Raw genomic sequence first — 72,089 nt, forward strand, 5'->3', positions numbered from 1 at the left:
TTTAGTGGAATTATTGGTTCTAAATTGATTGGAACTCTCTGAGTTGCTATCCACTTGCTCTAAATTATATTACTGGGGGGAAAAACTGATATAACCACAGGTAGTTCTCAACTTATGACCACAGTTGAGCCCAAAAGTTATGTTACTACCATGTTTCCCCGAAAATAAGACAGCGTCTTATTTTCTTTTGACCCCCGAAATAAGCACTTGGCCTTATTTTGGGGGAGGTCCAGGGGAGGGTTCCTGCCAGTTCTAACCTCTTCTATAGAAGAGGTTCCACAAATCTACAGTGTCGTTTAGAACCAGTTCCAGCTCCCTCCCCCCGCCTGTCCACACATCATCAAGATGAAGAGCAAGAGGAGGAATTCTTGGAGTTGAAGTCCACAAGTCTTAAACCTGTCAAGTTTGAACGCCCCTGGGGTTTTTTTTCTAAAGGGTTAGGGGTGCAAGGGTCTTGTAACTTGACAGCTTTAAGACTTGCACACTTCAGTGCCAGAGTTCCTGAGCCAACATGACTGGAGGAGGAATTCTGGGAGATGAAGTCCACAAGTCTTAAAGCTGTCAAGTTTGAACACCTCTGGGTTTTTTTTCTAAAGGGTTAGGGGTGCAAGGGTCTTGTAACTTGACAGCTTTAAGACTTGCGTGCTTCAAATGCCAGAGTTTCTGAGACAACATTTTGGTTATTAAGCAAGAGCGTTGTTAAGTGAGTTTCACCACATTTTACAAGTTGGCCATGCCCACCCAGTCACATGACTACCAAGCCACTCCCACCCGGTCACATGGCCGGCAAGTCACTCCCACAAAGGAGGCCACACCTAAAGAAGATATTCTAAAAACATTTGAAACCCACCACTGGGGAGGTCTTATTATTTTTGAGGTGAAGGAGGTAGCGAGTGTGGTCACCTCATGGCTGCTACTAGGTTGCAATATTTCAGGGGAGGGCTTATTTTAGCACATGTCCTCAAAAGACTGATTGGGCTTATTATCCGGGGAGGTCTTATTTTCAGGGAAACAGGGTAAGTGAGACATTTGTTAAGTGAATTTTGCCCCATTTTACAGTCTTTCTTGCCACAGTTGTTACTGAATCATTGCAGTTGTTAAGTTAGTAACCCAGTTGTTAAGTGAAGCTGGTTTACCTATTGACTTTGCTTATCAGAAGATCACAAAAGGCGATTGCATGATCCTAGGACACTGCAGCTGTCATAAATATGAGTCAGTTGCCAAAAATCTGAATTTTGATCATGTGACCATGATGCTGCGGTAATGGTCGTAAGTGGGGAAAAATAGTCTTAAGCAGTGACGTGCAGTCAGGTGAGGCAAGTGAGGCACAGCCTCACCACTCTCATCATGAAAAAAAAAGTAAAAGGAAAAAGCTGAGCTAGTTACTGCCTCACCGTGGATGACTCTGCTTAACTGTTAAAAAAAGCTGGAAAAGGTATGTGTGGGTTGGAGGGAGGGGGAGGAATTCAAACTTCATTCTCCTAGTGCTGTGCAGGGCTTTGGGCAAAGGCTGGAGGGAAGGACCCTGGCTCGCTTGTGCTCTCCCTCCCCAAGAGTAGTTTGATTGCAGGCAGAGCCACGTTGTGGGGCCGGTGTGTGTGCTACAGCATGGCTCTTTGCCTGGCTTCCTGCCTCCTCCTGTGGTCTCCTCACTGGTGCTCTCCCTCCCCAAGTGTAGTGACTTCCTCCCCAGGCCCCCATTCATTTCTCTCTCTCACACACACAGCTGGATAAAACTATATAAAAATCTAGCCCAGCTTCACTGATTACAAGTTTGAAAAGGCAACGTGGCTCCACCTGCAATCAAACTACACTTGGGGAGGGAGAGCACAAGCGAGCACTGAGGAGACCACAGGAGGAGGCAGGAAGCCAGGCAAAGAGCCATGCTGTAGTACACACACTTCCCCCCAGCCTCTTTCTTTTGGAAGGCCCGGCTCCCCTCCGGCTTCTCTGCCTCTCCTCTCACCCCAGCCTGCCAGCAGGAGGTGGTGGGTGGGCTTTATTGTGTTCCAGGCATTTCCCACCCAGACAGCAGGCTGCATTTGCAATGGTGGAGGTGTGGTGTTTGGGAAAGGCAGCAGGGGAATGTGGGGGGAGGGATGGCAGAGGAGCTGCTTTCAAGCCACTGGAAAAGATATCCAATCCAACTTTTGTGTGTGTGTGTGGGTTTGTTTGAGAGTGAGTGAGAGAGGGAAGGGGTAGGAGAGATAGTCCAATCCAACTTCTGTGTGTGTGTGTGTGTGTGTGTATGTGTGTGTTTGAGAGAGGGGGAGGAAGGGGGAGAGGGAGGAAGGAGGGGAAGGAAAAGAAAAAGAAAAAGAAAGAAGGAGCAAAGGAGAAAAACAAATGCTGTCGCTTTAAATTGGAACTGAGCATGCCTGGCTGTGGAATTCTGGGAGTTGAAGTCCACAAGTCTAAAAATATTTGAAACTCAGCACTGTGTCAGTGCCTCACCAGTCATAAACCTCACCGCACGTCACTGGTCTTAAGTCACTTTTTTCAGTGATCTTGTAACTTTGAATGGTCACTAAATGAACTGTCGTAAGTTGAGGACCACCTGGACTGTAGTGGTGGATTTGTCACAGAAGGTCTATAAGCTCAGCTTCGTTCTCTAAAGCAAATAGTTTGAGTTTTTTTTTTTTTTTTAAATGATGCTTTCAGTTGGAAATGATGGGTGATAGCTCTCAAGATTCAAGCAAATTAAAAGAGTTTTAAAAGCTTGGATTTTTCATGTTCCCAACCTATTGATGCAAGCTATGTCCCAAAATATGTTTACTCATGGTATCTTCCCCAGTTTTTGAAATTGTGCTCCCATCACTATAGTATCAGAAACCTATTATTACCATTACTGAAAATGCAGAAATCATAATTCACTACAACATTCGCTTCATGTTTCTTTTCTCAGAAAACTTTTGTATGTCATACATCAGAGGTTTTCCTCCCTATCTAAGCAGTACTCCATCACTGCAAGCAACAGCCCAATGAAAGTTTGTCCATTTCTTAAAAGTTGTTTCCCATTGTAGAATCAAAAGGAAATTGTTTTGAAGATTTTTGATGGAAGCATCAACCAACAATTTCTGCTAAAGTTTCCAGATAGAAATATATATTCAATGATAAAAAATATGCAGAGTATCATGTTTAAGAAGGCTGAGAAAAGCAATCATATACATCTGTATGAATAGCAGTAATGTGGAATTATAAATATAGTCATTTAAGATACTGAATAAATCATTTAAGACAAGTTTGCTTTGAAAAGCCACTATCGTAATAAAAAAGATGCAGCTGTAAGCCACAGTGATGTATATTGAGACTAGGGATATGTTTTTCCTACCTTATCTTTCCCTTATATTTGGAATAGGAAATCTGTAACCTTCCAGATGTTGCTGAACTACAAATTCAGCAACAACTGAATTGCTGCTGGGTCAACATGTCTATTTTATAAATCTCACATAAAATAAAGCCGCACACTTTGCAAGATCTATATTCCCAAACTTTGGAAGAACAAAGTATAGTTTGGGTATAGAAAAAGCAGGAGGATCCCCCCCCCCACTCCAAGAGGACTGAAAATGGGATTTTGCAGGGCCCACACACACACATTTGGGCAAATTATTGACTTATTCCCAAGATATGGCAGAAGAAGATTTCTTTCAGAATGTACTGTTGTGTTCTAAGACAATTAAAGGTCTGGAGACTAAAACATATGAAGAATAGTTGTAGGATTTGGGCTGGTTAGTTTAGAGAACAGAAGAACTAGGGCTGGTAATGATAGCAGTATTCCAGTATTTGAGAGGTTGCCACAAAGAGGAGGGGGTCAACTTATTTACCAAAGCACCAGAGGGCATTACAAGAAACAATGGGTGGAAACTAATCAAGGAGAGAAGCAACCTGGAACTAAGAAGAAATTTCCTAACAGTGAGGACAATTAACCAGTGGAACAGCTTAGCTTCAGATGTGGGTTCTTCATCACTGGAGGTTTTAAAGAAGAGACTGGATAGTCACTTGTCTGAAATGGTATAGGGTCTCCTGCTTGAGCAGGGGGTTGGACTAGAAGGCCTCCAAGGTCTCTTCCAGCTCTATTCTGATTAATTGGTTGGTTGATTGGTTGACTGGATGGTTTGTTGTTGTTTTTAAATGCAAGCATCACTGAATTCCTGAATGTTTTACAATGGATGATTTTAATGTTTTAAAAAAGTTTTAAATTATAAGCTTCCCAGAGTCATTGGATATGAGATGGGTGGCAAATACATTTTGTAATTAAATAAATAAGTAAAACAACCTATTTCCACCTACACCGCTTGCCTCCTGTTTATAACACAACCCTTTCAGCAGTCCCAAGAAGATTCCACAATCGTTTGCCCCCTGATTCAGGTGACCCTAAGGTTACAGCAGTGGTGGGTTCCAGGTTCCGTTCCAAATGGTTAGAATGGCCCCGGCGTCACCCACATACACTCACGCAGCCGCACATGCATTGTAGCTGGAAATGACACTTCCGCAAGCCTCCGCAACGCTCCAGCTGCTCGGCGGAGCATCATGCAGGTGCTATACGCGCCATGCGCATGCGCGGAAGCGCCGACAGCTTTAAAAAACGGTAAGAAGCTTGGGCGGGCGGGCGGGCCCTCCGGAGCACTGTACCGGAACGGTCCCTGGTGCTCTGAGCAGGATCCAGTATGTCCATACCGGGCGTACCACCTGCAACCCACCACTGGGTTACAGATAAACCCAAGTGGTCTCAATGGCTCTCAAACGACCAACCTTCAGATTGCTAATGACCAGATGACTGTAAGGAATATAAATCCTTCCATTCCCTGCCATTCAATCAGAACTGAAGAAGTTTCTTGGGTGAGAAGCGAAATGTTTTCAAGAAAAAAACCCTGAAAGTCCAGTTGCCTTTAAAAAAAAGCACCTTTGGGTCTTCATCCACAGTATAATATGAAAATGAATGGACATGGGTATGAAAAACTATGCTCTAAATCTTGCATACAAGTACAGTAGTTCTCCACTTATTACCATTCAACCATTCGTTATGTGAGCAGTCAAAGTTATAATGCTGCTGAAAAAAAGTGGCTTATGGTCCTTACACTTATAGCACTTAAGAGTTATATACCACTTCACAGTGCTCTCCAAACCCTCTCTAAGTGGATTACAGAGTCAGAATATTGCCCCCAACAATCTGGGTCCTCATTTTACCCACCTCGGAAGGATGGAAGGTTGAGTCTACTTTGAGCCTGGTGAGATTTGAACTGCCAAATTGCAGGCAGTAAGAAGTCAGCAGAAGTAGCCTGCAAAACAGCATTCTAACCATTGCGCCCCCGCAGCTCTTATGACCATCACAGTGTCCCAAAGGTCATGTGATCATAATTCAGCAGCTTGGTAACTGGCATGTCTCTATGTACTGGGGAAAGTAAGTTTTGCTTAATGAAAGCATTTTCTAACACATGCGACAAAAAAGATCATAACATTGCGTGCAGTCACATAATGACTCACTAAATGACTGCACTGCTTAATAATGAAAGTTCCAGTCCAATTGTGGTCAAAAATCAGGGACTACCTGTAATTTTGATGGCTCTTAGTTAGTTTGGCGATGCATCTTAAGACATAGCAATCTTACACATGAGTCTCATAGCTAGACATTCATTTTTTCTCCTCAAGTCACTCTCCCTTGTATTTGAGAAAGTAAACTGCTGATCGGAGCTCTCTGGAGAAGTGATAGAAATAAAATCTGGCAGTCAGGGGTATTAGAGATATTTCAATAACCAATAGCCTGTGTTCATTTTCAAGAGAATAAATTGTTTTTAATTTATTGTAAAAAAAAAATGTAAAAAATTATTAAGTTTTTCTCTCTCTCTCTTTTTATCTGAGTCAGTTTTAGTCACCACCTTTTCAAAACATTTTTATTTCATTGCTTTATTTATATACCCCTTATTGTTTTTAAATGTGTATGCTGTGTTCTGGCCTATGTAATATTTTATTTTGCTATCCCTTGTAAATTCCTTATGAGGATAATATTCCAAAACATGATTTTAAAAATACCAATAGTAATAATTATGAAAGTGTTATAATGAAACAATAAAGCATTTGGTATTACAATTACAGGTAGTCCTCGACTTACAAAAAGTTCATTTTGTGACCATTCAAAGTTACAACAGCACTGAAAAATGTGGCTTATGGCCATTTGTCACAGTTACAGTCTTTGCAGCCTCCCCGTGGTCATGTGATCAAAATTTAGATGCTGGGCGACTGGTTCATATTTATGATCGTTGCTCTGTCCCAAGGTCCTTTTGTGATCTTCTGACAAGCAAAGTCAATAAAGAATCAAGATTCATTTAACAACTGGGTTACTAATTTATCAGCTGCAGTGATTCACTTAACAACTGTGGCAAGAAAAGTTGTATAATGGGGCAAACCCACTTAACAAATGCCACACTTAAAATTTAGGGCTGACTTGTGATTGTAAGTTGAGGACTACCTGTATTTATTATGGTTTTCTACTAAAGAAATACTGTTCCAACACAATAACTGACTATAGATTAAAATGAGCTCCTGAAACCTTATATTTGTTGATGTTTGTGTTTAAATGGGAGTTGATCATGTAGGTATTATATTCATTTCCATTCAGGAAGTTTCCATGCTTGTTTTAGCTGGCTGTATATATTTTAGGGCAGCCCTTTCTAAATTGACCTCCCCAATATACTCAGTTCCCCTTCTAATTACATAAATTATTTTTATACTAGCTCAGGGTGATGGGAAATTATTTTATTGATTTATATTTCAAAGTATACAATTGCCCACTTCAAGTCATGACTCTGGATGGCTAACAACAATTAAAAAGCACAATCAAACCTACAAATAAGAAATAGAAATAGAGAATAGAAATTTCATTTGTTAGCCGCACCCTCTCTGCAAGGGACTCGGGGCGGCGTACAATAAAATATACATACATACATATAAACATAAAATACACACATATACATACATATACATACATGCATGGAGGAGGTAATAATTAAAAATACATTACATTAATAATAATAAAAATTAAATTAGTCATTAAAATACCCCAAAATAATAATACAATTTAAAAAAGGACTGTCAGGAGGAAAAGGATAAACTACGGTTGAGCCAGGCCAGACAGTTGAAAGAGGTGGGTCTTGAGCTTTACACGGAAGGAGCGGAGATCGGAAGTAATCCTGATATCAAGGGGGAGGTCATTCCACGGGGCTGGGCCCATCACAGAGAAGGCCCTGCTCCTGGGTGTCGCCCCCCGACACTGTTTAGCGGACGGCACCTGGAGAAGTCCCTCTCTGTGTGAGCGGATTGGTCGTAGGGATGTATGGGGCAGGATGCGATCCCGCAAGTAACTAGGTCCTGTGCCATGGAGCGCTTTAAAGATCATAATCAGAACCTTGAAATGCACCCGATAGACCACAGGAAGCCAGTGCAGCTCGCGCAGGAGAGGTGTTACATGGGAGTACCTTGTCCTCCCCATAATCACCCGCGCGGCCGCATTCTGGACCAACTGTAGTCTCCGTGTGCATCTCAAGGGAAGCCCCATGTAGAGAGCATTGCAGTAGTCCAGGCGAGACGTCACCAGTGCATGGGTGACTGTGCGCAAGGCATCCCGGTCCAATAAGGGGCGCAATTGGCACACCAGGCGAACCTGGTGGAACGCCCCCCTTGCCACGGCTGTTACATGGCTGTTAAATAATAAGCAACACACACACACAATCAGAAGCAAAAGTAAAAACAGAACAATTAAGTTATAGTCTACTCTAAGGCAAGGTTTCTCAACCTTGTGAACTTATTCCTATGCTGTCTGGGAAATTCTGGGAGCTGAAATCCGCACATCTTATAGTTCACAAACTTGAGAGACATTGGTCTAAGGCAGAGGTATCAAACTCATGTCACAGCAGCGTCACATGACATATTGAGACTTTCCCCCCCTTCGCTAAATCGGGCATAGGCGTGGCCAGTGTGTGACACATCTGGCCCAAAGGCTGGGAGTTTGACAGCCCTACTCTAAGGCATTAAATAGCCTAGATTGAAAAGGTTACTTTATAAGTTCAGGTTCAATTAAACCAGAGTTTTACATAGAGTAAGACGCTGGAATTGGTATGGGAAGAAGAAATATTATAATTCAATTCAAAGGCCTTTTAAACAATAGGTGATTAATGTTTTCTTGTAGCTATTTTATATAAACTACCCTTGGGAGGCTTTTTGTCTTTGGTGGCAGTCTAGAAATATTTTAAATACATAAATTAATGTTTGCAAAGAAAAAAAAAACATTGCTGCTGATACTATGGAGTTATGGTGAATGAAGAAGTCTTATAGATTTTTCAAAGTAATAACCAACAGTTTTATATCATGTGAACATAATTTTGGCAGCCAGTGCTATGCTGTCAGCACAATAGTGCTAATGTACCTTTCAGACTTGCATTTATCCTTATTTACATCATTATTAAGAAGAATTACCATGTTATCATCTTAACAGATTTTGCTCCTCTTTTCATATAAACTAAACTCCTGGCTGACTTCGCATTTTCTTTTTCAAAGAAAAATAGTCAAAACGTGAAGATCTATAAGATAAATAATGTGATATATTTGTTTTATCTGCTTTATTAACTGATCATTTCTAGATTCCTCCTATCCTCTACCTAGGTGGAAATCACCCAAAATTACAATCTGGAACTCCCTTTGGAACTATGAGGTATGATCTAACCATCAGGTGTAACTTTTTCAGCTGAAGAGGAAAAATAAACTTCGGCTGAATAAAAGATTATTCTGCTACAATTCTAAATCCCCATTGCCCTTTTCTGTTTCCAGGGAACCTTCAAAATAGTTTTCTATATGTCTGCATCTAAAGATCAAAATAAGGCTGCTAAGGGGAGCAGTCTTGATTTACTTCCCTTGCACTGATCTACTATGTGTTATCAAAATACAGCTTAGAAGTAAGAAAACATGTCCCTGTGAAAGTGCTTTCTGAAATAGGAAAATCCCTTCTTTTTGTGAGCTGGCTGGTAACATACTTGTAAACAGGCCTCAGGGTATCTGCAGACTAATCAAGATGGTGACTACAGTAGTCTAAGCTCTGTCTGTTTTTTGTGTACATTGCAGCAAAAAATGAACAGTTTTGATCACATTGTAATGGGTGCAATGTTGACTTTCTTTTTTTACCATAGCCTGCCATTTTCCCTGAGAATTTTCAAATGAAAATAGAATTATAGTTTCTTGCTTTTTTCCTCTCTTCTATCCCCATTCTTTTTTCCATGTCTGTTAGATATTTCAGACCAGTGTTTCTTAAAGTATATTTCTAGAATCCCTGGGGAGTCCTTTAAGACCCTAAGACATCCTCAAAATCAAATTTGTTTTCCAGACTATGTTGAAAAATAATACATTAAAATCCCATCCAACAATAATGAGAAGTGCTAGTAGCAGCAATTATGTTACTTTGAATTTTTAAAAAGAATTAAGCAGGAAATCTAAATCAGTATAATCACTACAAACAAAAGCTCTTTTGGTGTCTTCCATAATTTTTAAAAGTGGAAAGGGATACTAAAGGAAAAAGATTTAAGAAACACTGCTTTAAATTAAAGGTCTGTGGACAAAGATGTCTTACAATTGATATACCACAGCCATCATGGGGGCAATTTTAATTAAATAGTGAGGTACAATTCTTGCTTTCAGTAAATAATAAACTAATTTGATTCAAATTAAAGTATTGTGCAATTCCAACAATCATACTGCCAAATATAACTCTGAGGAGAACAGCTAAATATGAGAAATGTGTGAGCTAAGATAAACTCAACTCACAACATTTAGTTATAATTGATGTCAGTAACCAAAATCTGGTAATATGCAGTTACACCCTTAGTGACACTCATAGTCACAAGATTCAGCAATAAAGATAAAAATGGCCACCAATGTGAATCAACTGAAAGTTCAAATAACACTGGCTTCTCTGTGCATTTGTAAAAGGGGGGGGGGGTCCAAATCGAAAGCACAATAATACAAAATAAATACAACACTAAACCCCCAAGAGGGTCAACTTATATAAGGAACTAGTGGAGAGTCTGAGGTGAGGTGGGGAAGTAATTATGAAATATTATATTCCAAACTGAATAGCTGTTTATTAAAATCACTCATCCATTGACCACAATGGATCAGTGCATGATTGAAAGGAGTGTAAAACTTGCCCAACCTCATACAAACTGTGTTGTGTGTATTTCTGTTACACTAAAAACCATAGGGAGCTTAAAGTAAGCAAATTGGTGGGTTATACAGATATTGACATATTTAATCTGGCAAGCTCAGCCTTGCCAGGCCTCTTTCTTCCTCCTGCTCTTCTTTTTCTTCTCTTTCTCTCTTTCTACTGATTGGTCATACGGTCAGTCAGATTATTTGATTGGATTTGGCATTTTTGTCCACATGGTAAATCCTTCATCAGGATCTGGGATAGACAAGTCTTATTATTCCAATTCCACCTTTCTTGTATACAGTATAACTCAAAGTGGCAAATGTACCTAAACTCCTGCCTCCTGTGTTCCCCACAACAACTTCCCTGTGAAGTGGTTGGGCTGAATTGGCCAGAAGTCACTCTTCTGGCTTTCCTGGCTAAGGCAAGGCTAACATTTAATCTCCTGGTTTCTCTGCCAGTACCTTGACCATACACCAAACTGGCACTCAAAAAACTTGTGGCTTTAATGAAAGTTCTTTATACTCTCACCTCCTCTGAGAGATGATGCACACTGACAACACACAGTTTACATCAGTCTGAAATAAGTGGTTGTATGTCCAGATACCTTCAGAGGAATAAGAGGCTCTTCATAGGTCCTTTTCAAACAAGCCCTATTCCATAGGATTCCTATCTCAGAAACATACCCACGCATCCATGGTATAATAGATCCTTCTAATAGTATGCCCACAAAAAACAACAACACACAACTAGGATGAAATCACAGAATTTTCTGACCTATCCTCTTCTGAAAAGCAGCTATAGCCCCAACTTTTAAGCACTTGGACTTCACTTCAGTATTGTCAGTGGCTTGGCCTCTAGTAGGGCCCCCCAATGATTTAGTGTGAAGGGAGAATGTGAGGGGCAGAAGTGCACTACTGGAGAGGGGGTTCATCTCCCAGACCAGTTTCAGCTACACCCTGGGCTCCGATTTGAAGCAAGACGCAGCTGGTTAGTTGCTCTCCTGGACTGCAAGAGTTTTCCAATCTGTGATGAAGCGCGTGAGGAAAAATGTACTCTGCATAAGCTGAAATTTGAACTAAAAATGAAAACAAGGCTGGAATAAAGCCCCACACAATGGATCAGATAAGGAGAGCTAATCTTTCAAACCCATTCAGACCTATAAAGTTCAATGATTAAAATCATCAGCTGTTCTCAACTTGTGACACATGGTGGACTATTCTTGGCAGACTCCAGCAGAGTTTGCTCTATGTGGCAATACATGCGCCTGAAAGCAACTGGACCTGGGCTTACCAAAAGAAAATGTGGGATTACAAACTCATGTAATCTGCAGAAAAACCAACAGCAAGGGAGACTGAATCTAAAAATTGAGCCTTTTACATCTGCTTAAAAGAATCACATTTTGTCTGTATTAAGCTCAATTCCTGGAAACTCAAGGGACTTCTCCCATGCAATTTTCTTAGCAGCAGTACCAATGTGGTTTACCATTACTTTCTTTCTGAATGCTTTTCACTTCCCACTCAAACCTACAATGGTGGTGGCCTCTCATCCTAACATGCAACTCTACTCAGCTTTGTGCTTGGATGCATGATGCAGCAATTCATACTTTTTCCACAAAGCACAACACGGTATGTAAAGTTCTTCTCTCTTTGGTCACAACTAGCTAGTTAATTATAACCACACACTGGTGAAATGGGCTAAATTCTATGATAGCAACTGGCCGAAACCATCCTGTGAGATTTGAACTTTGATCATACTAGACTTAGTTAGACAATCTATTCCAGTATTTCTCAACCTTAGCAACTTTAAGTTGTGTGGACTTCAATACCCAGAATTCCCCAATCAACATTTTAACTTTCTAAGCCAGCCTGCATGCTACATTGCTAAGGATGAGAAACATTGTTTATTCTAATTGTTGTGCTAATGTAACCATGCTCCTACTTGGTCTAATTAGAATTAAAAGATGAAGGAATGGTTCCCTGAGCCAAGCACATCCCATTAAGACAACCCCTTTATTTTTGAGAAAGCCTAAACATGTCCCCTGCTTTGCATTTTAATTTAGTAAGCTAAGTACTAAGCACTGCAGATGTTGTAATGAATGAAATGTACCTTGAGTAATTGTGAGAATTTTTATAGCTGATCAACCAAAAATCAGAACAAAAACCAGATATGATAATTTGGACTAATATAGGGAAATGATCTTAAACCCAGCATGCTAAAGATAGTGAAGGGACATACAGTTCCCAGCAAGTTTATTAGCATTTATTTTTTTATTGTTATTTGCATTTGGGAAACAAACTTTTCTGTTTCAAATTCTTTTGTTGTTGTTGTTGTTAATTGCTTCGGCAATACTCCCAAAGTTAATGCTGAAAAACAGCAGAAAACATTCCTTTTAATAACTTTTGATGGATAGCTAAGCTTGGCTGGTTAGATGCATTTTCTAGGATCAAAATAAGGACGGTTTTTAAGGGAAGGTAATTTAGACGAAGAGGACACAAAGGGCTTTGAAGGACTGGCTCAGTGGGTGTTGGGTCAGCTCGCAAACCGGTGGCCTTGATAACCTCTCTTTGAGAGGAGGGGGAGGGCAGCCTTCAGGAGCAGAGTTGGGCTTAGCAACTCCCTCTTTATCAGGCCACCGGCCTTGAGCAGGCCCTTGTATAGTTCGCGTTCCATAAACCCAAGGAAAGAAAGCACCTTTCCGCTTCGCGATCCAGCCTGAATGTTCTTCTCGTTTCCGACAGACGAGGCGGTCCATCCTCAGGCCGGCACCTTTGGGCGCCAATGCCCAAGCCCGCATTACGTCCGGACCAGCTAGAGAGATTTTTTTCAGGCAAATGAGAGCTCAAAGCTGTCAACTAAGGAAAGTATGCACTGATTGTCGCTCTCTGCACATGTTCAGTTAAAAGCGTTTTTCTCTGCTCCTTGCGATTGGTTGACAATGGAGCGTAGTCAAATATAACAACGACGACGACGACGATTCTGACCAATGACGATAACGATGATAAAAGTCGTGGAGTTCAATCTCTGCTCTGCAATTCAAAAGCCGGCACTCGGCTACCCGCCTACTTTACGAACCTCCGGCTATTCTCCGGACCGGATTCCAATTGAGCAACGGGATCAATTCAGACGTTAACAGGAAGGCTGTTATGTTTCGGAAGAACATATATCCCTCAAAAATAGTGACCCAGAAATATTTAGAAAAAAACAAATATCCGGACTCGAATATCTTCCCTCGCCCCCATAGTGCCTCGGAATTTTTTAGCGTAGTAAAATTAAAGGAAGGGTAAGGGAAGTTGTTCATTAGCAAGCCGCGAAGAGATTTGCAATAGGCGATCCCCTGATCCGGATTAAACAAGTTGTAGATGCCAGAAACCCGCTTTTGTTGGAATTTTGTTCAGAATCCGTTTGTCGATCTGGAGCATTTTTTTTCCTTTTCTTTCTTCTTCTTTTTCCTTTGCTTTCTAATTACTGTAATTCGATGGAGTTCAGAAAGTCCAATAACCCTAAAAGTCTCCAGCGGTTAACAACAACTTGGGATGGACGTCAAAAGGATAAAAGGGCCGCTAAAAATAATATTCAATCAAAAAATATAATGGTGAAACACAAGAAAGTGCCCCCGGGGAGAAATCTAGAATGTGAATACGATCCTGTGTAATGTTGCCCCAATGGATCGGAGCCTGGGAGATCAAAGATTAGCAACCAAGAGTATATTGCATTTTAGCCTAGTAGTTTAAGGTCCGTTAAATTCTAACATCCTTACGCTTTTAGTATTTATTTATACCCCGCTCTTATTATCATAAATAACTCCAGATAACCAACATACATAGTACTCCTAATTTCCCCAGAACAACTGTGAAATGGGTTGGGCTGAGAGCGAGCGACCGGCCCAGTTTCCGTACCTTGGATGGTGGGACTAGAACTCACAATCTCCACTAGAGCCAAATTGGCGCCCCCAAAACTCTTCCTTATACTTCGTCTAAGTGTGTGTGTGTTACGTGGAGGATAGCACTATAAATCAAAGTTGGGTAGTAAGCAGAAATAGGTCCTAGCTAGGTTTAAAATAAAACGAATAATCTTTCACATTAATGTCAACAGCTCAGACCTGAGAAGGAAGTGAAGAGTAAAGTTGTTGTTCTTCCCAGGAAAAAGAAAGCAACAAATGTCTACACGGGCAAAACACGCTTAAGCGTTACCAGTTAACTAAATCCTGTATTGTTTAACGAACCCAGTTTTCTGAGGTGTAGCGAAACACTCAGAAGCTAACTTCCCAGTGGGTTCCGCCAACGTGCATGGCGCGCGTGGTTGGCCAGTTGACGGCTCAGCAATGAGACAATTCAGCCAATAATGTCTTGCGGACGGCAGCGTGAGGTTTGTTTTTTTTTAAAGATGGCAGCCGCGACGCACCTATAAACCGTCAACGGTTCAATGACAGCGTCTCGGCCGCCATCTTGACTTTTCTGACCATACTCAGCGAATACCGTCTCTTGTGGGATTTGAAATGACACTATAGTACTGTAGAAAAACATGGATGGGTAAAAGTGCCACAAGGTCGTGGCTATTAGTGACTGGACAAAAAGGCTCCCTTTTTCAACAGCCCAAAGGATCACGGGTCTCTCGACCTTTGAACGCCAAGAACATCGGTTTCCTTACTCCGAAATAAATGCATGTAAAAGCCCGGCCCGCTGCAATCCGCGGGATGTTTAGCAAACCATCTTGCAAAGCGTCTGTTTAGGGATCAGTCCCGAGCGGTTTGTTTTTGCCTGGTTCGGGGATCGAGGATTGCAATATGTTGGCCAGGCGAGCGAGAAAGCGAGCCCGCGCCTTTTTCTCAAACCAAAGAGGCGGCTTGGGTCGCTTGATTTCCTTTTTGATGTACCAGTTTTAAGAGGAGTGGGTTTTTCCTTTACTTGGGAGTAAACCTCGGTGGACCTGTGGGAACGAATTTGCAAAGCAACGTAATCCAAATCAGGGCAGGCCGGAAAAGAAAAGGAAACGAAACGAAGGGTTGGGGACTGCAGGCAGCCTGGTCCGGCCCTTGTATATTCCTGCTGGACGCGCCCCGTGACGTTTCTCTTCCGGTTCTACCTTGCAGTTTTGGGGGCAGCGGGTGGATGAAGTCAGTCGGGCTTCCAAAGGCCTGCTTTATTCCAGCTCAGCCACCGCCTCGGAAAAAACGATTTTGGATTTTCAGCGGAGTTGTGATTGTATAAACGGATCTGGATTCGGATTTTAAAAAATGTTATTCATATATTCATATATTCATATAACAGGTCCAAAGTACATCTCATCGAAGTCAGTGAGAGATTGGCTCCTAACATAGAGATAGGCTCAAGTTGGCTGGATCTTTTTCTCTGAAATCTGTACTACTTAAATCATTAGTAACTTTCAATATTGGCTATAACAACAACTACCCAACAACCTGAATATACTGAGAAAAAGAAGAAGAACCTGCTATGCTTAGTGGACATTTTTGGTCTTGAATGGCCCTAGAATAAATTGTATTAAAACAGCTTTTCTAGCAAAATTCCAATTCCTACTCAGTGTGCCCAAAATGTATGACAAGTGGCTTTCATTCATAAGAAACAGCTGTATCAGTCCTTACCTATTTGATTTCAGAGACAAGATAAAGATTGATGAGTGAAATGGAACAGGACTTCTGAGCCTTGCAAAATAATAGATTCTTTTCACAGACAAACAACTGCAGAGGAATCTTCGCAGCCTGTCTTGCTCAATGCTGTTATCGAATTTAGAAATGGAGTGCCATGAAAACCTGCATCGAGCAGAGAATTTGGGACATCAATCTCACACATACAGTATACCACAAATTTGGTTCAATACACCATTTCATTGACCCAATCTGTGTTGGGCTTGGAAAGATCTCCTCATTGCTGCTACATCAATAAGCCTTAAAGAAGGTGAAGGATTGCGCGATTGACTGAATTCCTTCCAAGATGATTTCATTCAAACTCTCAAAAACATTCCAGGTGTCATTTTAAAATTTCACCTAACATTCTGCTCTCTGTGTCCCAAGGAAATATCCCTTTGAAAACCCTAAGCTTTTCAGTAGTTTTATAAACCTAATTAACCTTGAAAAGGCCACTGAGATAAAAATGAACAAAATGTCTCTGAGAACATTCTCTCTCCCTGATTTGGACCCAGAACACTAAACAAACAAAACCTGTCATGGTTTGAAAGCTAGTCCAGTCTCCTAGTCACAATGAGAGATGATCACGTAGACATGTGAGCGAAATGAATGTCTGCTTTTTGATTTTGCTGAATATCTCATCAGGCTTGTTTTTAATTTGATCAATAAATGCTTTATTGACATTTGAGGAATTGTATATGAGTGGGCTTTTATTCACTGTTGCTTAATTATTATAAGAACCTGCCAAATCAGAATATACAGTATACATCCACAATCTGGTGCACAGGTGCAAAACCATGCAATTTGTGAAGCCAAAGGAGTTCAACTTTCAAGAGGGCATATTGATTCTTACCTCTCGACTTCTGGTTTCAAACTGCTACATAGCTAGATGCCTGGATGGATGGATGAGATTGTGTGTGTTCATACGCACATGCAGGAGGAAAAAGACAGGGACTTGGTATGTCTCTCTAATCTAAACAGCAGAAGGCATCACTGACTGAAAAAACTGGGATTGTGGGAATTATGATCCCCTCTTTTTGCCCTCTCCATGTTGGATTGATGTACAATGTAGGATATTCCTGTTCTCCTGGATTAGTAATCAAGACTGGGTTTATATCACCACAAAGATAGTTGGATGAGGCTCAAGATGCTATCAATCATTTGTGAGGAAGATGGATATTGCCAGGGTCCTAGAACTTCAGGTTACCTAATGCTTGCTCCTGTTTTAAAAGCACATTGGCAATTTCTAATTGTAAAGCAGCCTGGGTCCATGGTCGACCTCAGTTTGCCCAGGAGACTCCTGAGTATCCTTTTTGTGTCTGAAAGAATCTTAACTCTCAACAGGGGCATCTCAAAACTCCACCTGGGATGTCTGAAGCAGAAAGATACCCGGAACAGTTGATTTAATTGACAGAAAACGGGATACAAAACAAGTGCCCTTTGGATGTCTTACATAAATACTTAACAACAGCCCTAAAATATGCTTGTAAGGATTTTTAAAAATTAAACTTGATTGTGGGAGGGGGAAAAATCCAGCCTGCAAGAGGAGGAATTTGGTTGGTCCCTTGGACAGGTAGAGTAAGAGTTCTGAAAAGTTGGGACTGCCCCTAGGATCTATTTTCACATCTCAGGGACCTTCCACCCTGAGAAAAGGTGAGCTTGTATGAGGAAAGATAATGTCATACCTTGAGGACAAGGGTGGCAGACCATTCCTCAGACTCACTTAAGCAGGGCGGCTCAACATACAGGTGTCTGCCTCAGTTTGCACTGAGCACATAAGTAAGTACCGCCCAATCTTGAGTTCATTTCAGCTGCAAAAAGTGCTGGGGAAGAGCACTCGAGTTCTATTCATTCCTTCTTTTTCATGGTCTCTCGCACTGGGGGCAGATATCTCAACAGCCCAGCGCAGTCTCCCTCTGCCTGGTCTGCCAGGAGAACTCCAAACTATTTGGAGGGCAGCCCTCTGCGCAGGAGCAGGAGGGAAAAAAACAGAAGTAGTTTCCTCCAAGCCAGAATTAGTAGAATTTCTTTCTTTCCTTCCTTCCTTCCTTCCTTCCTTCCTTCCTTCCTTCCTTCCTTCCTTCCTTCCTTCCTTCCTTCCTTCCTCTTCAAAGTGGAAAATACAAGGAACACCATCCATCAGAGAGCGAGGGTGGACCAATCCCATGAATGAGCAACATACTGGGGACGCAGCCTCAAGAACCTGAAAAGGGGGTGTTAATTGCAATAATGATTTTTAAAGGTGGGGAATTGTTTGTTTCTATTTCTTCCCTAAATATATGCAGCATCCTACGTTTCTACCAGAAGTTAAGGAAACTTAGGGAAAGAATTATACGTTTTATGCCCACAACCCAGTGAGGTAGGCTCAGTTCGTGTAAGAGAAAGTGTGACTTGCCCTAATCGCCCATTGAACTTCCAGAGCTGCAGATGGACTTGAACTCTGGCTCCTTGCCCAATGTTTTGGCAACTACTTCTGAGGTAGGGACAGGATGGCACGGAGAGGAGGCTGTGCGGCTGCTCGATTTTGCAGACTCAGCTTCCATTTCTTTCTTTGGCTGCTGCTTGGCAGAGTGGTCTTAGGAGAGGCGGTGGTAGGGTTGAGGGAAGCGATATTATTTTGAAATATTATAGTTTTGGCGTACGAATCCTTAAACCAGGTGTAAATTCCAGCAGTTTCTAAAGTTTCTCTGTTTTTGTAGCGTTCTGTTTGGGCTATGAATTAAGAAAAACGCGCCCGCTGTTTCCTGCCTGTTTGGTTTCGTGCTAATAAAGATGTTGCCAGCCTTGGTTTCGAAAACGTTTTTTTCTAAGTCCAATCGGAATGGAAGTTTCTGTGCTTTTTGTATGGCCCCTTCCGTAAAGTCTACTTTAGACTTTTGTGCGACTCGTTTTCAAAGGCAAGAATTTCTTTCAGCGAAGCAGTAATGCAACAATCACGCACTTTAACCTTTCCAACAAGCTGCCCACCCAAAGTAGCAGTTCAGTTTTCATATGGCATCCCTTCCATTTCTAAACTTTTATTAGCTGGTTAGCCGAAACAGACTCGGCACGAGAGCGAGCGAAGATGGTGTCCACTCACCTGGCGAGCTTCTCCTATTTCGTCTCTCGGCCAAAACTCGCGCTCGCCGGGTTTGCGGCGGGTCGGAAAAACCGGCCGACCCTGGACACAAATGGCTCAGTTTCTGTATCGGCTCTGAAAGAAAAGACATCCTTGATCGACTCAGAGGGAATAAGTTCTTTTAATTTCCAGTCACTTTCCTGACCAGCACTGCATAAATTTGGGTGCCCGTTAAAATAAGAGGGGAAAGCCAACGAGGGAGACCCGCAGGCAAGGAACCGGAAGGCTGCCAGGCCGCCGAAACGGTGACTGGACTGGGATCCTTGCCGCTGCGATCTCCTTTCGAAACGCACAAATCTAAACCACCGTTCACCTTCCAAGTCTGGTAACTTTCAAAAGAGTAGGGATCCTCCATTTCCCTGGAAAGGATCCCCTCCTCCCCTTTCGGCCGCCTTTCAGGTGTTACTCGCTGCAGTCTGGGAATAATTGGAGCCGGATCGAAAAGCACCAACAGAGAAGCCAGGTATGGGGAGGGTTGGTGGAACAAAATGTTTGGAAAAAGTCCCAACGAAGAAATGAGGGATTCGCTGACTGACCCATTAACGGAGCAGAGGAAACCTCCGTTTTTATTTTATAAGGAAAACTCGCGCAGGAACAGGGGAAGGGGGAATAAAGATAGGGTAAATTAAAGCTATGAAATAAAACCCAAACAGAAAGACCGTTTTCTCATAATAATAAAAAAAAGAATGTCCCCCCCCCCCCAATAGGGAAAAAACCGGGGGGGGGGGAGATCTCCTTGCCGTCGCCTGTAGGAGAATTTCGCTTCCAGCGCCCTCCCTTTCCTGGCTTGGCGCGCGCAGGCGTTGGTGGCTCCCCCCTCCCTCTCTCCCCCTTGGGGCCTGGGCACTGCCTCTCCTCCCAGGGCCGGGCTGGCCTTCCCGGGGAGGGCCTAACACTGGGATTGGCATCCCCGCCGAAAGTCCGCTGGCGCCTGACACGGCGCGCCTCTCTCCCTCGCGCGCGGCTGTTTGTTTAGGGTCCCCTCGAGCCAATCAGGCTGGCCGGCTGCACTTTTCCGGCGCGGCTGTTGGAGGAGGCGCCTCGCTCGCTCGCTCGCTCGCTGCCTGTCAGGCGCCGCTCCGGTCCGCACTCTGCCTTGGCCGCTCGCAGTCCGCCGCAGCCGCGGGAAAGAGGAGCCTCCAGAGCCTCGAGGGCCCAAGAGGTGAGTGGCGCCGGGCCACGAGAGCGCAGACGAAGCGGACCGTCTTCTTCCCGGGGTTGGTGGAGGGGACACAACTGTCTCCTCACTCCACCAGGACTCCTTATCTCCGGGCTCTTATCTCGGCTCCGATAGGGTTCGCGAGACGCCGGGGAGGGGGGGGGGCTCCCGGCTGTGGAAATTAGGCGCCGGGAAGGGCGGGGAAAGGGGGGGTGAGGCTCTGGGGTACAACCCCCGGCCGACGCGGGCCTTTGCCAAAGGGAGCCGGCGCCGCGGCCGATGTTACTCCCCCCCCCCCACCCCCGGTTCGGATCGCGCCAGGAAAAGGCGGCGATCGCCGCTAGGAGAGGCACCGCGTTGCAAGACGCGGCCGATCTCTCGGCGAGGTCTCCGGGTAGGGCTGGGCTGGGTCAGGGCAAGGCAAGGCAAGGCGGCGGGGACTAGGAGCGGGGCGGGCGCTGTGTTAATTATGGACGGCTGCCATTACTAAGGTGTGCCGGCCGGAGCGCGGGGGGTTTGGAGCTGACCGGGTCAACCTGGAGGCAGGGTGAGCGAGAGCGAGCGAGCGAGGGAAACGTGGAACAGACTGGCACCAGGGGCCTCCCCCCTTCTGATCCAAAGGGAGAGCGGCAGTTTGGGAAGGGCCGAACCAGTCCCGGATCGCTGCTCTCCCTCTAAGCTTGGCGTCTCCTCCACCGAAAAGATCCCTCTCTACCTGACCGTCGGGGGCGGGGAGGGGGCTACATTTCGACCCCCTCCGGCGGAACCCCCGAAACGCCGCCTCCTTATTTTGCCTGGCTAATTGTTTTCATTCTGGAACGAACTCCAGTGAGTCATTCGCTGAAATCGAAAAGAGCCCAGCCAGAGAGCGGGGAGGGCCGCCTGCGGGGCTTGTCTTACCGGAGGCGCTCCAAGCCCCAACGCCATCCTCTCCCCCCCGCCCCCGGTCACTCATTCGCTCTGTAAACTACGTCAACGGAGGGAGTGCCTGTTCGGAGCCAGACGGAGGCTGTTCTGGGGGAAATTCCTGCTCCTTGGAAGACCCAGAGGTGGGACAAAGCCAGGGCTAGCTGGAAATTTTTTTAGCCAAGCTGAAGCGCCGCGTTTTCCTGATCGATGGGGTGTTTGGGGTTTGGGGCCGGATTTGCTCCCAAAGAATAGACCCCCTCCGTTTTACAGACGGGAAAGCCAAGGTTGAGGAAACTCTTCGGGGTTCCCCAGGGGAAGAAAAGGGTCGGGACCGGCGTCCCTTTTAGAGGCATCAGCAACAACGGAACTCTCTTTATTCCCCCCCCCCCAAAAAAAAAGAGGAGACAGGAAAGGATCCAGCGATGCCCTTAAAAAACAAGCCGGGCTGTGAGATGTTATCGATGTATATGAATGAAACGCTTAAGGGCGTTTGGGCGAAGGCCAAAGGGACCTTAAGCGTCTTGTCCCCTCCAGCTGCTTTATTACAGCGGTCTGGAAATTGTTTACCGATCCGAATCGTGAGAGCAAAGCCTTCCACACATGCTCAGAGACCCTGTTGGTGACCAGATAGAAGGTTGGGCAGAGGGGAGGGGGGGTGTCGGTGGAAAAGGAGGCTTGGTCTGGCTGCTGGATCGGGCTAACTTGTCTTTCCTTCCCCCTCCTTCTCTCCCCTCGCAGAGGCTTGTCTTGACAGAGCCGCGGAAGCCAAACGGCGGAAAGCTTGCTCAGCGCCGCAGGGCTGGATGGCCCTGGCCGAGGGCGGCTGGTGCCTGCTGAAGCGTTGCGGTCCCGACGACTCGCCCTATCCGTTGGCACCCCGGGAAGTGCCGGGCCCTTCGCCCTCGCCGTCCTCGTCCTCGGGCTGCTCCCCCAGCGGGGGCGGGGGCCCGCACAACGTCAGAAGCTTCAAGCAAGAGCCCGGAGGCGCCCTCTCGACCTCGCCGCAGATAGGCCTGGCCGAAGGCCGAGCCTTGCTGGGGCCTTTTGTGTCTCTGGCGGCGGCGGCGGCGCCCTCGAGCCTGCCCAGCTGGGAGGACTTGCTCCTTTTCGCGGACCTGGATCAGGCCAACAAACTGATCTGGTCAAGCCGCGCCTCGGCCAAGCTGAGCCCGGATCCCGCGCCGCCGCCGCCGCCGATCGTCGAGGACATGTACCACCACCCGCACGCCCACCCTCACTCCCAGAGCCTACAGGGCAGCACCTATGACGGAGCGTCCCCGGGCAGCGGCGGAGGCGGCTTCGTGCCTTCCACGGCCGGATCTCCAGTCTACGTGCCCACCACCCGCGTGGGGTCCATGCTGCCCTACCTCCAGAATCCTCCGGGCGTGGGACAGGCCGGGGGATCGTCAGCTTGGCCCCCGCAGGGCGCTCCGGAAAGCCCGTCCTCTTCCTACGGCGCCAGTGCTGGGGGATGCGCCCATCCAGCCTCGGGCCGTTTCTCCTACCCAGCTGGCAGCCCCCCGGCTTCCAACGGCGCCCCCCGGGAACCGGCAGCCTACAGCCCGCGGGAGCAGTTCCGGCCGCTGAACGGATCCTACTACAGCCCCTACGTGGGTGCCCAGTTCAGCCCGCCAGGCTGGGGAAGTCCCTTCGACAACTCTCTACTGCACTGCCTGCCCAGCCGAGCCACCACCCTCGCCGTGAGGCCGTCCAGCGCAGGTAAGAACCCGGGCAGGCGAGACTGGTGGGCTGCCGAGAGAGGAGCCCAGAGCGAAGTCCTCCCGGGCCGAAACTTCTCTGAAGAGGGAAAGAATCTGAGTTTGCTGAGAACGACAGAAACCTTTGCTTGCCAGTTAAGTAGAAACCCTCTCGTGGGCCCGCTGGTAGCTGATAGGCTTTATTTTACTGGTGCTGCTTTTCGGGATTCTGTTTTCCTTTTAGAATATAATTCTTTTTTTTTATATGGAATAGAATTCTTTATTGGTCAAGTGTGATTGGACACACAAGGAATTTGTCTTTGGTGTATATGCTTTCAGTGTACATAAGGAGAATAAAATACATTCATCAAGAATAAAGATACAATACTTAGTGATAGTCAAGGTTACTAATAAGCTATCAAATCGTATTAGGAAACAAATAAAACCAATATTAATTGAAAGATACAAGCAACATGGGTATAGTAATAAGTTGGAAGAGATAGCTATTAGGAAGGAAGAGAAGAATAATAGTAATACAGTCTTAGTAAATTATTTGACAGTGTTGTGGGAATTAGTTGTTAAGCAGAGTGATGGCATGGGGGGGGGAAACTGTTTTTGTGTCTAATTGTTCTGGTGTGCAGTGTCCTATATTTTCGATGTTAGGTTGTTCCTGTTTTACCACTGTTTCGAGTATTATGAGCATGGCTGGATAAATGAGAGGCATGTGGCATTGTGGAAAGCCTGGAAAAAGCTGAGCAAAATCCACAGAGAATTTAGGCGGATTTAAAACAGCTCAAAACGTGGTGTAAAATAAGCCACAGGTTTTCGTTAAATACTTGTGCACCAGAAAAAAATTACAGTGTGTGACCAACCAACCCCCCCTCCCCTGTGTGTGTTATGCATCGCTCTTTGTGTGAAAGAGGGTGCTGGGTTCAGCACAGACACAATGGAGTGGTGCCAATATGAAACACCCCAACAAGAAAGGCCTCCCAAGTTGGTTGCTATCACATTGCATTCAACACTCAACCCAGGAGATCCATAGCTGAAAGTAGCTGGGAAAAGTTCACTTTTTTACTCATCTGAAGGCAGCTGTCAACCTTCCATGGATTCCAATTCACGGGTCCTGGCTTCAGAATTAGGTTCCCTTGCTTTTCTTGGTGACATTGGAAGCAAGTATTTAAGAGTTGCTGCACCACGTCTCTGTGTCTCTTTAGAGTGAGAGAAGGTTGAGGCCTGTAAGTATTTTGAATCCCTTTTTATGGGCCTTGTATTAGATTGTCAGAAGTGGGGATGTGTGGTTGGGATAAATTCCCTTCCTATCATCAAAGCCATTGGGATACCACCTTTAGTGGAATGGTATCTATAGAAAAACAAAAAATAGGTGGGAGGGGAACAATGTTTGAAACATGGAAAAGCCTTAAGTGTTTGCAGGAGGGAAGAGATTTTTTAAAGAGTTTGGCTGTTGCATAGTTAACCATAATTAAATAGGTTTCACATAATGTACTAACCCTAAACTACAAGTTATGTCTTAATGTATAGCATGCATTCTGCCTGAGAGGTCCTGGAAGATGGAGGGTGCTTAATTGAACCTCACAATTTCACTATGGAATAGTTTTTCTCCTTTTTCTTCCCTTCACCAAAATCCATAATCCAATAAACAGGAGTGTGGAAACGTTTTTTAAAAAAATTAGATTTAGAAGTGAATGAAAAATATGTGAAGAGTGGGCCCTTTTGTGTCCTTGGCAAACACCCTCGCTCTATGTGAAGATCTGGGAAGGGGTAAAGCAGGAAAAGAATGAAACTTCTTATCCTCACAGAACACACACACACACACACACACAGATGTGAAACCTGATGTTATTTTGGATTGCCAACCTGACCTTCAACAGCAAAGAAACAGGAGAAGTATTTTCAGAGGGAAGACCACAAAGATGCCTGTTACCCCATAAAGTGTCCAGAACGTGTCCTAATGTTGGGGGTGGTGGATAGTTGTGGAGACCAGCTCTTTAGTGAGTCTCAAAGTTAGGGAAAGGAGGAACCAGAAATACACAAAATATTTTACCTGATCTTTTAAAACCAAAGGGAGGAGAAAATTTAGGGGGGGGGGGTTAATTCACCTCCACAGAGCCAGCAGAGGTAGCAAGGTGGCCCTGCTTCTCTTTCAAATACTGTGTTAGGAAAGACACTCCACTCCACCCCCCACCCCCCACCCCAACAAAAGGGCTCCATTGAGTTGGGGAGGTGATTGCATAGGGTTGCCTGTGCTTTGCTTATTTTTCCAGACAACAAGCTGCCCATTAAATTTATTCAAAATGCCTTGGCATTCACTCTGAAGTCTTTCAGGGCCTGATCTGAGCATTAAGGCTATGTATGGTTTGATGTGAGATGATTTGGGAGAAGCATTATGAGTTCTGTTGTCTGTGTGGAGGGAAAATATCCAAGGAAGCAATCTTGCAATCAAGCTGCAAGTGATTTAGTAAAAGTATACTCATTTCAGTTGAACTTAACTATCTCCAAAAGACAGGTGGGAATCTGGGACAATCCACCTTTGGGAGGTCCACACAAGGGATTTGACCAAACTAAAATGGGTTTATGTATTTTGTGGTTGAACTGTGATGTGGGAATGCTGATGTCAGCTCAGCATATTGTATGAAGCAGAACTTCCATTATTACCATACTGCACCGTAGTGTGTTCTATTTGTCTGTTATATGAGGTTAGCAATAGTGTTTTGCTAACTCAAGTTTAGCCTGTTGTTGGAAATATTTTAATCATTCTAGGAATCTGTTAGGATCTGTCCTTTTATTTTAAAACAGAGAAGCCAGGAAATTAAATAGAATTGAATAATTTGTGAGAGGAAGGTGTTTTTAAATCCCAGATGGGAGAAACTTGAATATTGCTGAGCATCTCCAGCTATTAGTTTTAGAACAATAAGCAAATGAGAACCAATAAAGCTACTGGGGCACTTGAGGTTTTTATCAGAGACAAATCTGTTATTTTAGTTTCTGCATCTGAAAACCAGATACCTGACTACCATATATCATCATTACTTTTCTTTTCCTACTGCCCGTAATGTAAATGATGGTACTAGGATAGATTTAAGAGGAACCAGTTCAAAGTTAAATGTCTTATTGTAATTTCCTTCTCTTTATAAATAAAAAAAGGAAATGAGATATAATTTCTTTCAGAAATTTCAGGTTACAATTTGTCACTCATTGATAATCAACTATTTTAAATGGAGTGTTTTTTAAGAAGAATTTAATTAAATATCTCCAGACGGCCCCTGTACAGAGTGCTTATTCCAGTAATATACTTATAGAAATCCAATCTTCCTATCATATGTAATATATAATTAGGTGCATTGTTGCTTTCCAGGACCTGTAGTTATTCCAGCCCCAGCCCCTATATTTTACCGATTGAAGGTCAACATTCACTCCTCAACCTCTTTTCAAATGAGAAACTAAAATGTTTTTTGGAGGGTGGGACAGGTTTGGAAAATGGTACATCCAGTGCATTTCACAGACTTTTAATGAGTAAGAGCTAATGGTTAATTAAAGATGGAATTAGGAGTCCAGTCTTCAAATGCCACTTCCACATACACAGCAATTCGCATTTTTAAAAAAAGGATTTTGCGTCCCATAGAGCAATGCATGAGGTGGGCTTTCTAAGACTTCCAAATTATTGAACTTCGACGCCCACTCCCTCCACCCCCAAGATTATACGACGTTAAAATAACGTTAACTTTTGCCCTACGACGCGACTTTCGGTTCTTTTCGTTATTGAAGAAATTAAAGAAACCTATTTCGATCCCGAAAATCCCACCGACTTCCTTGCCGAAATAGTTCGATCGCAATCAGGGTATTCTCTCCCCCCCCCCCCCACTCTAGGGAAATATGTGGGGAAGAAAATTCACATAGAAATATTTACAGAGGGAAAGAAAGAAAAGAAAAGAGAAAAGAAAAGAGAAGGAAGGAAGGAAGAAAGAAAAAGGAAGGAAGGAAGGAAGGAAAGAAAGAAAGAAGAAAGAAAGAAAAAAGAAAGAAAGAAGAAAGAAAGAAAAAAGAAAGAAAGAAAAGAAAAAAGAAAAGAGAAAGAAAGAAGAAAGAAAGAAGAAGAAAGAAAGAAAGAAAGAAAGAAAGAAAGAAAGAAAAAGAGAAAGAAAACCAGTTAACCAGGGATATATTTTTTCCCATGCCTTGCTGTCTCCCCCCCCCCTCCCCCAGTTTCCGAGACGCCCCCTCCGCCAGCAAACAGATGGCTCCGGGCGCAGGAAGGGTCTGTACAGCTCCGCAGCCGGCGCGAAGAAGCCGAGCTGTCCGCGGATCTGCCGACAGCGCGCCAAAGTTCGCCGCAGGGCTGTAGGCGCCGTCGAGGTGACCTAAAACGGGAGGGGGGGAGGGGGTGTTAAGAGGATCGATGCCGACATCGCGATTTGAAATGGCAAGATCAAGTCTCACGCGCCGACCATGTTTGCCCTCTTGGCTTAGAAGCCCCGCTTTACACGAAGCCCTGAGAACAATCCAAGAAGTTCTGATCGCTCTTTAGGCTCTAGAAGTATTCTCACCCAGGCAGTGGGTAACTTCGCTCAAACCGTGTTTATCTGATCGCGGTTTAGCGCGACATTACCTCTCAGCCTAAGAATATGGGACATCTAAAGACGGGCCATTCGAGAAGCTAAACCTCAGTCCGTCTTGAATCCGGACGGCCTTTTGTGCCTACGTGATAATTGTTGAACCCGAAGTCCCTGTGCTCCATAGTGCCTTGGTTTGGGAGGAAGCCGTGGGACAATACAAGGGCACGAACTCCCGAAGAAGCGTCTGGGGTCGCCTCGGGAGGCAGCGGGGGCCACTTTGCTGGGCAGAAGGTGGTCCTGCCGAGGGCCGAGACTTTAAACTGTAATCCTGGGCTCCCGTGTCCACTAAATTTGGTTCTATGAGTCGTTTTCTGGCGAAGCTCGTCTGCTTCCCTTCTCGCGATTGGGCTCAGCCTAAGACTTCATAGCCTTCTTTTGAAAAACCCCAGATTTATCTTCGCTTCTTCCCCGCAGTCTGTGCTTCGAGCCAGGCAGGAGTTTTCTTGGCTGTGAGGGGCCGCAGATAGTCGGAGTGGATAAGGTTTTACACTTAAGCCCGTTTGTGTCCACTTCGGTTCTTGGCGTGGGGGGTGGGTGGGAGGAATGGGTTCTTAATTAATTCTTCCACAATTAGACTACGTGTCCCTAACCAAACAAAAAACAAAAAAAACCTATGGCTGTTGTTGACTGGCTAAAGTTCAGTTGAACGAACCGCCTGCTTTTTTAGCAGATTGATTGATTGAGTAAGCTTTTAAAACAAACATTGCTGGTTTTTCAATGCCTAAGCTTACTTTTTAGAAAAGGCTTTCAGGATGATTTCCCAAATAATTAACAACCAATAATTCTGCATGAAATGACAAAAAGAAAACCCTTTTTAAATAAATAAGGTACTTGATTCATACATTATCTTTGAAAATAGTTTACAACGCAGGAGTGTGGTCGCAGTTGCATTCTGTGTCGAAAAAATGCTAGACCCTAGACATATTTAGGATTTTTCAGCCCCTTCCCCATCTTCCAGAGTAGTTAGAAACATAGAAATATGGATGAGAGGATCCGGATTAAACATTTTACTCAGTCAATTAAGATATGAAACAACTCTACAAGCTGAAAACGTTTTTAAAAAAGCACTTATTACTAAAATACCCAGAATTTGTCACTTTTTAAACTACAACCCAAGGTACAGCATGCTCTAGATTTAGTCTAGAAAAATACATCTTTGTCTCAAGGCTACAAACTTTTAGGAATCTAAACTGTAACATATCAGCTGGAGGGGCTTGACTATGGATTTACTTTCTCATGGGGTTGGCTGTCACATATATTTTCTCAGCTACTCAACTTCTGAATAGAATAGAAGTTTGGTGTTACTGAAAATTCTTGTGGAGGTTCAGTGCTGCCAGAATGGCCAAGAACTTGAGTCTGTGGTTTGTTACTGTCACAGTGACATTTACTACTTATCTTTCACTCTTAACAGCTATAGGCCCTACACTGTCCTGACATACAATAATTAGAAGTTTCAAGGTTTTGTTTCTTACAGAAGTGTTCGTCACCTTCCCAGAGCATCTGGCCAAGTCACTTGTTAACCCACAAGACCTTAGTCATGGTACAATAAATAATTGTGGTATTCTCCATACAAGGCTCTGATCCAAGGGTCAAGTGGCGAGAACTGAATAGAATATATAACTGTAGCTGGGATGGTATATGGGTAAATGTCATCTGAAGCCAAAAAGCCCTGGCTTCAATCAAAATGAATTGTGAATGTAATTAGTGGTCTTAATCTACTGAATCTCTTCTCTGTTAATGAATGATCAAATCACAGTGGTCTACAGAACAATGTTGTTGTGATAATATTTTGAATCCTTCAGGGAAATATATGAAAATCAAGTAATGATAGATAGTAGCGATGAAATACCTTTTGTTCTGCCAGACAAGCTATTTGAGATATATTGTTTGCTACAGACACGGAGAGGATATTTAATGGAGATAATCAGTTGGGGGGGAAAAGCATTTTCATTTGTTATGTAGAAGCAAGCTTAGAACACTGTAAAATCCTGTAAAATAATAATAGCAATAATGATCCACTACCACGTCTGATATTTTTCTTTTAAAATGCACCAATTGTGCAGTTCTGAAAAAATGGTTTAAAGTGGTTTAGTATGATTGGCTTTAACTAAGCCCAGTTCCAATCTGGGTCGGTCACTGGAACCCAAATTGGATCCTGCAACATTATCCTGGGACACATATATCTCCTTCATTCCTAAATGCAGTTCTTCTAGGTTGTGATCCTTAGGCTCACTTGCGTCTGTATTAAGATCTATGTTGATTTATTTAGATTAGGATACAAGCCATTTTACAGATTTGATTCTTAAGTCATCTATCAGCCCGGTGATTAAAGTCAACACTGCTGTACCTTACAGAGCCCACAATCAAAATAATACTTACAGATATTGACTTTAACTTACAGATGTTGAAAGGTGTTTTTGATTAATTGGTCTGAATAATTCATAATACATCATGTAAGATGTTCTCAAGAAATTGGATATATTGAACATTAAAACCACTTACAAAATGGATTTTAACTAAAATACACATTATTTGATTAATCAAGTTACTGTAACACTCTAACCAAGGGCCCCAAGAAATGCTCAGAAAATTAAAACAAGCTGCCCTATAATTAAAACATTAATTATCCAAAAGCCTGCAGAAATGAAATAAATGAATCCTTTAAATGGAATGGATGTTCCAATTCAGGTTTCCTTAGATTTTAAAAAAGACAGTTTTCCTTCAACTACTACAACCGACTATGAAAATGTGGTTCACCTCGGGAGACGTTCAATTTCAGAAAACTTGCATTAAAATTATTGATAAATAATTTTGTTTCTCGTTAAAAATGCCGCCCAAAATAAAGATTTAATTAGTTTTAGGATAGTGTATGTTTGGTACTGGAATGTCTATGCATTAACTTGTAGCTGCAATTCCATTTCCCTTCAAAAGCAGCTGGCATTATTTTTAGTGAGCAACACACTTGACATAGTGGAGTCTGGAAAATGAACTCAGCAAGCAATAGCTTCCTAGAGCCTTCCCTGTAAAAAAGAATAAAAAATTAATGGTTTAGTGATAGAGCTGGAAACTTAAATCCAATCAAAATGTAAAGTTGTCAGATGGCTACTATGATCCAAAAGCGGAAATAATTATTTTCCTAGAAGAACACTTTTCTATAATCCCGCAAACTCTCCTGGAAGCCCAGAGCCCTGTTGCTTCGAATGCAGAAGCGAGTCAGCGTTCGCCAGGCTGCCGTAGGGCAGCCCAGAAGGGAGCAGCGAGTCCTTGCCTCCGTATCTAAAGGCCAACGCTTTGGGGTGGCGGGAGGAAGCGTCCCGGGGCTTCGGCTACCTATTTCTGTGCTCAAAACGGGACGAAGCAAAGCTCTCTCGCCTGGCCGCGCGTCACGCCAAGGAAGCGGGGCAGGACTAGGGCACGTCGAGAGAAGGCGGTGGGGCTCCTAAGCAGAGGGTTGTTGGTGCTGCCAGGCACTCGGCTCTCCCTCGAGGCGAAGCTCCTGCCAAGCTATACACGAAAGCGGCCGGCCTTCTTTTAGGGCAAGGGAACCAGAAAGGATGGGGAACGCCATCAGCCAGGGTTTGCCATGTTGTGGGAATGTAGCCCCTTGAATTCGCGGGAGAATCTCCCAGGGCTCAAGTCCTGGGCGGAACCCGAAGCCGCCTCTTCGCCACGGAGAGTCCGGCCGCGCCCAGGCTCTTTTGCCTAGGATGAAACGAGCCTTTGACCCGAGAGGCTGGGACAGGTCTCTCTTTCGCGCGTAGGACGTGCCTGCTGTGTCGGAAAAGAAGCATTTTTTCCGACCTTTGATATGTTCCGGACTCTTTTCAGCCGCTGTGTCGATCCTAAGGGTGTGTGCCAAAAGATGGGGGAATTGATAGGTTTTGCCCATAAGAAATCAGGGCCGCTCGGAAGTGCGTATGGAAACTCATTTTTTCCTCGCCTTTCTCCAAAATCACTTCAGTAAACCGAGGTGCATTCGTTTTATTTGGGATTTAGACCTTCTCCTCCACTCTTCTACATATCTACTTACCACACTTCAGCTAACTCGGTGTGGTTATGAGGTTGCAGATGAGCAGTTGTGGGTGCTGGCTTCCCACTAACTGTGTGAAATGACCGACCCAGATTGGATCCTGTGTGGAAATTTATTCTGCACATGTAAATAAATGATTATCACCATTCGGTCTATGCTGTTGGGGAGGGCCATGTAAAATATCTTTCCAAGGAAAATAATTGGAGCTTTTACTTGTGTCCAAGAGACTCCTAAGTTCTGCAGACCAGGCTTACTGGGAAATGAGTCACAGAGATTCCAGTGCTTCCTCTTGCAAGATTTTACAGAGTTTGTCGGGGAAACCTTCCACCAGAGGTTACTGAATTCAAACTGACTTTCATACCAGTGTCCTCTGGAGCCTGAAATAACCACGGGAATTTAAGCCAACCAATCACTTTGTAACAGAAGGGAGTTTGCTACGCCCTATCCCGAGGTAGGGAAGGGCTCCTGCGATTTCAGCCTTCCTGCCAACTAGGGGGAAATGGTCTGACCTCTACTGAATGGGAAGGGAATGGTCCATTTCCAGTACAGAGTGGGGGTAGGGGGTGGGGGCTTGAGTCTGCTTGAATTTAAAGACCCCTTTCCCCACTCCACAGCTCAAATCTCCCTACAGCTGTGGAGCCTAATCCCAACTAGGTCCCTTTTCCTGAGCATAAGCCTCTTTATCTGTATTGAGAAACCGTGCATGTCCAGGGTGGAGGTGATCTTGGTTCAAGGTATGAGTCCACTATGTTCTGGCTTGGCTTCTTGCTTGCTTTGAGAGGCCAATCCAGAGCATAGAAAATCAAAAGCCGCTGCTGGGGCAAGATGGAGAGTGGCCAAGACTGAAATCAGGGTCCATTGACTGCCCTGTGGAGAGAAAGCCCTTTTGAAAGCTGGGTCTTGGACAGTGGTGGATTAAGGCTCACTGGTGCCCTAAGCACTGACAAATCTTGCCCCCCCTCCTTTGTAGATATTGTTCAAATTTTCATTGTTTTTTTCCCTTTCTCAACTTTGTGGTGCCCCTTTGGGCCTGGTGCCCTAAGCATGTGTTTAGTCTGCTTAATAGTTAATACACCACTGATCTTGGAGATCATCGACTGAGGCACAGAGAATTCCCCCCCCCCCTTGCTACCCAATCCTCTCCCCTCTCCCTGACCTCCGAGTCATGGACCATAATCCACAGCAAGGTTGGTCCCGTCTTCCTGGAGGGTCCCGTCTTCCGGAGGGCTCCTAAATCTTGGCTGCCATAACCCACACTGGGAAACGGGAGCTTGTAGTCCAGATCTAGAAGCCCCTCTGCTTAGGACAGACGTCTTCAAACGGCAACTTTAAGGCTTGTGGACTTCAACTCTCAGAGTTGGACAATTCTTTCCCCACCTTAAGACAGGAGTCTTTCTCCCTGGCTGGAGAATTCTGGGAGTTGAAGTCCACAAGTCTTAAAGTTGCCAAGTTTGGGGACTCCTGGCTTAAAGGGGAGGGGGGGAGATCTTTATTATTTTTCTCCTCCTACTATAGCAAAGCGGCTTTAGATCTGGATCGGATGAGCCTCAGGGGTGGGGACTCTCTTCAGACGACCTCGTGCATTTCGGGCCGAGGATCAGGCCAAGTCGGTGGCACCAAAGAGAACCACAACGGGTCAAAAGGCGCACCCGCTGTTGCGTTCCCGGCTCCCGCTCAGATAAGAGGGAGACAACCCCGGGATCTCAGGCACGCTGCGGGGCAGAGAAAGAGCAGCCGGACGGTCGCTGGGCTCACAGCAGCCCAGGCGGAGCTTGGCAGGCGGCCCGTAGAGTCGCCCACCATCCCGGGCGGCTTGTAGGGGAGATGACAGAGAACGCCTCCAGGTTGGGCTGGAGAAGAGCGCAAGCCCCGCGAAGATCGCTGAGGCTCTGGGGCGGCGACGGCGGGGGACGGGGACTTGCCTCCTATTTCCTGGCGATAACGCCTGGCGGCGGAGGGAAAGCGGGGGAAGAGATTTCCTTCGTTGCCAAAAACACCCCCCTCTCCCCGCGATGACTCATCGGGTCCCTCCTTCGTTCCTGAAAACCCGGAGATGCAGGCAGATAGTCCAGGAGTCTTATGTCTGTACCTTAAATCAGGAGTCTCCAACCTTGGCAACTTGAAGCTTGGAGGACTCCAATTCCCAGAATTCCCCAAGCCAGCTTTGCTGGCTGGAGAATTCTGGGAATTGAAGTCCACAAGTCTTAAAGTTGACAAGTTTGAAGACCTCTGCCCTAAGCTTTGCCGGCTGGGGAATTGTGGGAGTTGAAGTCTGCCAGGCTTCAAGGTGCCAAGGTTGGTGACTCCTGCCTTAAATTATGCCCTTTGGGATTGGGAACCTCAAACACTTCCCTGCAGCATCCATAGCTATGGATACTGGAAAAGAAGAGAGTGATGTACGGCTAAGGATCTTACAGCAAAACAGATAAAAAGAGGCTTTGGGAGTTAAATAGAAAGGACGTGAAGGGAAAAAGGAACCCCTTTTGATCAAAATATGATAGCAGGCACAATCACTACTGATCCACTCATCCTGGATGCTCCAACACTGGAAGTTTTAAAGAAGAGGTTGGACAAGCCATTTGTCTGACATGAGATAGGATTTGCTGCCTGAGCAGGGGTTAAATTAGAAGACCTCCAAGGTCTCTTCCAACGCTCTGTTATTCCGCAGTGTTTTTAAGCCAGATACCAAATGAGGGCAGGAGAAGCAATCTGGATACCGAAATTGGGCCGCTGCTGCATAGTTAAAGTTGGAGTGTGAGGCTGAAGGAGGTATCAGCATAATTATCTCATAGTTGCAAAAGTGGGAAGGGGAAAAGGAGGAGGGGAGTTTCTCAGAATATCTCCATGGGGGAATGAATAGAAGAGTGTCTGATAGGAACTGGAGCAGGATTAGAATGAAATTCCTATCGCATCAAGTCATGTCAAGGGTTGGGGAAAGAATAGGGCAACATTTTAATATTGTTTCTGCTATTCCTATGTAATAAATTAATGTGTGCTCCAAACGACCAGATTACAGGGTCTAATTAATTGCACCTTTGTGAACGAGGGCTAATAATAGCTTTCTCCTACCTCTTATTTACTCAGAAATCTGTTCCACAGAACTCAGCCTGGAAGCCTGTGTATGTTTTAGCTGCAATTACTTCTATTGTATAGAGCAGGGCTTGGTCCTAGGAAAACATGTATAAGGTTGCCCCATGAAGGCGCTCCTACTAGGGCTCCCACTCTGCAAACAAAGCTGGGTTGGTGTTATCTCACCTCTTGAATTTAGTTCCATGGAAATTCATTGGGCTTTCCTACTGAATTGATTTTGGCTGTGATTGAAACAATTTGGGAGATAAAAGTAATGTTTTGTATAAAGCAATGATGATGATGGGAGACTCCTCTTTGCATTTGGAGGGGGAGTCCTGATGAGGATGTGTGTGGGGGGGGGAGAGTAAAATAGCTGAACAGTGCTTCAACTGGGCCTCCCTCTTGACTTCCATGCTAATCCAGCCTTCCTGCCTGCCTTTGTTGTAGATCTCCTGGATGATCTGAATGAGAGCCGGGAATGCGTCAACTGTGGCTCCATCCAGACCCCCCTGTGGAGAAGAGATGGGACTGGCAACTATCTCTGCAATGCCTGTGGGTTGTACACCAAGATGAATGGCCTAAGTAGGCCCCTGATCAAACCCCAGAAGAGAGTGGTGAGTAGTAGCGGTGATGGTGGAGAGATAAAAGTATTATAGTTCTGTTTCCCCTCTAAGGTTATACCCATAAATAGTCTATTAATAACATTTAAAAAAACAGCCCAATGTGAATTCAGGAGCTAGGGTTATAGAACCCATTTCATGGTGTTACTGAATTCATTTTTATTTTGCTTCCCATGGCACTCTAAAGCCACATCTAAGGTAAAATAAAATAATTATTGTGTGTGGGAATACAGCTACAGTACCAATAGATGAAACATTTATTTAACTGCTTGTGAAAACAGCAATGTAATAAGAACTCAATCTATATCTATTTAAATTTAATCACTAGGCTACACAATTCCCTGACCTTCCATAGTACCACAATATAGAGTCAATAGTGTCTTGAGGTTGCTTTTCTGCTTGATTTAGTAGACACAATTGCAATGTTGCAAATATTTAAGATGGCAAATCTTTTTGCAAACAATGGGTGGTAACGTTATTTATGTTTGGATGATGCATCTGAGGAAGTAGCCTGCTGTCTACTTTTTTAGTGAGAATTGACAGTACATGTTCAAGCATATATTTTTGTGCCCTGATAAGGAGCACCACGGGTGACTTTAATTCTAAAACTATTATTTTCTCTTGAGGTTGTCCTCCTTTCAAAACTATATTGAATCCTTTTAGAAATATGGTGGGGTTTTTAAAAAACATTTTAAATTTTTTGGTAATTGAAAGCAAACAAAAGCCCTTGATTATAGTTTAGCTTAGCATATAAGCATATAAGCAGCTTGTTGCCTGCTTTGTTCTAGTAAAAATATAGATATTGTCTTCTTAATGAATATTCCTTTGCAAATCATTGGGGCAACACATTATGTTTTCAAAACCAAAACAGAGGTGCTCACTCCCAACCAAGTGAGCCTTGAGATTTTTAAGTCTGGGTTTTCAAGAATTTAAAGTATGTCAGTGTACATAAGGATTAGAAACTACCAGTTTTTTAGAATGAGACTATCTGCAAAACATACTTCAAGCATTCCTGACTATTTTCATGTTAATGCCTTCTAAATTAATTGATGCAAGAAGTGGGTAAACCCTAATTGTTGCCATTCATTTTGAAGGGATATAAAACTTATTTTTTTAATTAAGGGGAGGTGTTTTTTAAAAGCCACGCGAGTGGTCTGATCTGTTCTGTATCAAAGGCAGAGGACCAAAGTGATAAATCTCCAATGCTGCTGTGAAAGATGGGACAGTAACATTCAGAGCAAAGAAAAGAAGCAAGAGAACCTTCCATCTCCATTGTCCTGGTCCTTCTCCAAGGATTCTTTACCTCCCAATATTTTATCCCCCAATTTTTTTTTATCCCAGTATTTCCTCCACTGCTTTTGCTTCTCTGGGTTTTCTTATTGTTGTTCCTGTAATACAAACAATAATGTGAAGTCAAGGCGACCATTTCTTTAGCTAGCGTGGGCCTTCATACCCATTAAGTTCTTCTCAATAACCTACGACCGTGATGGCGCACCTATGGCACGCATGTCACAGGTGGCACGTGGAGCCATTTCTTAGGGCACGCGAGGTGTAGAATAGGTGTGGATCCAAGCAGTGCGGCATTTTGTAATTGACAGATGGAAGATTGACAAGATGTTTTGGTATGGCATCCACTGTGCCGATAACCACTTGGATAGCTGATTTATGCCATAATCTTTCAAAATCATTTTTTCAGACTTTGTTATTTTGTGAAACTTTATCATTATCATCATTATCAGCCTCAACATCATCATCATTATTGAAAAGGTTTGGGATATATGATCAGTTATATATCCTACTACTGGTGACCATAGAATAATAATGGCATCATAACTTATGTTTTTATATATTGGTATTTTTTGAAAAACATGTCTTTGCAAAATGTATGCAGGACGACACTGAGAAGAAATAATTAAAAATGCAGCTTTTTGAAGCAGTAATTTGCACTTTTGCTGTTAAACAGTGTTTTTAAAATGAGCTGATAATAATAGGATAGTAGATGCAAATTTTAACTTTTACATATATTTTCCTAAAATAAATATTAAAATACATGAAGCTATAAACAGAGAGCTAACAGATTTTATCTCAAACTTTCAAGTTCACTTCAGCTTTTTCAAGCTGTGAGCTATTATTGGGTTAACTTTGTTTAATGTATGTTGTAATACAAATAATCAGCACTTTGTTTCCATTCTTATTTATCTAAGATGTGTCATCTCTGCCAATCTGTTGAAGGACATACAAGCAAATAATGCCGTCAAATTAGAGACAATGTATTTTTAAAAATCACACTTTTCTTATGAGATTATTATCTATACAATCAAGTTCCCTTAAACCAGAAGGCTTTTCAGAGTTAATCACTGCCAGGATTTTGCAATTGGTTATCTCCCTAATTTCATTAAGTGAAGCATAATCTAATTAGGAGGAATAAAGGGAACTGAATGCTTTGTCATGTTTCTTTTTCTCCAATTCATTTGCCCTGCCTTGTATTGTTTACAGCTATAGCATGCTGCTCCCTAAATTATGTCTATGCATTTCAAACAAGTAGACAAGAGAAATCATGGATGTATATTTCTCATATGTGAAAAATTGTCCCCATGTTAACATTTAAGAACAGAAATATGATATGTATTGCCACACTGTGTTTCCATGGTAGTAATGTTTATTTTAAAAAATAATTAACTATCACAATAGATTGAAAAAGATATATCATTCACAAATTCAAGGAAAAACGTATGCTCATTTAAATGGGTTTCTTGGGAGTCTGAAAATGAAATTTTGTTGAGTTTTTTTTTTAAATTGAGAATATAGTAATATTGTGACATTTACTGGGTGTAATCCAGCAAAAATTAGTCATACTGAGATCAGAAAAAAATATCTCTATAGCAACTTCAAATATATATATATATATATATATATATATATATATATATATATATATATATATATATATATATATATATATATATATATATATATATATATATATATATATATATATGTTATTTATATATGTTGTGTTTGTGCTGATAAATAAATAAAGGGAGACTAGTATGGATCCATTTCAAGCTATTTAGCTCTCATCAGCTAGCCATACCCTTACTGGGATTTGAACCTGGGATGTGTTACATATTAGGCAGATTTGTTAGCCACTACACCACAGGCTCTCCTCCTATTATCAGCTATAATATATATATATATTTATCTACTTGTTCAATTTCTGTGATTGCCCACTCCTCAGGTGACCGAGTTAAGGCACATTTCCACCCAGATCAGTGTATACATTTACAAAACTGTTTGCTATTTTAAAAAAATATACAACACTGATCAATTTGCTTCTGATAAATTTGAATATCTAGAAATTCATATTATTTCTTTTGCCAAAAATCTTATGCTTATACAGCATACCCATCATTAGAACAACATTTTAAGGGATGTGTTTACTCTATTTTTGTTATCGTAACCGGATACATTTTATTGATCTGTGTAAAATATAACAACAGCATTTAGCTGTAATAGTAAATAATATAAATAACATCCTTAAATGAGAAGGCATTAATCGCCTTATTTTAACTGAGTCACTACAGCACGTTTCTCATGTAGTGACACCCACTGAGTACAGGCAGAATTGCATTCTGGCAGAGCCAGTGGTGGGATTCAAATAATTTAACAACCGGTTCTCTGCCCTAATTATTTTTTCCAACAACAAGTTCACCAAACTGCTCAGAAAGTTAACAACCGGTTCTCTCAAAGTGGTGCGAACTGGCTGAATCCCACCACGGGGCAGATCCCAGTGAGTTTGTCTACAGAATAAAGAACACAAAATAACAGAGTTAAAAGTGTCCTTGGGGGTCTATTAGTCCAATTCCCTGCTCAGCACTGCTGGAGGAAAAGGAATCTCCCTTGGTTTATTTGACTCCGGGTATTGGAATCGACATGTGCAGAGTGTTTCCTTAGCCATGTTATGGACCTGGCTTGCTTCTTCTGGGATATTTTCTTAAATCTCACTCTAGCCTACCAGCTTTTTCATTTTATTTATCACATTTATAGGGTTGCCTGACTCCAGGAAGGGTCTGCATGGTGAATGATATTAACAACAGCAAGAAACAGTATAATAAAGGAAAGAATGATGGGTATCCGGAAGTGAACTTTCAAACTAGCATGCAGAGCCCTATGAGAGATTAGGCTAAGGTCAACTTAGTCCTAAGGCAAAGCTAAGACTGCCCAATGTTACTGGGAATCAGGCAGTATAGTAATTAATTAATGTCTATGGAGATTCACAGTCATTCAGGTTGTCCCAAAAGTTCTTTTTCAAAAGGCAACCAGGCTTTGTTTTTCCTTGAAGACATTTTGCTTCTGATCCAAAAAGCTTCTTCAGCTCAAGCTCCAGCTGAAGAAACTTCTTGGACGAGAAGTGAAACCTCTTCAAAAAACAAAGTCCAAACTTTTTCAAAGTTTTTTGAAAAAGCACTTTTGGAATAATTAATTAATGAAATAAATAACCATGTTTTTAAAGATATAGTAAGGGCAAGGACACGTGGACCTCTGTTTTAGAGAGTAGGTGCTGTGAACAGAGAACTTTTCCTCTCACTTCCTGGGTACTATTGGTTTAATCAGTGGGACTTGGGATCTCCTTCTCTTCCAATATTGACCAGCCCTGTCTCTGTTTAGTTTTCTCCAGAGCTCAGCTAAGATGATCTGTCAAAACATACTTAAGCAGAGGCATAACTTACATTTTTAGATATACAGAGAGCATCTCTGGTTACAGTAGCGAAAGAACATTTTAAGACTGTATCCAGTGATATCTATTAACGGTGGTTGCCTTCTCCAGATCCTAGAACTGCATTAAAAAGTTTGGTTATCTTCCATAGCAGACCCTGGGTGATCTATAAAGAAAAATAAAGCAAAATAGTTCTTTCTATGAGTAAAAGTTGGCTGTTACAATTTTGTCTGTAATAATTTTTTTTAAAAAAAAGCAGAGCCAGACTAGTTTTATTTTGTTTTTATTATGCTGGCAAGATTAACAGAACCAGCATTTGAGAAATGTTACTAGTAAGCCAATGGATCCTTTTGCAGAAAGATGTATGATGCTGTCTAAGCTAAGTAATTTTTGCTGTAATGCATTCGTTTATAACCTTGAAGGAGGCAACTGCAGCTTCCTGTGCTGTGTTTGTATGCTTGCAAAGCTCTCGTCAGGCGCTGTTTTTTTTTTAAAAAAAATTAAGGCTGCAATTCTTTTGCAAAACAGCAGATTTATGATATAGCTGGAATTCCTTGTCTCTAATTAGTGTAAGAGAGATCAGTTGCAAGAAATGTTATAACCCGGTTACCTTCATGTTATCTGTTTAGGGGGACTCGTCCCTCTTTGGATATAAACTCCACAACTGTATAATTATTTCTGATGAACAGTTGACTCTCCTTGGCTTCAAACATCACAGAAGACAGTCTTAACTCTCTTGTTTATAATATAGGCCTTTTTAGTTCTGATATTTTACTGAGTTTACTCTTGCCCTCTAAAAGGCAAGCCCACTTCTGGAAAACATTTTGGAATGTGACTTATTTTACAGAACGTTCACAGGCTAGAGAGGGAAGTGATTTATACATTCGGATGATCCCAAAACAATTTTGGGTTGGGGGCAGACTTGGTACAATTTCCTGGAACCATCGTAATTCAGAAGACTGTCTTTTTGACATGGCTCTTATTGCTTTATATTTGTTATTTTGTGGAAATGGGAAGTGTTTGTTTTTTTAATAACCAGATCATATACTGATTAGGAAAGAACTAAGAACAGTTGGAGAGGAGAAGAATTAACATAAAATGATACAATAATATCATTTAATATGTACATAATATGAACACAAATAAAAGTTTCAGTGACACAATATATTTCAAAATATTCTAGGGCTATTTAGATGTAGTGGAACATAATGTGTAAGAACGTTTCATTATTTTTTTCTTCATCGTATTATGTTTTTATTAAACATTTTTAAGAGAAGAAAAGAAAAAAGACAGAAAAGGAAAAAATAAAGCACAAAATAGATAAACAGGGAAAAGCTTTAAAAAACTAGATTAAAAATTCAGTATTTCATTGACTAGCTTAAAATAACCAAATATACTAAATCACAAATCATTTATAAAATCTAGATAATATCAGCAATAATCAGTGCAGTATAAATCATAAAGTGAGATTAACAATTACAGTTAATTATAGTTCTTATTGGGTTCTTTGTCCAGTCTAGGTTTGGTAATTTTCTTGCAGAAAACACCCAACAGTCCATCCCTGAGACTCAGATAATCACTTTAATTAATCTTTCAAAAGATTCACTTTTGAAAAGCAAAGTTATTTTGAATATCTAGGCGTACAACTTGAGTTTCATTAATTAGCCATTTTTCTACAGAAAGAACCATATTGAATTTTTGATAAAAAATATAAAATAACTTTGCAGCCATTACCATATACATATTTAAATCAATATAGTTGGTGGGCATGTTACATTTAGTAATATATAATTTTTTAAAACAGCAAATTGGAAAAGGAATTCAGCTTTAAAATGTTTTATTCTATTAGGCATCATCAATGATTTGGATGAGGGAATAAATGGGGAACTCATCAAATTTGCAGATGATACCAAGCTGGCAGGAATAGCCAACACTCCAGAAGATAGGCTTAAGATACAGAAGGATCTTGACAAACTTGAACATTGGGCACTATCTAATAAAATGAAATTCAATGGTGAAAAGAGTAAGGTTCTACATTTAGGCAACAAAAACGGAATGCACAGGTACAGTATAGGTGATACCTTACTCAGTAGTAGTAACTGTGAAAGGGATCTTGGAGTCCTAGTGGACAACCATTTAAATATGAGCCAGCAGTGTGCAGCAGCTGCCAAAAAAGCCAACACAGTTCTAGGCTGCATCAACAGAGGGATAGAATCAAGATCACGTGAAGTGTTAATACCACTTTATAATGCCTTGGTAAGGCCACACTTGGAATACTGCATTCAGTTCTGGTCGCCACGATGTAAAAAAGATGTGGAGACTCTAGAAAGAGTGCAGAGAAGAGCAACAAAGATGATTAGGGGACTGGAGACTAAAACATATGAAGAACGGTTGCAGGAACTGGGTATGTTTAGCTTAAGAGAAAGAAGGACTAGGGGAGACATGATAGCATTATTCCAATATCTCAGAGGTTGCCACAAAGAAGAGGGAGTCAAACTATTCTCCAAAGCACCTGAGGGTAGAACAAGAAGCAATGGGTGGAAACTAATCAAGGAGAGAAGCAACTTAGAACTGAGGAGAAATTTCCTGACAGTGAGAACAATTAATCAGTGGAACAGCTTGCCTCCAGAAGTTGTGAATGCCCCAACACTGGAAGTCTTTAAGAAGATGTTGGATAGCTATTTGTCTGAAACGGTATAGGGTTTCCTGCCTAGGCAGGGGGTTGGACTAGAAGACCTCCAAGGTCCCTTCCAACTCTACTATTGTATTGTATTGTATTATTTTCTAAAATTGTTGCGCTTACAATGTTGCCAGCAAACATGGAAAACTCTTAACATTTCTAACCATTTTTAAAGAATGAGCTGTTTTAGCAGACACTTTAGAGACCAGAAGTGGAATAACATATCAATAATAAAACATCTTATGCCAGTTTTCTCAAAGTATAATATTTGGTGTGAATTTAACGTTCCCCCCTCCCAAATTTACCATTACTACATAGCAGCTAATGAATCTAAATCCAACAATCTTTAACTTGCTTGCATCCTGAGTCATAGTTCACCAACAACTGATAAAAAAGTCCCAAATTTTATGTTATGAGGTTATCAAATTCAGACATCTGTTTAGATACCCCCCCCCCATGGTTTTGCAGAGTTTTTTTTACAGCTATATTCTTTATTTGAAGATGTCAAAACAATTTGGATGGTTGTGACCATTCCAGAACAGAAAAATCTAAAAAGGTTTTTTAAAATCTTTTTTACTAATCATCTCTAGTAGTCTATACAATTTATACCTTTCCTTGACTATAAAGGATTTCAATGGGAAAAGTTAAACATGTCTAAACCAAGGCCTTGTTTTTGTACAGGAGCACAAAAAGAAACAAATGTAGTCCGAAATCAGTCAGATAAGCTCTGGGACCAAATGCGTAAGCGGTGCCTGGAGACACAACATGATTCTCGCTGCTGAAGATGTGCTTCAATGATTTTATGCTATAGAGACCTTTATTTTTGAGAAATGTTGAGACTCTGCCTTCGCTTATCTACCTGTCATTTACTGGTGCCTCCTCTTCTTTTCACAGGCGCTTTTATAAATTTTTGCAGCTGCTTGTGGGGGAGGAAGGTCAAGTCACACATTGGGCCATTGATGTTTTCCCCTTCTCTTGTGTTTGTCTCTCTAGCCTTCTTCAAGGCGATTGGGCTTGTCCTGTGCAAACTGTCATACCACAACCACCACTCTTTGGCGCAGGAATGCAGAAGGAGAGCCCGTGTGCAATGCTTGTGGCCTGTACATGAAGCTTCATGGGGTAAGCAGCAGTTTCTGTCCAGCTCTTTCAGTTTCACGGGCAGCTGACCCTCAGGGGAAATGCTTATTAAGATTTATGGAAGGCCATATCCAACCCTGCTGGAGAAATCCCAGAGGAATAAAAATGCTTTCCTTGCTTGTTTGTTTTATGTGTTTGCAGTTGCATCTAGAGCTAAAAGATACAGGGGAATGTCAACAGAGAAATGGCATCCCTCTCTGTCACATTCCCCTCATATAATGTTTCAGCAAAGCTATACTGAATACAAAACAGAAGTAATTAACTGTTGCTATTGCCGTGTGTCATATAATACGAATGATAAGAAGAAAAGGAACTATTCTGCATTTTAAAGAATCCTTCAGTTAGAAACATTATCATAATAAATAAGCTTCCTTGTTAAATGCTGACAAATGAGAAATAATAAAAGAGACTAGTTGATTTGGTCCACTTTTTATCATATAGAGACAAGAGGAATGTCTTTGTTTTTATCCATGCACATATTGTTTGTTTATACCAAGGAGCCCTGGTGGCACAGTGGTTAGAGTGCAGTTTTACAGATAAACTCTGCCCACAGCCTGGAGTTCGAGCCTAACAAGCTCAAGGTTGACTCAGCCTTCCATCCTTCTAAGATCCAATAGGGATCCCGATTGTTAGGAGCACTATGTAAATGTTCTATATTGTAAACTGCCCAGAGAGTGCTGTTAAGACCTATTGGGTGGTATATAAGTCTAAATGCTATTGCTATAAACCAATATATAATGGGAAAGAAGGAGAAGCCAGAGGGGGAGGGGGGTAGAAAAAAAGAACAAAATTTACAACGGAAAGGACTAAATTGATGCTTAAAAGTTTCTATCAGAGTCTTCTTCAAAGCCTAAAAGTATGGTAAGCATCTTGCTGGTATTCATATGCAATTCAAGGTGGGCTAATCTCTCCCTGAAGTTGTGCTTTGAATGTTGTTTTTGTTCCCTTGGACAACAGGTGGAACTAGAATGTGCTTTCTGCAATGCACCCTGATCCCCATGTCATACAATGTTGAGGTTCTCTCCAGCCAGCATCGGAGGCAGAAGCAACCTGATTGTTCTCTCCCTGATGTAAAAGGCCAAAGTTGTTTCTCTAGTTGCTCTGATCCTCTTTCTGGTAGATAGGATATTCAATCTAATGAAATACAGGACATTTTGTATGGACACTCAAAAAGTAGACCTGAAAGGAAGAAGAGACAAAAATGTTGAGTGACTTATTAATCCCAAAAGCTTGTTTTGGGGGCGGGTGGAGCAGACCCTTGCTTTTTAATGTATTTTATTTTTAAACTTTAGAAAAACCTTAAAACAATTCTAACTGGAAACATTGGGGAGAATAAATAATAGGGTACCTTCCAGTGGATCTGAGGCTTAAAGTTTAAGCTTAAAGGCTTAAACTCTACTGAACATAATGGTGTAATTTTGCTTATGGCATAATAGTTCTGATGGAGGCTGATAAATCTTCTAAAAGGAAAATTTATGAAATTTGATGTTTCTGCATTCTCATTAGGTGCCCCGACCTCTTGCTATGAAGAAAGAGGGAATTCAAACCAGGAAACGAAAACCAAAGAATATAGCTAAGACAAAATCATGCTCTGGTAAATATATTCAAAGAGTTTAAACAGGGGTGAAGAATTTTCTAAGGTGCAATTCAGAGGTGGCATTCAGCAGGTTCTGACCACTTCTGGAGAAACGGTAGAATTTTGAGTAGTTCAGAGAACCAGTAAATACCATCTGTGACTGGCCCCGCCCCCATCTATTCTGTGCCTCCCGAGCCCCAGGGGATTTTGCAGTAACCTTCCCCCAGAGTGGGGTAGGAATGGAGATTTTACAGTATCCCTCCCCAGTCACGCCCACCAAATCATGCCACACCCACCAAGCCATGCCCACAGAACCGGTAGTAAAAATATTGGAATCCCACCACTGCAATTGTTCTAATGCAGGGTGTTACCTTTGCAGGTAATAATAACAATAATGCTGTTCCTATGACTCCAACTTCCACCTCTTCTACAAACTCAGATGACTGTAGAAAAAATGCTTCCCCAAGCACACAAACAGCCTCAGGGGTAAGTGATAAAATAAAATCCATACTTGCAAGTGGATATCCATTGTTCGTGTTATCTCCACTTTTATCTTATCTACTATTATAACAGTAATCTAAATAAACTGTTCTGTTTGTTAGCTGATACTGGAGTAGGAATTTCGCAGGAAATTGCCTAGAAATGCAAACATAGTGTAAATCTAAAGTACTTTACAAACATCTTTATTAAAGGTTTGCTTTCAGGCACGTATCTTATTTATACTATATTGGATTATATATTATATTGTATTGTATATTATATATTATATTGTGCTGTATAATATATATTACATTGTACTAAGTTGTCTAGTAGACATTGGCTCTGATCCCAGGTGGGAAGATTCATAGGCTAAAATATTGTCCATGTACACACTCTACATCCTTTCTCTAAGCTGTTATCAAGAATCATTCGAAGTCAGCAAACCAAGGAGGGAATTCTCAGAAAATTATAAAACAATGTAGAGTAATTGTATTCATATGACATCTCACTCTCACTCATTCCTTCCAGAAACATACTTTTATTTCAATTAGATATTTTTTAGCATCTGGTGGCATTCAGAGTTGGAGACAATGGATCTTGCCATTCATTGTCCAATACCTGAACTTCATACCATGTCCTTTTAGCTTAGTAGTAATTAGATCTCTCATACTGTGCTACTTTCTAATATTATCAAAATATCTGTTTATAAGGCATTTGAAGCAAGAGAAGACACTACAAACCAATTTAAGATCCTATTAAATTTACCACTTTGTATCAAAACCAAGCATCATTTTGCAGAACAAGCTGTAAAATTTTCTGCAATGGGATTGTCTATCTAACTCAACATTAAAAATATGATTTTGAATTGCACATTTATTTCTATGAAGATACATTAAGTTGAATATTTATTATACTTAAAAGTATCATTTGAATAGTGTATAAAATTAAAGCTTTCATATTAAAGATTAAAATACTTTTCTTTAAATTCACCACATGAAGAAAATTACAGTCAGGGTATATAAGTAACTATATTTTAAGTAGAAATATAATACATCAGTATAATGAAAACTAGTCTCTTCAGGTTTAGTCTGTCCCAGATTTTTAAAAAAATGAATAGGTGAGAAATGTATTTTAATTGTTTAGTAATAATCCCCCATGACAACCACCTTTCTTTTTTATTCAACATACAAGAAAGTGATTATACAATAAATTTAACAAATTTAACAAGAATCCCATCATCCAACTTAATTTAAAAAACCCCACCTCCTATTAAAAAACTAAATCACCCCTTTTGGGATTAATTTAAACCTTTAGGACTGTATTATGGGTGCTTTCACAAAATGACTGCAATGGAAAAACTTGACTTTTCATAAAATAGTTGCCACTCAAGGTTGTTATTGTGGGGAAAATAGGGGAAGTATTATGTTCAATTCCTTGAGTTACTTATAAATAATAAAGATGGGATAAATATCTAATAAATAAATAAAATTACCCATGACTTCACTTAAACCCTATATTTAATATATATTTACTATATTAATATATTAGTAATATATGACAAATAATATGTTACATATATTAATATACCGTATTTTTCGGAATACAAGACGCATCTTTTTCCCTCAAAAAGAGGCTGAAAATCTGGGTGCGTCTTCTCCACTGAATACAGCATTTTTTGCCTCCTGAAACCCTGTCCCCTTCATCAAATGGCTGTGCATAGCCTTTAGGAGGCTTATAGAGTGCTCCTGGGGGCTGGGGGGGGGGCAAAAATGAGCAAAACTGGGCAGTTTTTTGCTCAGTTTTGTCCCCCCAGCCCCCAGGAGCACTCCATAAGCCTCCTAAAGGCTATACATGCCGGGTTTTTTGGGGGGGGAAACGGGCCCATATTTGCAAAAAAGGGCCATTTTTTGCTCATTTTTGCCCCACCCCTAGGAGCACTCTACAAGCCTCCTAAAGTCTATTCATGCCCTTTTTTTGAAAAAAATTGGCCCATTTTCAGGAAAAATGGGCCGTTTTTGGAAGGTCTGCATAGTGCAAAAACTTTTCTTTTTTAAATTTGCCTCTTCAAAATCCTGGTGCATCTTATACTCCAGTGCGTCTTATACTTGGAAAAATACTGCAAGTAATATATTAAATATATATTACTTGTCACAAAACGTCCGTTTCTCACAAAGCAAATTGTTTCTTTTCTGTTTGGGGATTATACATCACAAAAAGCTAGAAACTTTTCTGTTTTTAAAATGAGAGTTCAGTACCTCATACCCTGGTGATTTCTATCTGATACTTCAATAACCATTCTCAGAAAATTTGCATTTGAATTTGAACTAGAATTCAGTCTAGTTCAAATATATTAAATATAGAGCTTAGGTAATTTTTATTTATTTTATTAGATTTTTACCCTTTTATTACTTTATAAATCTCAAGTAGTCGAATATAATACTCCTTCCTTTTCCTATTTCCCCCCACAATAACAACCTTGTGAGAGAGAATGAGTGTCCCAAAGTCACCCAGCCTGGAACTAGTACTAGAACTCAGGGTCTCCTGGTTTCTAGGCCAGCACTTTAACCAGTACGCCAGGGGTGTCCAAACTTGGGAACTTTAAGACTTGTGGACTTCAACTCCCAGAATTCCCCAGCCAGCATGACTGGCTGGGGAATTCTGGGAGTTGAAGTCCACAAGTCTTAAAGTTGAAGTTTGGGAATTGAAGTCCACAAGTCTTAAAGTTCCCAAGTTTGGACACCCCTGCAGTACGCCAAACTGGGTCTTTTTTTTTTCTTCATTAGGTTTTTCTTTTTCCATTCATTTCGGGAGGATCAAAATACAGTTAGATTTCTCTGGATTCATTCCATTATTTTCAACATTTCTCACTTTGCTGCTACAATAATAAAATAATTAAGATGCCCTTGGCTCACATTTGTCAGCTTAGGATTCCCTACAGAAAATCAGGGAGGAGATTTTCTAATTGCAACAAATGAAGAGGGAATGTTACCTACGTACCCCTTGACATATTCCAGAAAAGAAACATTCCTTCCTTGGTGGCTATCTATGCTTTCATTAAGTGTATGTATTGATACAATTTAAACAATGAAAACTAGTCCGAGCTGTTAGAAATATTTACTCAATCAAAGTATCAATGGTGAAGAGCATTTGATTAATTTACAGACTGAGCATGCAGTCTGAAATAAAAAGTGCTTTGTCTGGAGTAGACTGAGATGAGGCACAAGTTGGCTGAAATCCTTTTCTACTAGGGAAAAATTCTTTCTTTTGGTTGACCCAAAGGATTTGTTGTCAGAAAAATCCTCATCTCTGGCCAAAACGTGCTGGCAGAGAAACAGAACTAAATTGAGATAGGGCAGGACCAGAAGAAAATAAACCCACATATAAAGCCCTCCCAGATTATAGACCCACACAAATTATTAGCACAGATGGAGGTCAAGCCAAGGGTAACCTTCATAAATTTCCAATGCACTGACCTCAGGGCACTGACTTTTCTCATACGTTCTTAAATTATGCCTATCCTGATAATACTGAAGCCAAGATGTTGCACAACTAGACTTCCCAAGCATTGGCTCACTTGGCTTCTAGACATTTGGGCCATGTGGGGGGGGGGGGGGAAACATTATCATAAGAATTTAATGCAAAGATAGACTACTACACTTCAAACCTCACTCATCTTCAGAAACCTATCTAACTATAGTATTGCTGAAAATTAGTAACAGAGGTTCCAGATTCTTTAAGGCAGAAAATGCAAAATAACTTCAGGTGTCATCTCTAAAATTTTGTTAACGTAAATGAAAAAGCAAAAGAGCTCCACTCAACTCTTTATAGTAAAATAAAGCTCTCAGGTTTGTCCACGAAATCCTCTTAATCCATATGGATCATTGCTTTCTCAATCCTTGACACACACTGCTCCTCCCCCATATTAACCATGGAACTGTCCATAGAAAATGTGTATTATTTATTTGTTTGTTTGTTTGTTTATTATCTGCTTTTATTATTTTTATAAGCAATTCGAAATGGCAAATGTATCTAATACTCCTTCCTTCTCCTATTTTCATGCATGTAATTTAATTAGCATTCATGCAATTAAGACAGGATGAACTAAGGGCTGTGCTGAAACCTGCACTTGAATTTGAAGGGCAAACATGATTCAGAGCATGCTTAGGTTTTTTGCTAGAAACATTCTGAAGCTCCTGAGAGAAGACACATCTGGTATGAAGATATTCTGGACAGCCTGCACCCATCCAAAATTAAATTTTGCCATTTGGATCCAGAGCTCTGCATAACCCCGTTAGAAATGTCTACAAATATATTAGCAAAACTCTCCTCTGACCAAACTCAGTTCTGTACAAAACTATTTTTACATCCTCAGATACAAAGGCCGCATGTTCTTAAGAAATAGCACTGGCCAAAACTCAGAAGTATTTGCTCATACAGATCGTATGAAGATGAGCTGATGGTGTCAATCCCGACACTTGATTGCATTTTAAGAAAAGCAAAAGAGTTTTTGCTACAGAAAAGTTGCTTTATTGCATGTATTGTGCATAAACTGTAAAGATATACATATTTCATTTTGGTTAAAGTGCTTTAGTTTAGATGTAAAGTTCTTTTAAATTCTGCTGCTGGTTTCATAATGGGACTTTTTTCTTTGTATTTTAAATGTATTGTGTTCAATGATCTTTTGCAAACTTTCCCCCATTCTGGTGACACTCAATTAAGAATAAATTGCTGAAGGTAGAGCAAGATGGATTTGAAAGAGTTTTGCATTAGACTTCTCTAATCTGACAGCCACTGAAGGTGTGATATTCTCCCCATGTGTTATCCATTGTTAACAGATGTTCAAACTGGAGACTGGGGGATAATGGGAGAAGTAGTCCAATATAATTGGAGACGGTTGGGGAAAGCCAGATATATTGCTCTGTATTTTTTGCCAATCAGAAAAATTCCAAATTAACAGGAAAGATTAAAAGATGATGTTCAGGACTGAATAGGAAGGAAGTTTTAGACACTAGTGTTTTTCAGTTCGTGGAAAAGTTGTTAATGGACAGAAGAAAACACATTCTTTTCCTGGTATAGAAATGATTTATTACGTTTTTCTAGACAACGGTGCCAAAAGCATTACTGAAAATGTGGAGATTCAGCAAAAATTCATAAAGACAACAATTATACTCAGCTGAAACTCACTTTAATTCACTCAACCTTTGAAAACTTTAGGAGGGTTACTGAGACACAACCTCTTTTTTGTATGCAAGAAGACAGGTAAATTTAGACTCAAAATGATCCCTGGCATATGATTGTGCCCATTTTAAAATAATCACCAGATTATGAACATCTTCCATTAAGGGCATAGGAGCAATTAGGACGAGACTCTTCATTTACTATTCGTAAGAGCAAATAGGAGAAGACTTTCAATTCATTTAGCAACTGTTTGAAGGTACAACGGCAGCGAAAAAAATAACTTACATCTGGTCATGCACTTATGACCATCACAGAAATCCCACAGTCACATGGACAAAATTTGGAGGCAATTTGGAAACTGGTACCCTATTTCCCCAAAAATAAGACCTCCCTGGATAATAAGCCCAATCGAGCTTTTGAGCACATTCACTAAAATAAGCCCTCCCCAAAAATATTGCAACACAGCAGCAGCCCAGAGGTGACCATGCTCGCTGCCTCCTGCACTTCAAAAATAATAAGACCTCCCTGAAAATAAGACCAAGTGCTTATTCGAGGGTCAAAAGAAAATAAGACCCTGTCTTATTTTGGGGGAAACACGGTAAGTATTTGTAAGGATTGCAGCATTCCTGAGGTAAAAAAACCTCCAATTCTAAATTCCATTTGCAACCTTCCCAAGGTGCTACTGACAAGCAGAGCCAATGGGAGAAGCCAGAGTCACTTAACGATTGCATGATTCACTCAATAATCATGGCAAAAAAGTCAGTCACAACTCACCTAACAATTTCCTTGCTTAGCGGCAGAAATACTGGTGCCAAATGTGGACATAAATCAAGGACTGTGCAACGACTGACTAACGAAAGAAAAGCTGTCTGAATACCATCAAGTCTATCTGCATGTTTAGCCCATTTAGTCTTGACCTCAGCCATGGCACCAAAAAATACTTTTATAGGGATGTCCTCTTCTCTGCATACCACCTTCTGGGTGGGTTAGTTGCTGATTTATTTGCACCATTCTGAGGGGAATTGCCTACTTTGGAAATGGTAACATAAAAATGTCTTAGTTTTTAAACTATTAATGTTATTTATTGTAATTATTTATTTATTTTTTACCTCCTCTGACACTGTGCTAACTGTTGCTTGTGTACGTCGTCCCGAGTCCCTGTGGGGAGAGGGGGCGACTAATAAGTTTAAATAAATAAATAAATAAATAAATAAATAAATAAATAAATAAATAAATAAATAAATAAATAAATAAATAAATAAGTAATAAATAAATAAATATTTGGTTGGTGGGTTAGGCAGGGGAGTGGGAGGGATTTAGTCCCACTTCATTTCTTGCCCCAGTCTGGTATCTTAGATGGCTGCTTCTGGGAGTCTAATAGCAAATTGTGGGCTGGGTAGCAAAATGGCAGCTCATACATAGTGAAATGTGAGCTAGCCATCTTAAAGAAGAAGCGGGGATTAAAAGAACTGAATTTGCAAGGATATGATCATTCATAACAACTCAGTATACACATTGTCTAGAGGAGCCAGTGTGTTTTTCCACTCCAGTGGCTGATCTGTTATCCCAAGGTCAGCGTCTGGAATTTACACTGAAACTTTGTACTGAATATTCTCCAGGGTAGTCTGTACCCAGACTGATGATCAGTCACCTGCAGCTGCACACCAAAGTGAGCATCTGAGCAGTGGGAAAAGCAGCAGCACAAGCAGTGTGATATGTGTGTGTGTGTGTGTGTGTGTGTGTGTGTGTGAGAGAGAGAGAGAGAGAGAGAGAGAGAGACAGAGTCAGAGAGACAAAAATAAAGAGAAACGGGTGTTCATTCTTTGGGAATTTCTTGTCCCACCTCTGTTGGAGATTACTTTTTACTGAATAGTAATAGAATAATGTATTTTGTTTTTCTTGCTGCAGGCAGCTTCTTCTGTGATGTCCAGCCGGGGCGAAAGCAGCAGTCCCGAGACTAGCGCACTCAAATATTCTGGCCAGGAAGGGCTCTACTCCGGTGTCAGCCTAACTTCCACTGCAGAAGTGACAGCCTCTGTGAGACAGGATTCTTCCTGGTGTGCCTTAGCTCTAGCGTGAATTGGTGGCACATCAACGCTGGTGTGGATGTTTGCCCTGGGCTGCAGCCAGTCATTTGTCCTCGCGTTGGATATTTTTGCCTTGATCAAGCAGTCCAAGAAGCTGTAGCAGAGGGGGCAGGGACGTTTTGCCCATCATACCTGCTTCTAGATAACATTTCTTCCCTGCAACACTGACTCTCCAAATCAGTCTGCAAGAGATTCACGGGAGTTGGAACTGCTTTTTTTTTTTAACTCAACAAGGAGTGCCCTTCTGCACTATTCATAGATCTTCACCGTGACTATCTATGCTGGCCTTGTGTATTTGAGGATTGTGTCTTTGTCTCACTCCCACATGACCAACATCCAAGACCTAATTGATGTTGACATTTTTTTTCCTTTTTGTAGACAAAGTAGGCAAAGCTTACATTACAGTGGATAATGCAGTGTAGAAGAGCAATGCAAATGTGCATCTTGTCCATATGTGTAACTGCATATCATGTACTTGACAGTTTCTGATCTTTCTCCCAGGTCAGTGTTCTCAGCTAGTGCCTTCTGCTCTGTATTTTCTGGGTAGTTTTCACTTCCGGTAAAGCCCAATGAAGGAAAACATTTGGTACACCCTTCTCAAGTTAGAACTTGCTAACAAGAACGTATACTAAAATATTTGCATTATCGTCTTTTAAGTATATACTGTGATGGAAGAGGTGCAGTGTCTATGATGTGACTGAGCTGTATGTAGTCAGTCAGAATTTGTAAACAGGGTAGCCTAAAAAAAAAAGAGAGAGAAAGAGAGATCCCTTTTTCATATACACAATTTTCTTTTTATGAAAAGTGCAATTTCTGTTGCAGCAATCAGTGTTAAATCATAAGCATAAGATTTAACCGCAGTTTTTATACGAATGAATGGAATGAATGTAAACATTTTAACTTAATGGTACATAAATAATTTAAAAGTAAACAAGTTAAACTAGGCATCTTTATAGGGTTTTTTTTATTGCAGCAAAAATGTTTGGTGTCTGTGTTTCTGATTTTCAAGCAAAGGTTTCAAGAACAAAAGTTTTCTCAGGAAAAAAAAAAAGATTGACCTGTCTAAGCCAGCCTTCCACAAAGCTCTTGGCCTCCAACCGAGTTGGATTGCAATGCCCAGAACTCCAACCCTCCATAATGGAAAACTGATGCTGGTTGGGAATTCTGATAGTTGTAGCTAGGCCTATTGAGCAAGGCTGGCCTATCTAGTCATAAGCTTTTATAGATACACAGTCATCCCTACTCTCTTGCCACCAATAAAGTATGTGCTAGAAAATGTCCATTGCAATAAAATTTTACTACCTAATGGCAAAATATGTAAATACGTCATCAGAATTTTGAAACAATTTTCAAAGATTGGATGCAGTCTGTAGAATATAGGCTGACCTGTAGCTAGGTTGGTTTACGTATTTTTCAAAGCAAAAGCCAATGTCGGGATGTCATGTGGAAAGTTGTTTTCACCAGAGGATTAAAAATAAAAAGATTACGTGTTCTGTCCATATGTGATTTCTCTTTAATATACTGCAAAATAAAGGAGCATATTCAAGAAGTATCTTCCTGTGAGCTTGAAAAAATTTCAGGTAAGAATTAAAAGAATATTCAGACTTGTTCCATTCATAAATGTAAATATTAAGTTTTCTTACTTATTCCCTTATGTCAACACTAAGGATTGATTGGTAGACCTAGACCAAAGTAGATGATTCAAGTGTAGGAAAATCCTTGTCCTGTTGCTAGTTACTAATTTCCAAATTCTTACATTTACTCACTGATACTACGGCAACAATCAAGAATGTTATGCATGCCAGGAAATCTGCTTATTTCTACTTTACATTTCTTCTCAGTGGTGGGTACTGATAAAGAGACAAGCTTTTGTATAAAAGTTATTTCAATCCTGAGAGCTAAATTATTTTTCTCTCTCTCTTAGTACAATTTTTCAAAGGTTTGCTATCATAAAGATAAAACAGAGCAGGACACTGTTGGCTGTGAAAAACTTAGATTTTTGTTTTTGTTTCCAAAACTTGTTCTTAAATCCCATGGTTTTGAAAATGTAGAGTTAACAGCACTAGGAGTGAATTGCTGAAATTTCCAAAAATACCAGGAAGAGGGACTTCCAAGAGCTTGAATCCCCTGAAAGCAAATCAAGGTTTATAGAATAGCATGTAAAAGGTATTTACATGCTATTCTATTCATGCAGAGAAAGAACCACATTTATTGCAATCATCCTTGGGTTCCATCTTGAAAAGAAAGAGTAATCTCGAGCAATGTGAAAGCAACAATTTTTATAGATATTAAAGGGTACAAGATAGGAAATCATAGGAATCTGATCTGCTGGATGGTTTGGAGGAAGTCTATATTGAATCTTGTACACCTTTCCCAATAATTTTTCTCCCCATTACCATTTCTGTTTCTTGCTTTCCGTTTTTAATAGAAAATATTCATTGCCAATGAACATTGCAACTTATTCAAATTAAAATGTTCCATGATAAGTTGAGCAAACTGTAATCGGGGAGGGTGGCAGGCTTACATGGGCAGGCGGACAAAGTGAAGTTGATAAGGCCATATAATACATGTTGTAAGACATTCTGTTCTTTTCCTGGCTTGGGGGAAGGTTTGTTTGTTTTCCAAGTATATTAAGCCTACTTGATGACCTATATTACAATTGGTGTGCACTTCTCATCTCACAATGGTGAACAAATATTCCTATAGCTTTCGGAAAGGGTAATTGAAGAATCTATTGTGGACCCCAAGGAAGGAGTGGAAGGGCTTTATGGTTTCAGGTTGCCAAACCTGTCTTACAATCTGTTTCCTTAGTGTCAACCGATCCTTTATCAAATTGAGATAGATATATTTCTAAAGAAGACCCTGTGGATTCAATCCATAGTGATCATAGTAACCAGTGGTGGGTTGCCAATTGCACAGAAGCATCCAGGCAGGTGGGCGGAGCCTCCCACTACCACTACTACTTGCCCGATCTGGGCCGAAACGGGAGCAACCCACCTCTGGTTAAGCAGAACTTAACATTTCGTTGTATGGTGGCTACTTTGCAGTGATTTGACTTTTAACATTAACCGCAATGGGAACTGACTAGAATCTACTGCTAGTTTCTTCTATGGGACTATGTGTTGTGGTCTTTTCTTGTATATCTAATTTAGAAATCTCAATTTTGCCTGTAAATGTTGGCTGGGCAAATGAGGATAAAATACATTGAAATTAGATGTGGGCAGATATTCAGCTTCTGTAAAATAGCATGACAATATGCTTTATGTGTAAACCGGCCATCTACAGTTAGAGGAATGATACATCTACCCTCTTCAGGAGTGAGGTCCTGATGGAATAGCTAGATGTCTGGCTTCAAACTTCCTAGGTTTGCCCCCTTTTTTCCTTCTTCCCTTGAAGTAATCTCAGATGTAATCTCATTATACAAAATACAGACTGGTTGTCACCTTTTTTCCTGTATGCTACTACCCTGAAGTTTCCAGTAGAACTGAGCTATTTGGGTGAGTGAGGGAAGATATGGGACTCTTTTTCTATTTCAAATAGGGCACAAAGGAAAGCAAAAGTTTCTTCTCTCTCCTTCCAGGTTCTGGACTTTCATTAAAACATCCTTCTTTCTTCCTTAGGAAGACCATTACATAATCTTAGTCCATCATCATTTTACCTTTTATTTCCTGCCCACACCTCCGATCTCTAAAACAATCATTGCAACTAGTTAATTGCCAGTTTGCCAAACTTTATCAATAACTCTGAAAACCCTCTGATCTTTTTTGTTGCATCTCCTGTTGATCCCTCCTGATTAACTTATTAGAGTACTATCTAAACTATGTTCTGAAGTTATGCCTGCTCTACTCCATCATGTAGACACCAGTCTCTTCTCTGGAAAAAAGATGGAGAAAGATTCATGTACCAAGAGGTAACCAGATGGTTACCAGATGGTACAATGCAGCTGCCAGCATGTTTAACCACTGGCCATGCTAGGTGGCCTGATGGGAGCTGGAATCTACAAAGTTCTTGAGTCCTTGAGCTAATACATTCCCCAGTTCATGTTCTTGAAGGCCTTATTTTCTGAAGATACAGATATCATTTGCAGAAATATTGACGCTATATGTGGGCACAGAATCTCCCCCTTAAATAAATTGTTTCAGGTACAGAACAACAAATGAGCATTCACAGCTAAACATAATTCTCCCCTTTATCAAATAAGTCATTGGTGCTGTTAAAATGAATAGAAACCAAAAGGCAATTGAGTGACAGACCACTTTTCTCCAATCTGATCCCTTCTAGGAATGCCAGCTAGGAAAGTCTGGGAGTTGAAGTCCAATTCAGTTGGAAGGTGCCACATTGAGGAAGGTTGTAGATTAAATAATGTATTACATTCGCACAGTGAAGAAAAAAGTTTGCATAGGTGGCACATTGTAAGTATGTCATTAAACCTATAAGGCTTAAAAGTTTGCGGAGAGAGGAAATACTTTGAGGAGAAGACAAACTGATTTCCCCACTCCACTCCATCCACCCAGTCCATAACAATCCATGCCATATGCAGATCTCGTGGCTGTGTTAATCAGTGGATTCATATCATACAAGGAGTCTGAATATTTCAATTTAAGACAAGCATAGTGGAAAGTTGATTCTTTGTATTCTTTAACAGAAACACTTTTTGACCAGTATCAAAGGGCAAATATGTATACTAAGAGGGAGTAGCAGTGTGATAAACGAGTCTGATGTCATGGAATAATTTGTCCTTGGCACATTTTTGCTGATTGTATGGAAAGTAAAATAGTTCAAACACAGATAGAATTGTTCAGCACCTTAAAGACATGTTGCTTGGCAGAGTAATTGATTCTCACATTCAATGGAGATTATTTTGCTGACCTGTAACCGTGCAAAGATGCGTGTACTGGGGAATTTATCATCAGTCATTTTTGAAATGTCAGAACTCCATTACCATATGACAATTTTATGACAGTTAGAACAATTAATCAGTGGAATGACTTGCCTCCAGAAGTTGTGGGTGCTTCAACAGTGGAGATTTTTAAGAACAGCTTGGATAACCATTCGTCTGAAATGATATGGGGTTCCTGCCTGAGCAGGGAGTTGGACTAGAAGACCTCCGATGTCCCTTCCAACTCTGTTAATCTGTTCAGTTCTGGTGACAGACTTAAGTTGCAAGCTCATTTTTATGCATGCATTGAAACAGCAGGAGGAGAAAAGGAAGAAACAGATGGTTACAACTGAAGACATGTCTCCAGGAGCAAAGTTCAGAACAGCCCTTCCTGCAGCCTTATCCAAATGGGTGCTTTCCAGAGATGTTGGACAGCAAATATCATTTTCAGCCAGGCTGTCTACAGACTCACTGGTGATGCAGGACTTCTCAGGGACATCAGCCTGGGAAAGGCAGTGATGTAGAGTCATTTTGAAGATGGAGAGTGGCCTGTTCTAAGCGATGATGTTACTACACTGGATTGCAGGGAGGAAAGAGCAAGAAACTAAGTGGTTTTGCTAAAACGGTGGGTGGGTGGGTGGAATCTTGTCTCATTTGTGGAATTCCAACTTTGAAAAACTAGGGTTTTTTTAAAAAAAATGTTCGCATATGAGTCTAAAGTCCTTTCTTCTGGAATATGTCTTAGCAGACCAAAGGTCATAAAAATCTGAACACACTAAAACAAAAAGAACGTAGGCAGCTGCAGTTTTCTAACATGCCTCCCTTCTTGTCACCATTGTAATTTCAGTAAAAGGAAATGCAGTTTTTCTTTGTAGGATTTTTCACTTTCATTTCCAATAAATGACAGGAAGAAGAATGTAAAAGGAAGGAAAATGAAATGAAGAAAGGAAATAGCAATAGCACTGTTTCCTCCCTTCATTCCGTTTTCCTTCCTTTTATGTTTAACAAAAGCAGAAGTAGGGCGAAGTGATAGATGGCAACCTATCACAACAGCTAAAAGTATTTATGTTTCTCCTCTCCTCCCCAGAGTGTTTTTCAAACATGGGATTAAGATGTTCAAAGTGGTTTGGTTTAGAGACCATCTCTTGCTGGAAGTAACACAGAGAAATATGTACCAAATTATTCTATTTGCAACTTTTAAATTTATACGTTTTGGGGAGGGGCAATTATACGTAAGAGTCTTGCACATGTTATAGAACAGAGTTATTTTAAATTGCTTAGGCATTTTTAACTATTAAGATTCAGAGAACTACAGTGTGATTAACCAGAAGATCAGAGCTTGGTTTCTGTATTAAACCGACATAGATCTGTGTGAATTAAAAGCAGTCATTTGCAAATTTAATGATTATAATTCCAGGGAAACATGATACAGAATAATTGCAGTCCAAAGTCAAACTCTGCACACCTGGACCACATCCTGCACCCATGAAATTGTGTGGATAATTGTGTCTTGCCTCAGGATTGCAATTAATTACAGAATCATAGTCACTGGGAAGGATAGATTTATCAGACCAAAATAGTCTGTTAAAACATAGTTTCTGATTAGACAGAAGAAACAAATGGAATCCCACAGGAAATTTTGTTTCATTATTTTTAATAGAGATTTAGAAGAAGGATGAGGAAATTATGTACTGTAGACCAGATGATTTTTGAAACTGGAATAATAGGGATTAGATTGTATTATTTTGTGTACTGGACCAAATCTCCTGGACCAGATGGACTACATACCAAAGTATTAAAGGACCTAGTAGATGTCATCTCTGAGCCACTGACTGAAATCTTTGAGAAATCCTAGAGCACAGAGGAAGTGGCAGTAAATTGGAGAACAGTCCATATTATTCCATTTTATTTTTTAAAAAGGAAGGGGAAGTTGGCTCAGGAAACTACAGACCAATCATCTTAACCAATACTTGGAAAAATCCTAGAAAAGATTATCAAGTAATAAGGTGATGACCATTTAGAAAGTCACATTGTTGATATCAGAAGCCAGTATGGATTTGTTTAAAGCAGATCATGTCAAAGTTATCTTAATGCTTTAATTTATTTGACAATGTGATTTGATTAGTCAATGAAGGGAATGCTGCAATTATAATGTATTTGGACTTTAGGGCACAGTAGGGCATTTCATAAAGTACACCATAGTATCCTTTGTGATAAACGTTCTGTCCTAGGGAGCAGGTTGGAGTGGAAGACCACTGAGGTCCCTTCAACCATATGATTCTATTAAATTTAAGTATAGATTATCAGATGGGATCCATTTAATCCCAATCCATTTTCAGAAATATTAATGTATTTTTTTAAAAAAATCATGGACTTGTTGCTACTCTCAAGGAAACTCAAAACAAATTAACGTAATCTGTGACCAAGGCTCCAATTTCAGAAATCAGAATTTTTATACATGGCAATATAACCCTCTAAGATTCTACTTGCTCGTTTGCTGTAAATATTGTGTAAGATTCTCGTCAGGCTGGACTGACATTTTTCCTGCAAATTTTCTCTGTGTTAGGCAGGCAGCTCTTTCTTTTAAAGGGTTTACATAGATTATTCTGAGATTACCTTCATAGCATAAGTGGTATAATATAAAGACACTGAAACAGCAATCCTTACTTTTCCACATGCCCTCCACCCCCCAAACGCAAACAAAACATAAATTCTGTTAGGAAGCCATGGGGCAAAGGTCTCTGGAGCTGTGTTTATTGCACAAATTTGGTCCAATAAATGTGTACTTTGCCCAGCATTGACCCAACAGTTAGAAAGGCCCACACACTACATTTAAAGTCCTTCCTTTTATTAGAATGAGAGATTTATAGGCTTGGTTTGGAATAAGTTTGGGCTTATACCCAATACCATACCAGAGAACAGAAATGAAGGTCATTAGCAAGGAGGAAGCAAAAGAATATAAAATTGTAATTACTCCAACAGTAGGGAAAGTTATAGTTAAACCATGTTAGGTTCTGTTTGTTGGAAAAAAATGAAGTAAGTGGTAACATTAGTATGAGAGAGCTTTGAAATACAAGCTGTTTGTTATTGAATGAAAGAAGGATGACTTACAACACATTAAAATTGGCAAGCTAGTGGCATATTCAGTTAGGATTTCTAAACCCTCTCAAAATTGTGTGAGCAAAGAAACTGGTTAAATTCTTTCTCTGGGAATCTCCAATAATTTCTCAAGAGCAGAACATATGGTGATGACACTATTAGAATAATCCAATAGAAGGAATTCTCCATTACCTTTTTCTCTGAGATTTAATTGAAAGGTGGGATGTAAAGGAAGGCTGCAGATCACTGAAGAGATGTTTTTACCGTGAAAAAGAAGATATTAGTAGTTAACATGTATACTTTCTGTGGTCATGAGAATTATTCAGAAATTCTTTTATCAAAGAATTTAGATTGTCCTATTTCACCTGCATATTGATAGTTACCAGGAGCAATCATCCTATCTAGTTTTTCCTCAATCTTTCATCCTTGGAATAATTTCTTTGCCCATCTTAATGTGATTTTTACAATGTTTCTAATTAATAAAGAAAGGCAGACATCCATACTTCTTGCGACACTTATTCTTGAGAACATGCTATGATAACCTCTAAGGGCTCTAGCTTTGCAGCCAATAATGTTTACTATTGCACATTAGGTTTTATGATTGTTCGAGATATGCAGTCAAGATATCATAACTGATTCATAATTACATTATAAAACAAATGGCTTAGAATAGAAAGAGCATATTCTGCTGTTCTTGGGAAAAGCTCTGCTGGAAGAGACTGGGATCTTGCTAATTAAAAGGTAGTAGTTTGAGCTCTTCCTAGCCACAAGAGACATCTCAGACTTTCACTGGAATGACTCCCTAGGAAGCAAAGTATATATTTACTTGCTCATTGGTGTATACTTTCCTGAAAGTTATAGGGTGTGGAAATTATCTTTCCATGAGAAATGTAATTTCTCACAAGGAAACCCAGAAGTAAAAGAATAACTGATAAGAGGACAATATTTGTATCTCAGGTTTGAACTGTAGGGTCCTTGGTTCTCTCTCAGAACTTGGTGATTTTCATGCAGATGGTTCATTAACAAACCAGGTAATGAACACTAATGATGTTACCTAGCATGGCAATGCAACATCTTCAAGAAAACCATCAAGCTTGGAGACCACCATGGACCCCACAAAAGAATTAACTAGTAATTAACTTCTACTTGAGACATTATGAAAACTATAGAAGTTGTTTCTACCCCGAATCCCAGAATATCACACAAGGTAGAAAAGCACACAACCAAAACCTAGGCTTGCCATACCTAAAACTGGATCACATTTTCAGAAAAGCGAGGAATATATTTTCAGATGAATTACCAAAGATCACTTAAGGGGACTGGCACTCTTCCTCTTTCCTTTTTTTCAAATGTTCTTAAAATGATTATTATATTATCCATGTTTTAAAATATTTACCGTATATCAGCCTTAAGAAAGGAAAAAGGACATGCAAATAACAAATGTTTTCTTTAGTTGTACACATATGTTTTCTTGTGTTTAAGAGAGGAAGTCAAACTTCCTTCTTCTCAAGCAATGCCAGACATAAAGTCTCATATTGCCAGACTCTCACAGTCTTTGGTCTTCTTATTACAATCCACATCTCTTCTTCTAGATCTACATCTTGATAATCTTGGAATAAGCAAATAGAGCTCAAACATTAGCAACATACGACCACTGTGAAATATGTTAGGCCTGAGGACACTTTTCACAAGATCAGTATGCTGATGGGCTGAATGTTTGCATTCCACAAGGACTATTGCCTTCAACTATGAGCAATGCCTTGCAACATGCTCCCCATTCAAATTACCAAGGATCAATTCAGATGTCCCAGCAACAATCGCTCCCAAAAATAATGTAACCACATCTCTTTCCTATGCTACCTTCCACTCCAGTGGTAATAGTAATACTAACCATGATCTGCTCCATTCCTAGTTTGGCATTATGACTTTTATCAAAAGTGACCCCAAAAGAACTCAGAAACTCTGTATCATTGAGATAGAATAAGTTACTTTGTGAATTCATGCCCATGAACAACAATCAGAATTTTGAATTCCAGGAATTAAATTTAGTTGCCAGTTTATAATCTTAGTTATGCTATATCTTGAACTGGAGCACTACATCCATTGTCGGCTAGAGTAAATTTCCATATACAACAATATACTGCATTATGGGGTCTTGTCAAAAATACACAAATGTTTGAATTTTTCATTGTGGTCTTACTCATCCTATCTCTGATGTAAGCTCCAATCAGTTCACCTGATGCTTTTTTTTGTTCAAAACAATGTAACAAACACAATGTCTGATTTATGGAAAGAAGTTCCATGTATATTCTGCCTATATGCTTACTTTGAGGTAGGATGTCCCTGATAGAGATAGTAGACATATCGGTGACCACAGTTGTACTTCCAGAGGCGCAATCACAAAAATGGTTAAAGAAAGCAATGGAAACTATGTTATGCTGCTTCAGATGGAAATGCCCCTGCCTCTAATTACAAAACATCCAGTTGGTTAAAAGTGGCTATGAGAAGAGCCTGTAGAACTAACTTCTCCAGGAGTTTTCAGAACTTCAGTTATTCCCACCACAGGGAATTCTCACATACATCTCCTTTACTGTTAACAGTTAAGGGAGGCACAACATTAACAGTTCAAAGCTATTAACACTTCCTCTTTGCCTCTGAGTGTGTACAAAATGACTCTTTGCAGTCTTTTCCTTCCTTTGTCCTTCACCATAGTGGGATCACCTGATAGATTCTTTCAACAAAGCTCTATATACAGGAGGGAGTACTCTCCATGACAGGAAGGAAGTTACTAATATAGAGTTGGTCCTTTCTCTGCCTGGCTAGGAATCTCCTTACAGTTCTCTTGTCTTCTATTTTTTTCTATAATTCTATAATTTTATCATATACTGATGAATAATTTTGGGCATAAGTAAGGAGAAAGAGAGAGAGTTTGGTTCCACTATTCGGTCATTAAAGTTGTGCCATGCAAGACATAATTTGAACAGCTGCCTTTGTATAGAAACTAATACAAATGATATTTTGATTGTCTTCTCTGAAGAACATGGGTGCAATGAAGCTGATTAGAGAACAGTGACCTGCTTCATTGTCTGCTATCATACTATGAATCTTCTTCAGGATTAGTAGTTTCATGACGAAACAAATAAGCAAATAGAAAATGGACTGCCTGAATGAGATGTCCAAAATCTCTGGTAACCATAACCTAACAGCCCATGGAGGTGCAGAGGTCTCCAACCAGAAAAAAAGTGGGCCAATTGAAGACTAGCAGGTCACTGACCCTTTGAAGAGATCTCCATAAGGTTTTCTTCCACCTTCTTGCAGAAAAGAAATACTTGACTCTCGCAGCTCATCTTGAGCTCACCTCAAGATGAGCTGCATGGATGACTTGGAGCAAGGAGGATGCATGGGTGAAATTCTATTTATTTCAAACAAGTGGATGTCTCTTCCAGGGGTGGTTTGCTGCCAATTTTACTACTGGTTCGCACATGCGCATGCTCATTTTTTTAGTGAGCATGCACAGTCACTGAAAAGCAAAATGGCGACGCAGCCGTGGCGAGGGAACCAGTTCAAGGGCATGGCAGGCCTGGGTCGCTGCCAGTTCTGCGACCCAGTCCTGAATTCCACTACTGGTTCAGCCAAACTGGGCAGAACCGGGAGCAACCCACCTCTGGTCTCTTCCCTAGGTGATTTGCAACAAGAGTTTAGAAACAGCAAAGGTAAGAAAACCAAAGCTCTAATAGGACCATGAACTCTTTGCCATATTCTAGAAACAAAACATTTGCTGGAAGACGTGAGCTGCTATACACTTAAATCAACAATAGCAACTCTTTTGGCAGTATTGTCATGCAGTAAATATCTTTACATTGCAACATAGCTTATGCCTCAATGTTTCACAAGGGTGAATCTGCTCTACAAATTATAAAAGAATGGGATCACTTGGAGAGAATTCTCTTCTCTCAGAGATATCAGGGAGGAAAAATTGGACATTTGCATGGTTTGGTCCAAAAGGTTAGGATGGAGATTGTGACAATGCAGTTGAAGATCTGCCTATTGTTATGTGCAACCTGCTTGATAAATAAATACATAAATAAGAATTTATTGGAGCAACTATCTTTTTAAACTATATGCCTTTGACACCTCTTAATGGAACTGGGCAATTTACATTTAAAGTAGGACAGTACTGTATGATTGTTCCTGTGATGTCTCCCAGCTGAACAACTAGCCCTGCTCATCCATGAATAAAAAACTACTGTTACAACAATATTGGGGCTTAATGACATATTTTTTGCTGTATATATTCAGCTGATATTGTTGGAGTTTTCTCTTCCTATGTATTTTTTTCTTTTTACAGCTATTTAAATCTTTCTATGTATGGGGTTCCTCACCACCTTTGAGATGTTCACGGGGGGGACGGACAGTCCCAAACCTCCTGAGAAAGGTCATCCAACAGGCTCCAGGAAAAGACCCTTAGGAAAAGGAAAAGCTGGGCAAGGGAAAGGATGGAGAACAGGACCCAACCTGAAGAATGTGAGGGTTGGGAAGGAAAGATCTGGAGTTATGTATCTTCCTGGTCACAGGGAGCTTCAAAAGAAAGCCTCCATACCTCAAACTGAGCCTTGAAGCTAAGTAGCAACAAACTGGCTGAATACGTTCCATCGTGTCTCCTGATAGCTATCAAAGGACAAGGGGTAGCCGTGTGTATAAGTTGAAGCATGTCTTCTCACAGTTGGGTAACTTCATTATTCTGCTCTGAGCAAGTCATATTTCTGAGCATCGTTTTTTTGTTTCTTTACTTCACTTTTTTTGTATGTAGTTACCTTACATTAAACCTGTGTTGCCTACAGTGCCCACTGGATGTAAAGGAATTTGGTTTAAACGAGCAAGATAAATAAAGTTATTATCAAAGCTACCCAAAGCTTCACACTATGTTGGATAGTGAGATTGATTTTGCTACATGAGTGGTTTCCTTTTCCCCCCTACAGCATCCTTCCATAACTTGAAGCCTTCTTGATGGTTTCAATAATCTTACCAAATATTGGAGATGTTGCCTGAGGATGATGGGGATTGTAGTCCAATGCATCCAAAGGGCAATAGGTGGGAATGCTCTATGTATTTAAATAACCAGGTTCCACAGTATAGCATCTCCAATTAGAGCAGGGGTGTCCAAACTTGGAAACTTTAAGACTTGTGGACTTCAACTTCTGGGAGTTGAAGTCCACAAGTCTTAAAGTTCCCAAGTTTGGACACCCCTGAATTAGAGGTATAAATTGATATGTTTTACTACCATTTGCTTTTGCTTTTCACTAAAAGTAAATAGAGATAATAATATAACATCTCAATTCTTGAGTGTAAATCAATAGAATATAGGAACGATTTCGAAGAAAAGCAGCACATGTCAGAAACAAACAGTTGGATTGAGCCTGGCTCATGGGGATTACATTCACACAGTTTTCTGGCAGCATTGGGAAAGAGGTCAGTTATTGTCTTCTGTATAAAACACTCCAGTGAGACTAAAGAGGAAGGTAGATTTTTGTGCAGAATGCAGTTGGAAAATACAATGCGTTCCTTTATTAGCCAAGCAATTAGAAATATTTAAAAGTATCAAATTAGATTTTGTCACCAAAAATTTGGATATCATTGATTGATGATAATCTTGTAGATGACGTCCCTATCCCAGATTGAGGATTTATCTGAACATATGTGCAATTGCACTGCATCTGATTTTGCATCTCCTATGTTCGTGGAACTTCAACAAGCATTTCCGGCAATAAGCATTTTGTGTGGTCCCTCAAAAAGTACATTCTGTATTTGCCTTATGTTGTTCCTTCTTTTTCAGAAATATAAATGAACCTGGAATGCCTTGGTGGGTTTTCAGGATTGCTTTTCGGAAGTAAAATTGGGATAGGTGGCGCCCGCATAGCCCACTACTCATTCTTCTTCCAGTTGGAAGTTCTCCCATTTTTCACTGCTGGTCTCCCTATGCTTGCCTTTCCCCCTCTTAACCATGATTAATGCTAATCAACTGGGGTGAGTGGGACCAAGTTGGCTGGTTTTCTCCTTCCTTCTTTCTTCCATGCTAAATCGTTCTCAGTAAAATTATCTGAAGTGGCAGTAATTACTGGATTATTTCTCTTCAAGCTAATTACGATCCAAGTATTTGTTTCTGAGTAGGACAATCTTTCAGGATGCCCACTGCTAGTAAGTGTACCTGGCTTTGGTTTTGAATTTCTCCTGTGCTCCCCAAATCCTTACAAAAAACCGAGGAAACAGTAAGCTGTAGAAAACAAGCTCTCCTTAACACATGTTAAGAATAATTGGTGGATGTTTTCCTACTGCCTGCTGATTTTTGATAGACAAGCAAGGCAACAAAGAATTCAGCTTGCCCTGCTTATAAAATGCCCCGTGCTCCATAAATAAGGATAGTACCAGAGGTGGGTTCCTACCTATTTGGTCCGTTTCTCCCAGTAAAAGAGGGAGTCAAGCTATTCTCCAAGGCACCTGAGGGTAGAACAAGAAGCAATGGGTGGAAACTAATCAAGGAGAGAAGCAACTTAGAACTGAGGAGAAATTTCCTGACAGTTAGAACAATTAATCAGTGGAACAGCTTGCCTCCAGAAGTTGTGAATGCCCCAACACTGGAAGTCTTTAAGAAGATGTTGGATAGCCATTTGCCTGAAACGGTATAGGCCCTATACTATAGGGTTTCCTGCCTAGGCAGGGGGTTGGACTAGAAGACCTCCAAGGTCCCTTCCAACTCTATTATTGTATTGTATTGTAACTCCGGCGGACACATGACCGTACCGGTTCTATGATCGGCAGCGGCATTGTGATTTTGTGTTTTGCACATGCGCAGAACAATCTTCATTTAAAAAATGTAATTTTTATTCATTTTTAAATGTGCGCATGCGCAGATCGTTTTAAATGAAAATGTGCATGCACACGGAGTACGCGTCTGGCGTGCGTGAGAGTGAAGCGAGCGTGCGAGTGCAATTATTTTTTTACTACCGAACCAGTAGTAATGGCAGCTGGAACACACCCCTGGATAGTACCATTTCCCAGCATTATGTCCATGGTCAGATGGGGATTCCTCATGGAAAAATAAATGTTACATCAAAGTAAATTTCTTTTGGCTCAAGGAGAGATGGAGCACAATTTAACTATATATCCTATACTGTTCATTCTCATGGTTACACTCCCAATAAGGTTCTACATTTAGGCAACAAAAACGGAATGCACAGGTACAGTATAGGTGATACCTTACTCAGTAGTAGTAACTGTGAAAGGGATCTTGGAGTCCTAGTGGACAACCATTTAAATATGAGCCAGCAGTGTGCAGCAGCTGCCAAAAAAGCCAACACAGTTCTAGGCTGCATCAACAGAGGGATAGAATCAAGATCACGTGAAGTGTTAATACCACTTTATAATGCCTTGGTAAGGCCACACTTGGAATACTGCATTCAGTTCTGGTCGCCACGATGTAAAAAAGATGTGGAGACTCTAGAAAGAGTGCAGAGAAGAGCAACAAAGATGATTAGGGGACTGGAGACTAAAACATATGAAGAACGGTTGCAGGAACTGGGTATGTTTAGCTTAAGAGAAAGAAGGACTAGGGGAGACATGATAGCATTATTCCAATATCTCAGAGGTTGCCACAAAGAAGAGGGAGTCAAACTATTCTCCAAAGCACCTGAGGGTAGAACAAGAAGCAATGGGTGGAAACTAATCAAGGAGAGAAGCAACTTAGAACTGAGGAGAAATTTCCTGACAGTGAGAACAATTAATCAGTGGAACAGCTTGCCTCCAGAAGTTGTGAATGCCCCAACACTGGAAGTCTTTAAGAAGATGTTGGATAGCTATTTGTCTGAAACGGTATAGGGTTTCCTGCCTAGGCAGGGGGTTGGACTAGAAGACCTCCAAGGTCCCTTCCAACTCTACTATTGTATTGTATTGTATTGTAATCCCCCAAATCTCTGTATATGTGTTTGTGTTAATAAAGATGTAGAAGAGGATAATTATGTTTTTCTAGCAAGAATATATTATGGCGGATGTGTAGTAAAAATACAAAGCCTAAACGCAGTTTTAATAATCTTGTGTATTAACATAGTAACCGAGTAATAAATGTACTGTGTTGGAAATCTATCGCTATTTGAATACATTGAACACATTTCTTAACTGCTGAGAATAGGCATGTGGCTAAAGTATTAAGGATATTCTTAGCTTCATTTGTGTGTATACACACTCAGTCCTGCACTCAGAGTTCTGTCAAAGTAATGAATTTAACTAAACAGCCACTATTATAAACACAGAATTTGGGAAGAAAATATCATGTTTCTACTATCACCTCATTTAGATGCCACATTGCATTTTTTTTTAAAAAATGGTAAATTATCAACATTTCAAGCAGGAGTGAAATTCAGCAGGTTCTGGAGAACCGGTAGCAGAAATTTTGAGTAGTCAGGACAACCGCCAAATACCACCCCTGGCTGGCCCCAGAGTGGGGTGGGAATGGAGGTTTTGCAGTATCCTTTCCCTGCCACGCCAACCAAGCCACGCCCACAGAACCAGTAGTAAAAAAAAAATTGAATTTCACCACTGAGTTCAAGTATCTTCCTTTCCAGATGATTAATCCAGCAGGCTTATTTAGCACACAATTTCAATGGCATCAAAGCAGCATCTATTTTTTATTTGAGTGAAGTCATACACCAGTATTTTCACAATTAATATGACGCCCAAATCAATGACCTGTAATAAAATCCATCTTTAAAAATCAAAACACAAGAGGGAGATGTTCTTTAGTACTGTTGCCATATGGAAAGGAAGTAGTGAGGAAAAATGTTTTAATTGAAGGTTAAAGCCTTTAAAATTATTGCTATAGCTTCATTTTCTGATGTTCATCCCCCCCCCAATCACTTCCATCTTTATTACACTGTTGCTCATTGAAATTATTCTTTTAAAGTTGAGTTCTATTCCTCACATTTCATTAGATTTAAAGGTATTTGAGTTGTATTCTGAGCTTCAATATATCCCTGGTCTTTTTATTTAGTTTCAGAGAATTCCAAAACTAAGTCTAAAATGAAATGAAAGTTTAAATTAATAAGCAAATAACATAGCTCAGGCAACATTTTCACATTTGCAAACTTTGTGAACTTGAAACCAATCATCCAAATTATTAGAATTCCTACAAACAATTCGTTTTGGAATATTATTAGAAAGTTGGTTTCCACAGGCTAGGATCCTACAATACATTAGGACAAGTTCAGAGGTGGTATTCAGCAGGTTCTGGAGAACTGGTAGCGGAAATTTTGAATAGTTCAGAGAACCGGTAAATACCACCTCTGACTGGCCCCGCTCCCATCTATTCTCTGGGCCTCCCAAGTCCCAGGTGACATGGAGGAAATGAAAATTTTATAGTATCCTTCCCCTGGAGCGGGGTGGGAATGGAGATTTTACAGTATCCTTCCCCTGCCACACCCAGCAAGCCACGCCCAGCAAGCCATTCCACGCCCAGCAAGCCACGCCCACAGAACCGGTAGTAAAAAAAATTGAATCCCACCACTGGATAAGCCTTAATATTCCGAGGCAACATGTCCAACTAATACAATTCCAAACACATAGTCATAACGATTGCTACCTTCTCCCTTTACTAATACTTAAAGAAGCATCTGATGGAAGAGATACAAAGCAAAAGGTAGGAGAAGAAAAGAACTGATTTTCTGTTTTCTATTGCTTTTAGAAAGACACATCATTGACATTGCATGGAGTGAAGGATACCCAATTTATCTTTATTGAAAGATTATTTAAAAATAGCCTATATATTCTGTTTCCCTGAAAATAAGACCTCCCCGGATAATAAGCCCAATTGGGCTTTTGAGTATATGGGCTAAAATAAGCCCTCCCTGAAAATATTGCAACACAGCAGCAGCCATGAGGTGACCATGCTTGCCACCTCCTGCACCTCAAAAATAATAAGACCTCCCCAAAAATAAGGCCAAGCATTTACTTTGGGAGTCAAAAGAAAATAAGACTCTGTTTTATTTTGGGGGAAACACGATAGTTCAACTTCTATTTACCCTTTCCATTTTTTAAGTGAGGTAAATTGGAAAATGGAAACAAATTAATTCTCCAACATATGGAGATGTACATGAAAATGATGGAATAACTATGAGATTAATATTCATGCAGTAACTTCTCTGTGTGTGTGTGTGTGTGTATTATTTCTGTTATTTAAGTGTTTGACAGTTGATGTGTGTTAGCCAAAACGTGTGTTAGAATTTACAGAATATTTTGTTCATTTATTCATTCACTTGCTGAAGTTCTCTGAGGTGGCTATACAAGGGACAGTGAATGAAATGTCAGGCAGGAGTACTCCGCATTATCTTTTTATTTATTTATTTATTTAAAAGACACATATAGCTGCCAATATTACAAAATCACCACCACCACCACCAGTCCGTGGAAAAACTGGTCACTGATGTCAGAAAAGTTGGGGACCAGTACATTAGATGACTTAAGGCTTAAAGTTCATCACAGAGGATAAAGACGAGAGTCAAAGACTGATCGTGAATAATCCACTTGAAGGGAATGTAAGCCTAGTGAAACATGGCTGTTAGCAGAAATGAGTTGTTTTTATGTCCAGTTATGTAGTAATCTCCATTTCTATTGCTACTGATCTAATTGGTGAATTAAAAAAATTAAGTGTGAAGATTCAGTCCAGGGGAAAACAGTTACTTTCATTTTGGGACACCATATGTGTGCTAAATAATCAGTCAGAGGTCACAAGTTGTTGGAGATGGGAGGAGAGTGAAAAAGAATGCATACTGGAGATGAAAGTATTTTGCCTACTTAAACTTCAAAAGCAGCAACTTTTTCTTTCTATTTCTACTCAAGCCACATTTTTAGTAGATTAGAAAACAAACAAACAAAACCTTGAGTCGTTCCCTCTTTTTTTTCCTCTGCAAATGTCTTTTTCACTCTCTGTTTCTTTCTTAAGTGATAGCACATTTCAGATTTTTCTTTGCAAACTCTGGCTGTCAGTTCCTCCTATCTAGTGATTAGCAATAACAGCAGAAAGATTTCCCCTTAGAGTCCTCTGAACATAGCTTTAAAAGACATCTGCTGGAAACCCGGTATTCAAACATTCATATATGTATGCAGACCTGTTTGCATAGGGACATGCATATTTGCCCCCCTTCC

The 72,089-nt window shown here is 40.8% G+C and overlaps 1 protein-coding gene across 4 annotated transcripts; it reads left to right on the forward strand.

Moving 5' to 3' along the window:
* Positions 1–19,805: 19,805 nt before the first annotated feature.
* GATA6 (GATA binding protein 6) lies at positions 19,806–54,422 on the forward strand. 4 transcript variants are annotated; one of them, XM_081951718.1, is made up of 7 exons: positions 19,806–20,113; positions 21,758–22,738; positions 34,894–35,060; positions 43,457–43,582; positions 45,107–45,194; positions 45,556–45,662; positions 52,743–54,422. In XM_081951718.1, the coding sequence occupies exons 2-7, from the start codon at positions 21,823–21,825 to the stop codon at positions 52,911–52,913; spliced, it is 1,575 nt and encodes a 524-aa protein (XP_081807844.1). In that variant the 5' UTR covers positions 19,806–20,113; positions 21,758–21,822; the 3' UTR covers positions 52,914–54,422. The 4 variants fall into 4 exon arrangements, with proteins under 4 accessions (XP_081807844.1, XP_081807846.1, XP_081807845.1 ...); XM_081951720.1 differs by lacking the exon at positions 19,806–20,113 and adding an exon at positions 20,697–21,159; XM_081951719.1 differs by lacking the exon at positions 19,806–20,113 and adding an exon at positions 21,170–21,303.
* Positions 54,423–72,089: the final 17,667 nt, after the last annotated feature.

The sequence above is a fragment of the Natrix helvetica genome (assembly GCF_964273705.1).
Source record: "Natrix helvetica genome assembly, chromosome: 4".
Lineage (NCBI taxonomy): Eukaryota > Metazoa > Chordata > Lepidosauria > Squamata > Natricidae > Natrix > Natrix helvetica.

Excerpts from the sequence above, each read along its gene's own strand:
- GATA6 (XM_081951717.1), top strand. The coding sequence starts at position 21,620 with ATGCTCAGAGACCCTGTTGGTGACCAGATAGAAG. Across the intron at positions 35,061-43,456 it reads TCAAACCCCAGAAGAGAGTG|CCTTCTTCAAGGCGATTGGG; the intron begins GTGAGTAGTAGC and ends TTGTCTCTCTAG. Across the intron at positions 45,663-52,742 it reads GCACACAAACAGCCTCAGGG|GCAGCTTCTTCTGTGATGTC; the intron begins GTAAGTGATAAA and ends TTCTTGCTGCAG.